Source organism: Ammodytes marinus, assembly GCF_949987685.1.
Source record: "Ammodytes marinus genome assembly, chromosome: 19".
NCBI classification, from domain to species: Eukaryota; Metazoa; Chordata; class Actinopteri; order Uranoscopiformes; family Ammodytidae; genus Ammodytes; species Ammodytes marinus.
The window spans coordinates 18,132,919-18,193,866 of NC_137223.1; the positions used below are offsets into that span (position 1 = coordinate 18,132,919).

A 60,948-nucleotide genomic window follows, 5' to 3' on the forward strand; every position below is an offset into this window, starting at 1 on the left:
TTGTTTCAATCTTGTATCAAACTTTCTCTGTTTTTAAAGGATTAAAACGGAAACCTTGGAAATCCCGACAGGGCAATTTGTTGGATAGAATTTGGGAAAACACTGTGGTGAAATTCAATGTCTACTCATATTTCTTTATGAAGGATGTTGCAGTGTAGAAATGTTGACACAATCACCTCAAAAATGTCCTGAGTCAAAAGGGCAACTTGGACCGGTGGTTTCAACCAAATCATCAGGATTTGTTGTAAAAGTCATGAGTGGGCCAGTGGCCGTAGTGGCCCACAACCCACCGAGTGGGCTCACTCAAAAAATAGAATGGTACATTCCAAACCAATATAACAGCGACAGTGCGCCATCATAAGACCGCAGTAAATGGCAAAATTATTGTGCATACTTTCTGAGGGCACGCCTAAAAAACCCCGCTGTGTCCACATGCACTCCCGCTAACATCAGGTAGCACTTAAGTGTCCTTCGCCCTAATGTATGACTAAACATGCTGCGCCTTCACCAAGCTACCCTGATATGCAGAGAGGGACACATCCATGTGCCAGTGCCTCACCAGGCAATAAAGACACCCGGGCCTTAAATAACAGGATATGGTCTGCATTTCTCATTTTGAAAATGTGCACAAACAGCTCTTAAAAATAAAACTCAGCTTCTGTTTGATAAAAAAAGAATAGACAAAGAGTCACAGAGCAGTCGCCCATTTCCTGGGAAACTTTGCTGTTTCGCAGTAGAGTTTTCAAATGTGTTCTCTTCTGCAGGGTACTCTGTTGTAAAAATCAGGAATGTCCCCACTCTAATGAAGCGCCTCTCTGAAAAGACAGGGCTGGAGAAAATTTAATAAATGTTAATATGGCCATTAGGTTACCACCCAGCAGGAGAAATATGGCAAACCTCAGCCATTCATGCTGGACCGCTGTTAATCACTGTGTTACACTCCAAACTTTCATCTGCATAGTTTTGGCCAGGAGCTGGGGGGGGGGGGAGGCAAACCCAGAGCTAAACCAGAGATCTGTCTGCAGCGTAGTCTGTCTTCCAACCACGCACTGAAAGCTCCTGGTGAACACACAAACTCTGCTGTGAGGTATCCTTGAGCAAAATATCCATTTACTTCACAGTAACGCACAAAGGTGTGCCTCAGGCCGGGTTGAAATAGAAAAGCTGACACGCGCCGGCTCACTGGCTGCGTCAAATATCACTCCTGTTTCTAGTTCTCAGGGGTGAACGTACCAGTACTTGTTGGCCTTAGTGGAGACCATTGGACTAAAGGGAGTAGTGACTGGGACCAAAGTTGTCAAAACTTTTAATTAAGTCTTGATGTAAAACTTCACCTCATCCAAAAAAGAAATAATACAGAGTTTTACTTCTGTTGAGGTTTCATTTGTTGCAGAATTTATGGCCTAAACATTGACTTAAAATTGTTAATTTAACTAGCTGTGCTGGTTTGAAATAAACAGTAAGAGAAGCAATTAAATTCAGCATGTGGATGCAGTCACTGTACAGTACAGATGCAACCTTACACTCATTCACATTTTACAGATCGGAATCTGCCTGTAGCCTGTCGGAGTACTTGTATATATCCTGTGAATCATCTGTTGTATATCAAATAGATCCATAGTTTCATCGGACAATGGGAGTAGCATCAACATCAATGTGTTCCAGATCTGGCAACGTGATAGCCTGCCTTTCTTCTCCCCATAAACAGATCATCCATTCAAAGCCTCTACATTTTACTTAAGACCAGCCTAGGCTCAGTGTCCGCTGACTGGTTCCACGTGTGCGCAGGCAGCACTGAGGGGTGTGTGTGTGTGTGTGTGTGTGTGTGTGTGTGTGTGTGTGTGTGTGTGTGTGTGTGTGTGTGTGTGTGTGTGTGTGTGTGTGTGTGTGTGTGTGTGTGTGTGTGTGTGTGTGTGTGTGTGTGTGCTGGTTCCACTAAGGGGGTCATGAGTCACTGGAACTGGGACATGACTGATGCCCTCCCTAAGTCTTACTCTAATTACTGCTGAGGTGTCAGTGATTGCCCTGGTGACAATCCTGAGCTCGGCTGGTGTGCTGTTTCAGCCCCGCCACGATGACACTGTCACAAAACCCAAGTCCGTAAACTGTAATTGTGAATGTTCAAAAGTACTACATTAGTCAATCACTATGCACCTTGACGTTTAGATGTGCGTAGGTCGTGGCAGGCAGCGACCTTGTCAACTGCTGTAGTAATTGCTGCTGAGTAATGTTCTTGCTTTGGCTCGGATACGGAAAAAAAAAACTCACCAATAAATCTGGAGGCCATTTTAGGACGTCACCCAACAGGCTAGTTCGCATGGGGGGGGGGGGGGGGACTCGACTATTATAAGCCAAAGAAATGGCAAAGTTGAAACCATATAACCTTAACAACATCAAATTAAAGCTCTCATCAAACGTTGGTCGCCATGGAAAGAGGGCGAGAAGGCACAAAGTTGGCCAACAACGCAGCACATTTAGAGGAAATACCCACACCGCTGACTACACAGAAGCACAGCCTCTAGTCATTTCCAATGCTTGCAAAGACAATGGGGATACGCTAAGGCTTAAGTAATAAGCCCAAAATGACTTCCAGAGCAGTGGGGCCTCCTCATTTCAGCGAAGCAGCGATGCGGGGAAATCAGAGCCACGCGAGTTGAGGGTTTTCGTGGAGGATCAAAGATCGTGATTAGCCTACACTGTCCGTCCACCATTACGGGGAGATCTGCCGCCGATGGCAACCATATGCCGGCCGGATTAACCTCTCCATCACAATCACTATCCGAGGGAAGAGGAGACGAAGAGAAGAGAAGAGAAGAGAAGAGAAGAGAAGAGAAGAGAAGAGAAGAGAAGAGAAGAGAAGAGAAGAGAAGAGAAGAGAAGAGAAGAGAAGAGAGGAGTGCAAGCACAAAGCAGGAGAGCAGAGCAGAACAGAGAGGTGAGAAGAGCCTAAACAGATGGAGGAGGGGGGATTAGAGGAGTGGAAGTGGAGAGGTAGAAAACATCAGATGTCAGTCAGTGATGTGTGGCATAACACATGTGCCCAATATGCAAGAGAGCCTATTGGCAGGTTTCACTGACCTATATAGTCCGGAAGTTGGAGAAACTGCAGGCTGCAACAAGCCTTTCAACTTTTAAATGAGCCACAGTAGATGCTCTGTGCTGCACATTTGGAATTTTAATAAAGCTGATAAGTGAGCGGGAAAGTGGTGAAACTGCGGTGCACTGTTAAAAGATGGGGGTCATCTAATTCAGTAAAAATAGTGATGTTGTTTAGAGCAAAACTAAATGTAACTTTTCCTCATTATCCTTATATATATTGATAGGATGATTAAGCTTTTTTCCAGCATTTTATATCTATTTTATAGTGACAGATGACAGGATTCAAATAGAGAGATAGCAAATAACATGCAGCTAAAGTCCTCAGCAGGACGCGTACCGCAGTAAACGGCCCGAGTTGGATTTGATCCCGGGTCCACTGCAACAAGGACTGAGCCTATATGGTATGCGTTCCATCCATCCACCACGACACTGGAGTGTCCTCCAACCTACTGCAGCTATTTTGAAATGTATTTGTCAAAGTTTTTTTTTTAAACGTCTTTTAGACTTTTTTGTAGGAAACAGAACGCCTCCTCCCGTAACAGCATACATCCTGCAGTTACATGGACATTTGAATTCTACTTGCATAGTGGATTAGCTACTTAGTCTATTTTGCTAAATTTAGCACTGACACACACTAGACCTACATTCATTTAATTATTATTTTTTGAGCACCTGCACAATGCTATATTCACTGCACACAGTGCTGTGCTCATGTCATACAACACCAAGAAGGGGTATTACCTAGCCATAGCTGTCTGTCATGGGTCCAGATGTGGTAATGGAATATGACAAGACTGTCAAAACCCAGAGTTAACAGTAGTCATGTTCTCTCAACACACTGTACATTGCCACAGCATTTTCATCACGACACGGAGCACTGTATGAGGCGTCATGAAGGCACCCAGTAGTCTTGTTATGAAATGCAGTGAGGTATCTGTTTATGTAGATGGAGATATAGCATGAACAAATGTCTCCACACAAACACGCATTGGATGCAAAAAAAAAATTATCTGAAAACGTACATGACGGACTAGTTTTTCAGGGGCAGTGTGTAAACGTGATTGACACAATATGAGTCCCTTTTTACATAATAACCTGCAACATTTTTGGACGAAAAATACGGACTCAGTGTGCAATCGCCTTAAGTGTTTGTCAGTTGTTTGTCTCTTTTATAATTTTACTGTCTACTTCACTGACTCTCCCAGCTCTGATCTTGTTCCAGATTACTCAAATGAGCCGATGAGTCGTAAGGTTTAATGGGCCTCTGCTCTCTTTCATCAGTAGAGAGCCCAGTCATCACTACTGAGTGGAAAGCCTATGTGGGCTTGGCTGCTCAGGGAATAGGAGTGGGATTAAGTGATATCATATTGTTTAGCAGGGGATCTCCCTCCCTTGGAAGCAGCCCTGTGTTTCAGTCATGCCTTCCATAGGTGGCTAAGCTTTGTGTCCTATGATTCGGCTCTGCAAAGCGGGGATATCTGCATCGGTTATATTAAATTTCACAGCTGTCATGACAGTAAAATTCAACTTAAAATGAAGGCATTTGTTAGAATCAGGATGAGTCACTTGTGTATCATAGAGGCACATTCATGCAGTTATATTACACACACCGAGCATCTGTCACAGTCTGTCTTTCTGTGCTCTCCAGCTGAGAAAATGAGTGGGTGGGACAATCCAGCTAATTCCCTTGGGGCCTGTTTTTGCATGGAGAGTGATGATTAAGTGTTTGAGAAGCACTAGTTATGGTTATACAGTTTTGTGTGTTACCATTTAGCCTTTGTTTGATGTAACTGCACCTATTGCAGAAGGACAGTATGTCTCTTTTAAGCATTTCTGCACTGAGATCATGTTGACTTGACACATTAGTGAAACTAATAAATTACTGTTGCACAAAGATGCTTTAGGGAAACCTGGCCCTGGTTATCAGAGGAGGTTAGAGCAGATAACTGCTGCTGCTAAAAGGCTTTGGAACAGTTCACACTGGGCCTCAGATGGCTCCCCTGTGGCTTCTTAGCGCTCGCAAGAAAAGTTAATGTCAACTTTTTGAGCCTTGATACCGTGAAGCTTGAACCTCCTGAACTCTTGCAGTATGGTGTGGAAATAAAGCGTCTGAGAGAGATTCATGTCTTGCTGAATTGGACTTCATGTTTGAATAATGGGATATGTATGTCTTCATTAATTTTGAGGTTTGGTGGAATTAATTAAACGAGGAGATACTGTACCTGAAACAACAAGAAAGCATTGCGGTTGCTTTTAGAGGATAGGATATTGTTGAAAGCGGAGGGGTGGTTTGTGCCTGTGAATAAGCAGACCCTTCCACCATTCCACTGTAATTAGGTGCAACAGATTCAATATAAACGTCACGGCCTTTCATATAATCCTGCCCATTAAAATAAGAACCACCATTAGGGAGCACTGATGTAATGACTGTTATGAAGGCTTGCAGTTCTAAATGTCAAATGTCATTTACCATGGCCACCCAAGTTTTCGGCAACCTTCACAGAGGATTATCAAGATGCAACGTACGTTATTTTTCTTGACCAAACAAGCCTACACGTGGTCAAAGTGGAAGTATTAAAGGGAATAAAATATAATTTCCTACATCAAGTAGGATTAGTGTCTCTTTTAAAGTAGACAGTCACTGGTCTTAGTTTCCTTTCAAGTGTTGCCCTTCCAAACCAAGCAATCCCAGAATCTCAGAAGGTATCCGCTGTCACTCCTGCAGGTAAATATAGGTTTATGGATTAAAAGTGGTAAGACAAATTCCACTTCCTAAGTACTTTGAATGCCAGTATGCTAAAATATGTGTCTTTGGATGAATGTTAAATTAAACATTACAAGGGCGGGGTTTTAGCTTAAAGCACTCCATTTGGACAATGACATTCAGAAAACACCAAATATCCTGTCACTTGAACCACCGTTTTCCAAATTGTCCCAAGCCCCAACCACAGCGAATTCTACCAGCATCCAATGCGGAACTGACAAAAAATTTAGTTCACCAAGTGGCCACTAAGAGGTGGTACCAAAACAGAGCAATTCCTCATTGACTCCCTTGTTAAATAGGCTGTTTTCACAGCATTATTAAACCTATGTATGGCCTGGTCCGAAAAACCATTCTAGCCTGTATGTTTAGGTCATATCTCCATGACACACTGAGGGGGGTGAATTTTTTTTAGATAACGCTAGTTTTTAAACTATTGGAGGCTAAAATGTACAAATAATTAGGGGTCTAACCGCCTCTCGAGTGACAGTTAGCCGCCCGCTGGCCCTCACTTTGCCTCGGAAGTATACATCAGCTAGATGGGCATATCTCCTTCCCCCCAACGTCACAACAATGCCCTATTTTGGTAAGAGGATGCTACATCATACATACAGTCCGGATGCTACATCCATTTTATATACTATCTGAATTGTCCCCATTAAGTCACGGTGTAGGACTGATGCCTCACAGATAAGATGTTATCAGATGTAGTCATTTGATGTTAATTTTGTTGGCTTTTGTAAGATATGCATCGCAAGCCAGTATCTCTATGCTTGGCGTGGGAAAAGACAGTTTGCAATGGATACAAATGTCACCTATATCATTTTGACACTTCAAACTATTCTGAGGAGTCCATTTAAAAATCAGCAACAAAGTATGTCTGCAGATGAATACTGTATTTGTTTTCTAACCCTGTACCTTGTAGCTAGATTGCAGCTGATTTCCAATTCATAGCTAATGCTATAGTGGATTAAAAAAAGGGTCAGAATCCCTCACTTACTTTTGAACTCCACACATACAGTCCACAACACTTTTTTTATCAACAGGATCAATTTAGATTATCCAATATTGTCAATTGTTAGTCAATACTAGTATTACCATTGGTGAAAAATGTAATAGCTAAATTTAATGCTGCTTTTGAAAGGTAGAAGTACTTCTAATTGTCCCGGTTATGTAGCTATTGTTAGTCAATTTTGCATACAAATATTTAAATAATTTGATTTTAAGTCCTAATTGTGTTGTGTAAATTCTGTCATTATTATGTAGGATTAATTGAACAGGGACAGTTCATATTAATTAAGCTTTATGTAAATAGACCAGATTTAGGCAAAAGGCTAGTTTTCATCTGTAGTTCTTGGCCAGATGTTAAAATAGGCTTACTAAATTTAAAATATACAAAACATGAAAAAACTGAAATTACTCAAATTTAAGGAGTACATGCATTTTTCTGGCAGTTAATGAATATCTTATTATTCATGAGGGACATTACAATCACTTTAAATGTTTTAAACCAGGAATTGTATAGTCATCAAGTACAACTACCTAAAGTGAATAAGCAGAGCTCTACTGTACTGATTCATTCCCCTCATGCTGTAACTTTAGTAGAACCTTCTGCAAGTATCTATTCCTGTGTCTGGTTTACAAAGGACAACACAAAAGAAACTTAAGAACATTTCATCAAATTTCATGACACGGAGAAAAATACAACCTGACAAATGTTATTTTTAGGTTTTTGACAGTTGACATTAACAGTGATATATGAAGTGCAACATGTAAGTTAGAAGCTTCTTCAGTTCTCAAATACAGCAAGAATTCTTCCAGAGGAAACCGCTTTAAGGATGAAATGTTCCCTCAATCTATTTTGAGTGAGGTTTGGTTCATTAAATATACTGGAAAATCTCATTTTATATGCTGGTCCGCAGCTTAAAAGTCAAAGGGAGAAAGATTTAGAATTCCAAATAAAGACGAGACGAATTTTGTCTTTAATGTCTCGTTTCTGTTATTCCAATGGGATCAAATGGTTTTACTGTACTCCCCACAGCACTCAGTAAACAGTACAGCAAATATGTAATTTGGAAAGGCTAGAATGCTTCCGCATTTCAAATGTAGGTTTTGATTAACTTCAATGAAATAAAAAATCTCTCTACAGTGAAGAAGAGCTTTTGGTTTATTGTCTGGTGATTATATCTGTGTAGACATAAAAACGTTGCTTTCCCACCACGACTCTTTAGGGAAAACAACAACGGGAAAAATTGTAAATCTATCATATGCAAGAGTCTTAACAGTTTAGTCACCCTTTGAGATTTGCCTTGATGATCTCTAATTGCTATCCAGAAACTTCCATCTTCTGCACACTTTCATGTTCCCTCAGTGGTTCTTGAATGATGGCATCTCCTGGTCTCCTAAACAACCCTTCAGGGGTCTGATCTCTTAGAGTAGACCACCAAAATTGAAAAACGTTGGCACCCAAGAGGGCCCTCTAGTGCGCCCATTAAATCATCTTGCCCTATTCCCATCTCAATATAGCCACGTCTTTCTGAACAAGATAAATATTTGTCTAATACATACTGTAGGTGCAGCACTGAGCTCAGGCCAAAAACACCACTATCAAAACACGAATGAAAGAGGCACATTCACCAAATGCAACGTTTGCACATCTCTGATAAGGCAGGATCTTGATTTGGTCACAGTGATTAAACTCAAAATACACATCCTAAATAAAACATCTAATATTGACATTAAGCCACAAAGTCGATCTTTGTATTTGGATTATTTATTGATACAAATGAGGTCCTTACCAATAACATGTCGACATCCAAAAAACTATGCCCAGTACATGCCCTTTAGGAAATCTGTTGGCCAAAGGACCATTTGATAGTGAAATAGAAAAATAATTGCAGGCAAAATGTCCTTGGTTTCAACAGAAACTTAGTCTACATTCAGAGCAGTTCCTTCAATTACAAACTGTTTCAAAAATATCAGATATAATGTGGAAAAAATAAACACTGATAATTTGTTGAGAGACAATTTTGAAATGTTTACGGTATCTCAGTTACATAATGCCTTTCGGGTTTTAGTCCAATTCGAGAGACACTGCTGGCTTTCATTAGCAGCAGGCATTTTTCTCCATCATATTGAGCGATGCAGCCAGAAGTCTGTGCTTCTGAAAACATTGCAGGGCCCTGCCAATAAGTCCCCCCACCTCTCTCTTCCGAGCGCAGCCAACGCGGGGCCAGCTTGCTGAAAGGCAGCACAGGCAGTGTGGCCCTCCTCCAAGCCTGGCCACTTTGAAAATCGCCACACGCAAGTGCTCGCCTCCCTGTCGGTGGCGTGATAGGGTCACCTCTGGGGCCTGGGGTGGGTAAACACACATGACCCAAGACAAACTTTCACAATTCCGCCAGGTGTGCAAACAGGAGGCCACAAAAATACCCGGAAAAGTCTGACCATGCAAAAACAATATATCTGCCTCTGATGAACTCCTTCCAATGCAGAAGTGGAGGCAGAAAGGCTGACCAACACGCGGTGGAACCGATGTCAGAGGAGAGGGCATGTTAGCATTGCACATTGAAAGTTGTCACGTCTTGTTACGAGAAGTATTGGATTGGTTTGATTGGACACTCACCTGTTCTGAGGGTGGATCTCATCCAGCCCACCCAATGAGCTGTGAAAACTCAAAAAATCATGGGGAAATAAAATGAGAAAGAGGAAAAGGAAACATATTTAACATTGAAGATTAAATCTGTGGCCTACTGTACATTTTACTTGAGCGTCTCAAATTCTAGCTCAATAAAGCTCCCTGCGTGGCCAACACTCTATTTAATTCCTTTTGTCTCTCTAGTGTTTGTTCCATAGCATGCACCAGCGATCCGATCCACCCCGTCCTGATCCATAGTCTCTTGGGCCGGTGAGTCCCAAGGCTGACCTCTGTGGGGAGTCTTCCAGGCACCACATGTTGTTTTTTTTGTCCATATGAACTCGACTTGCTTGAGCAGTTGGGCCTATGGCACCAAGTCTGAAGGACACAGCAAAACAAGGATTTAACTACAACCAGATGCAGAACTGTCCTCCTAGATCATCCATTATGCGCTGTGTTAGATCTTCCTCGGATAGTCGTGCTGCCAGTGGAGGGGGGTGCCTGTTAGTTTGTTTGCTTGAGAGGGACAATTATAGCTACGTTTTAATTAAGGCTGCCAGCTAATGCCACGGCACATACTGAACACCTGGCATTGCATTTCTGCAAAATGCTATTTACGTTTGTGATTTCAGCATTATTCATGAACGATAATTAATGGCTAATCCTACAACTGACAAAGTGTTACGGCAAACAGATAATTCATTTTGAACTGCAGTCGATCTTTGTCATAACAACATACAATTTAAGACAACCAATTTCTGCTTCATAATGATATCATTGTTTCAGCTTACCTCTGCTCACCCCTTCTGCTAGACATTGAGTAAGCACGTAGCAGCCTGCTGGTTATACTATTAGCAATACAGATGAGAGATGTCTGCATGTCTGTAAAGTCAACCTGTAATTATCATGGCTGTATATCCCCGGGCGAGAGACAAAGTCAGATTTATAGATTTATTCTGTCTTCAAATTAGCATCATGCCTCAGATTCCAGCATTTCATCTCGCAGTCTGCTGGAATGTTTTGACAGTAAAAAAAAATTGAGTCATTGTAATTTGCAAATACACATTAAAAACCGCCATCTGTAAAATAATGTTGGAGAGGCAGCAATATGTGAGTGTGCTTTTCAAAGTGCAGCCGTACTCCTTTCATTTTTGGACACAGTTCTGGATAAAAAGGCAACATTAATATCTAATTCTTTTCATTATTATAAGACCGTGCTCAGACTGTAGAGATGCTGCTGCTGGAAGTCACCAGATACTGCATCAGCTCTTTTTATTTAGGATTCATGAATACATTTTCCTGCTGCATTAAAATCTTTTGCTGCCACAAGGCACAGCTCAGTACACCCCACACAAACAATAAAGATGTTGACTAAATATAACACTGTGTGATACATTAGGGAATTCTTATCTTTAGTTACTGTAAAAAGTACAGTAACTAAACTCTAAGGATATACTGTAATATCTAAAATAAACATTGCATTGAATATAAGTACAGTGCAGTACAAACATATTCAACATTTCATTTAGTTAAAAAAATAATTTGTATACGAATTGTCACTGATGTTCTTTGTGATACTACATGTTCCATATACAGTATATTATATAGAAACTGTTAAAATATAAATACATAAAAATGTAAATGCTATACAAAGACAGGGCGAACAAAAAAGAAAATAAACCTAGAGGTGGAATGTGGTTTACACATACACTGCACTCAAAAGTTGTATACTGTTCAACTATATAGTAATATGTTATTACACTTTGCAAGTAAAGATTGTATTTTTGTTTACGCTACATTAAAAAAATATGATCAGCTTATAAAATAACCTCATTTGACCAACTCAAATGGTTAAATGCTACCTTTGATGCATGTCCAATCTTAAAATATAAAATACTGTACAACTCACACAGGCCATCTATCAACAAAGTGAATAGTTTTATTATCTACTTTCAGCACATTTTGCTGATAAAACTTCTGACTTCTGTCTACTCACATTTCAGCTCAGGACTTTAATTCTAATGGAATATCTTCACATAAGCGTTAGGCCTATACTATCTAAAATGGGGGGCTGAATATTTCCGAAAGCAATAAAGAAACCACTGATTTGAAAATAAATGCAAAGTTCATGAAATTTATTTCCGGTATTAATAAAGTAAACTCAGATTTCCTCCTGTGCCACTTTTTATAACAATACAGAACACCCAACTCCCTTTAACAGGGCTTTCTTAGTTTCTAGCTTTCACTTTTATACTATCCCAAGAAGCACACTCTTTTTTTTTTTTTTTTTTTTACAAGAATATGTATTCTCTGTGCTTGTTTTACTGGCACATATACTGGAATGCAGGTTATTTTCAAGAATGTGTTTACATGTGCTCCCTTACCCAGCAGTACTGTAACGTATGCATATATATGTGTCAATACGCTGTTGGATTAGTCATGTTCAAGCATACATTACAATGTGATTTGTGCTCTTTGTTTGAAGTTTGTTTTTATCCGGGAGGAGTAAATACATTCCTCGTCTAGCTTGTCCCGGATTGATCTCTGCTGACTCAGAAGAAAGAGTGCATACCTACCGAGCATCTAATAGACAATGCCCCCCGGGTTACTTCTGTACACGTAGAGTACGTGTGGAGGCGGCTTTGTGTGGAGAACAATTTTAACAGTTCAACCCTGTCCTTGGGGAAGCAACACAGACTCTCATTTACACTCTGTTTCTGCAGACTGTAGTATACGGCTGTCAGCAAAAAAACATAATAAAAGAGGTGATGTCCAGGTGATGAAAATCGGCTTGTAAATCCTTATACACAACAGCTTTATTGCACATTATTTAGTGTTTAAAATAATGGTTAAAATTAGATATAAATGTCAGATATAATGTAGTTGTACAGTGCTAAACATATCAGAGGTTTCTTTTTATTCTCTAAAAATCTGGTTTGAGTTGGAGTATTCCCATCTGATTTGAATTTGATATTCAGACAGCAACAAGATATAAAGGCATAAACTATGGGACAGTTGTGTGAGCACTGTTAAATGATTATCCTAAGACAATACAGCCAGTGAACTCTCGGAGTTGGCCTGCCTGTCTGTGTGCTTCAGGCTGTATTATGACTGGTTCAAGTCGGCCTCCTGCTCGTACATCTTTCTAAAATTATACACCACAATGAAGAAAAGCGGCCACTTCTGAAAACAATGTCAAAAATTCAGATTTAGATCCCCCCACCCCCCTTTATTTATCTTGTTATTGTGTTACATGAGGACTGAAAGACGAGTCACAGCATTATGAAATCATGTGAGGAGGGCAATTATCCATCACAAAAGCCCTACAGAAGAAAGAAAAAAATAATCCTCCGACTGGGAAGAGACAACAGAGCCTTTTGTTTGCTCCATTGTCAGTGACACAGTGCCGAACTCCTCCTCATAAACGGCTTGTTTCTCCAGCGAGCCGTCTGCCTTTATCAGGCCTACTTTGTTCTTGACAGCAAGTAAACCGAGTTCCTCAGACGCATAATGGGCTGCTCATGTATCGGCTCATTCAGGTCGCGATTGGCTGTCGTGACCCCCAGATCTGAGTCATGGCCAGCGCAGAGTTAACTTATTCCACCTCACACTCCGCTGCGTGCATAACACACAGTCATTTCTCTCATTGACATTTGTCTAACGGTGACGGCATCATGTGACTGGGGGCGTCATGTGACCTTGTAGTCGAGTTGTATCATCAGCGCGATGTAATTATAATGCTGACTTAGCAGTTCAACCGCCTGAACTCTGTTGACCTCGGCCTAGCAGCCATTGTAAAATCACTCGGCTGTTGACAACTGACCACACAATGACAGGGTTTCCAGCACCCGCAACTATCGTCCACCAACCTCACTGGACATGGGCTGTGCAGACAGTCCGAGTAGATTCAGAGCATCACAAAGTCATCAGTCATGGTCTGCTGTGTTTTTGGTATGAAAAAGCCGCTGTAAGTCTCAGTAAAGGCCGCAGCGGCCAGACCTGTCCTCACCTTTAACACAGCATGGCATATATAAACCAGACAGCAGGACTCGTGGAGGACCAGTATGCTTTTCATACGGAGAAGTGCCATAAAGTTTCACAGAGGTGGAGGAACAGCGGGAGAGCGGTGCACGCCAAGCAAGAAAAGATATATATAAGTCCACCTCCATCTACTTAGCACACAAATTAAACCAACTTGTCAGTGAACATTTAGAAATCATCGCTTGGGTCTCAGCGGGCCTTTGCTGTTTGAACTGCAGTGTAGGTAGGCACTGTTTATCCTGGACTGGGCCCTTGATTAAAATGAGGAATGGTGGGAGGAAAAAAATAAAAAGAAATGGCTCAGTCTTTCAGTGGTCAGCCACAGCCTTCATACTGCAGCCTCCACCGATGATCTGACTCTCCCCCTTTTTGCAAATTTATGTAATAACAACTCCAAGAGCTATTTTTAATGTGTGTTTTGGTTGTGCGCGCGCCATTCGATATTAAACATTTCCCCTTTATTACTTAAAGGCCGACTTTATTTTCCCTCAAAGCTGTGACTCCAAAAACAGCTGTACAGACACCACAAGAAAGGGCCTTAAGTCACTGGAAGATGTACATACCACCGCTGGACTCCCAAAGAAAAATATCTACTTTTCATTAAAATTATACCATACCGTACCTTACCAAACAATTCACACAGAACATCAACATCCTCTTGGCGACGCGGCATCGTAGATTAAGTTTCTGCACCGCCATGAGTTTTGGACCGCGTTGAAGTGAAGCACTCTGTGACTCTTGCTTCATCCTATGGCTGCAGGTCACCGTCCCGCTTCAGCAGCGCCGTAAGGGGATATTTACGTTCACACCAGCAGTGCAGCGGCCAACAGAAGCCGATTGCAAGTGGTGTTTGTTTCCAATGAAAGCACGTTAATTCGGGCACGGCCGCAGTGTAAACTACCTTGGCATTTTACAGATGTCGCCTGTTAAAGTGAATCACTGTACCTGCCTGTTTGCCCCGCCTGTCCGTTCTGATGGCTCGCCAGAGAGAGTACACAACACGAGCCAAAAGGGCTATTAATAAGCCCTTCCTTTTCTAATACTGTAATACCTCCACGTGTGTAATGTCTGCTCTGGGCTAATTATGTCACGTCATTTTTAGCTTTCGCAGAGACTAATACAGACAGCCTCTGTCTGAGTTAATTTTAACTCATCTTAGGTATCATTATCCTTCAATATTTTTCCAGCAAATACTCTGTTGCAAGAAATAATTTTCTATGAAAACAGTCCACTGCGAAGTTCATCTGCTGTGACAAAAGCGAGGAAACAGTCCTGCAGCACTGCATTACACACACAGACACACACTCACACACACAAAACAACTGTGTTAATAGCATGTGTAATTTTAAGCATGTTCCAACACATGATACCTCTATTATGTTTCTGTGAGAGCTTGAGATAACAAAAGTGAGTCCACTTGAAGGTGTGTGGTCCAGAGTGGTAGGATAGAGAGAAAGTGTCTGGCAGGGTGGGCCATCGACCACAGTCCTCAGGGCAGACCTTGGCCAGAGCTCAGAGTATGGCCGCGGCCCTTCAGCTCCGCGCACACACAAGTATAGCAAGTGTAGTATACGGCCACCTGTGGAGAACCAGCAATGAATGAAATATTATATTCCACATCAAATTCCAGCTTTTTAAATTTTTTGCTTCACATACATTTTTTTTTGGGCAGCAAGGATATACATATATTACAAAATTGTCTGTACAGCAAACTGAGGGGCCTTCCAGGCTAACAGCTCCTCCAGTACAATTGATATTTTTTTCTTTTTATGAGACGTTGTACAGAACTCCCGTCACTGCTTATGCACATACACTGTATGACTGAATATGTTAAATCCATTAAAACTCTGTTTCACATGAACTCCAGGTAATTGGCCCCTCTAACGATGTAATTGCCAAAATCCTTCCAATCAAGCTAGAATAAATTCATAAATACCCTTTCAAATGATCTGTTTATTTGCCAGATGTCTCAAACACATTATACTTCTGAAAACAAAATCAAGACCTTATATTTGCATGTTTTCTGGATTAGATCTGGGGTGAGTGGACTAAAGTCTTCCGACTTGCTTATAGACAAGAGCAGAGTTTGCGGTCAATGTTTCAATGATGGAAAAAAGGGGTTCTGTTGTGGTTTTCTTAAGGTGGGTGAACCGCTGACCTTACCGTAAGTAGTGGAAGTAAAACAATATTTGGCCAACTTTATCTAAGCTTTGCGACTGTATCTAGGGAAAACATCATCCATCGCTTGCATATTCTTAGAAAATTCATGCAAAGATATCCGAGACTACAACATCATCATGGCGCAGATTTGAAACCATAAAGGTTGTTTATCTCAATGCCATGCCACCCAAGAAGTTACCCGTCCTGCCACGGGTAACGTCTCAAGTCGGGTTGGACGTTGACGCTGTATTTTTTCATGTAGTATTTCAGATGCAATCAGGATGTGCAAATTATATTCCTGTCAAATTGTGTGTAATGTACTCAGTGCAACTCACAGCGGTGTAGCACTGTGTCCTAAAGTTGAATGTTTCTGACAGCAAGGCATCCACTCGCAATAACCTTAAAATGTTTATACTGACCCTTAAATATTATTCTTGAAAGATCAGTATCCAGTACCAAACAAAATCATTATGTGCTTGCAGCCTGGTGATCCAAAACATATAATCTAACAATTATTAAGGAAGACTATAGTTTGAGTGCATTTAGCTTCATGGGTGACATGATGAATTTACATCTGTGAATTGAAGTACAGGTACTGTAGTGCGTCCCTTCTGTGATGTTTAGTGTGCCTGCAGCATCTGAGTAGCCCCTTCCCTGAGGATTCTGTAACATGCGCTGCAACTCAAGAGGCATGTTCTTGTTTTAGACAGCAAATATTTACAAAGCGCCAAGCCAAGGAAAATGTTTCACTGCACAAAAATAAGGTAGTCGGCAAGGACTTGTGGAAATGCTCTTGTGCCGTGGAATTTGAGGGGGGGATTTTTCTATTTCATTTTATTCACTTTTTTTCTTCTAGCACTCTGTTAAGGTCATTAAGATTTGAAATAAATAACAGGGATTCGACTCTGATGCCAGATCATGACAACATGTTTAGTTTTAGCATTCAGACATCTGCCGTGGTAGGTTGTCTTGCTCTGTTATCACTTAATTACTCTGACAAATGTTTTTATTTTTCATATCTATAGCTCAAATTTTATGGATTTAGTGAAATAAAATGTCCAACATTGATTTAGATTTATTTTATTTGAATCAGAGCTGTGATGTACTACATAGCTGTAACAACAAAAAAGTCTGTGTATCTTTGTTAGAATTATTATTATTAGAAAATTAGAATTTGGATAGTTGAGAATCTATCAGTTTAAATTAATGAATAGATAAAAAAACATATCATATGATATCTCTTACCTCTTGTGGTATCGGGCCTTGGTTTTTGTTTTATTTGAACAGGTTTTGAGATATGTGCCCAACATTTCTGCTGCCACCTCAATGTAATAGAGCCGAGGGTTAGATTGTTTGTTTGGTTTGCTCCAGATTTAAGGAAAAAAATCTATGCGAAAAATTTGATAACAAAGTGTGAACTGTGTGGGTACAAATTTCAAAAAATAATATCTCAAAAAACCTGTGGTACATTAAACTAAAACTACCTGCATGGCTGCATACAACCAAGTTGTTAGTGAGTAAAATGTTTTGTTAATTTGGATGAACCACCCCTTTAAGTAACAGGCTGTAATGAAAAAGAAAAAGTGAAAGATACAGTATATGCAATTCACTCATTACAAGGGAGTTCCCAATGGCACTAAAAAACTCATTAGAAACAAGCCTGAGGTGCTATTGCTCTCTTTGCTGCTGCTTAGTCATCTTGCCCACAAGCAAAGTGACAAGTTGACTATGATACTCGAACCTGACTGAACTCCCAGCTTCATACCACACATTCCTCATCTGCTGTACTAACAGCCCGTCCGCGTGTTTGATCTGTTGAAACAAACACCTATGATCGCTGATCAAAGACGAGCCGTGACGCGTGGGGGTGTGTACTGCGTGTGTGGGAATCCTTGTGTGTGTGTGTGTGTGTGTGTGTGTGTGTGTGTGTGCGCGTGCGTGCGTGCGTGCGTGCATGTGTGTGTGGATTGTCATGAGCTGTCCGCGCAACTCCACATGATGTTGGCAGGCCATTCTTCTTCTCCTGTCCGTGTTTTTGTGTATGTGTGTGTGTACGTTTGTGCGTTTGCGTTTGTGTGTATTTCTCCCAAGTGTTAGCGAGACCATCAGAAGGCATCTCTTTCACACAGAGGACAGGTGGCCATGATTTACGGCCTCTTACAGGAATCGCCCACGTCTGTCGCTTCTATGAGATCAAATCAAAGCTCAGGACAGGCCTGCATGCGCACATGTGTATGCACACACACAACCACTCACACTATATATGGGAGTAATAACACAATAACATGACTACTGTCTCTGACACAGCACCATAAGGGGGGGGGGGGGGGGCGGAGAAGAAACAACTTGGAGAAAGAAGGCAAACCCAGGCTGCCAAGAAAGTGACTCTTCAGACACACTCCTCTGTGAATAAGTAGTTTCACACCACCTCCGCTTTCTGCTCACACACTCACTCTGACCCAGCCTTTCTGTCTCTCTACATTTTCCCCCGTTCTAACTGCTGTACATGTACACACACACACACTCACACACTCTCTCTCTCTCACACACACACACACACACACACACACTCAGCCACACATACACACCCAGTCTCACACCCAGAGTAAGCCAGCCAGCCAGCCAGCCAGCCAGCCTTTGGCTCTTCACTCACACCCTCAACTCCTACCAAGCTCAGCTCTCCCTGCTCAGAGGCAGACGGGAGTAACACAGCACAGTCAGCCGCCTGCTAAAGGAGTTGAGGGAAGGAGCAGCGGAGTCAAGAGTGTGTGAGAGAGGGAGAGGCATAGAAAGAGAGAGAGAGAGAGAGAAGGAGGGGGGATGAAAGAGTGAAGGGAGAGCAAAGCAAGTGAGAGCAGCGCTGTTTCCCATATGCTGAAGAGGCTGAGGGCTGGTTGAACAAGCTGGCCCCCCACTGAAGCCTCCTGACTCATGGGAGCATCAGAGCCCCATCCCCCAGAGTGACTGCAAACGCTGCCGTACCACGCGTAAAGAGAGAGAAAGGAGGGGAGCCGGAGAGGAGAGGAGGAAGAGAAAAAAGTTTCGGAGGAGAGGATAGGGACGAAAGCCACAAACGGTAGGCTGTCCTAGTCGACTGCTGTGCCGTGATGACGTCACAAGGCCATGTGACCCAGGCTCTCCAGTGACGGCACATGGAGGGCAGGAAAGAGACGAGTTTTAAAGCTGGTGCCTTTTGGGTTGTGTGAGGGCTCTGCATTGCCTTCCCAAACAACCACAGAACCACAGACGTGCGGCTCCGGAGGTTGGTGTTTTGAGGGCGACCTGGAGTGTAAATGGTTAATCGTCGCGGGCCAGCACCAGTCACAGGGACGGCGCTAAGCGAGTAAGTACGTTTCCAACCACACTCGCCAAGCAAGCAAGTCCGACACCATCTGATCTATCCGCAGAGGCGATATTTGCCTCTGCAATTTTTCTTTCTCTTTTTTTTTTTTTTCTTCTTCTCTCTTCATAAAACCAAACCTGGTCGTTACTTGTGGTCATCCGAATAGTTGATACGTTGAAAAAGCATGTCTTGTGTGGATGGCTTTTCCATTTTTTTCCCCTTCATGACATGCTGCGTGCTCTTGGTTTAGGACGTGTCAGGGGTCACGGAAACCGCAGAGGAACAAAAGTGGGGCTTGCTGTGACCAGAAGCAGCCATGGCATCTAACAGCCTTTTCAGCACAGTGACACCATGTCAACAAAACTTCTTCTGGGGTGAGTACTTGCTCTTTTGCTGCTTTGCTGTTGTGTGGAGATGAGATGGGTTAAGGGGGCTCGGGTCACGGGAAGGACTTGGGTTCAGGTGTTGAGGTTTTGGATTGGTGGTGGTGGGGGGGGGGGGCATCAAGGGGTTTTGGGTAAAGAGGGTAAGTTTTCTTGGATGTCATTTGAAGGATTTGGGTCCAGTTTGAGTGGATGGATGGGGGGGGGGGGGGATCAGCTGAGGTCATCGAGGACCCAGCTACCAAGGTCCAAGCAGTTTGTGGTGGAAGAGAGACCCTACAATCATCAAGGCTTTTTGTGGTGTGCAAATCCACAGACACACACAAAAAAAGAAAAAAACAAAACCTCTGCATTTAGAGATTCCAGTATTTACTCTACGCGATGTTTATAAATATTTCTGAAAGGGGCAGATGACATGTTTGTGCAACATAGCCTCAGATTTACAAAGCGATGCCATTGCGGAACCAAAAACAAAAGCACGGGTGATATTTTTGACAAACGTAAACAGAAGAGAGTTTACAGTCGAGCATTGGAACAAGATGTGGGGATTACTAGGGTTGTGTGTGTTGGGTGTCTCCGTTGCGCACACTGGGGGGAAAGTATTGATTAGTTTGCCAAGAAAAGGTTCTGTAATCGCTTCCTGAAATTGTTTCGGTCGTGCTGCTGTCGTTCCATTAATCAGCCGAGGTTTCTGCCGCATTTGAATCCACTTTGGACCAAAAGTTAATCCATGGAGTATCCATTGTATACATTTGGAATTTAAAGTTAAAATAATTCATTTCGAGCCTGATGTGATCAATTAACCAAGACTTATTTCATCTCCTCAAATAACTTAAAAGCTCATTTATGCTTTTGTGTCTTTAATAAAGTCCTGATTGGTTTAACAAATATTTATGATTTCAACTAAGTGCACAATTTGCCTTTTCAAATCAATTTATTCCGCACATTCATCCGTGTTTCATTTGTCCAATCGTATAGCCGCGGTGCCGCCAGAGTGGATCTATAAAAAAAATAAGACCACACAAACTCTAGACCCGGGAACAGTAGCAGCATCAACTTTATGATTTTCAATAACCTGTGAAGGCCAACTTTGGGCACTCCAGTCTGCACTGTGGCCTTTGTTTTGGCTTTGCTGTATCCTATTGTGACAGCTTCTTTACACAGTCTAATTTAATCAACAAAATAAATGATGTTTTAGGTTTACCAGATGAATTCTCAAATTTTAAACAAACAGATCCAATCCCCCCGTGCGACACTAGAAATAGACAGGCTCAGCTTAATATCACCCCCCCCCCTCAACCACCCTCTCTTTTTCTCTCTCTCTCTTTGCCTCTCTTTCTCTCTCTTTCTCTCTCTCTCTCTCTCCGTTTTGGTCCATAGCCTTCCGCTCCTATGTCCAAATCAAATGTTTAAAAGATGTTTTTTAAGAAGTTGCTCCGTGGTCAGACACAGCTGTTTCTTATGGGGCTCTCCACACAGAAGCACGGTGGCTCCTAATACACTCTGAAAGCCGGGGAGAGAGAGTGAGCGTCCTCCACCAATCACCACCACCTATTACCATGTTAACCCCTGACCCCTCGTGTGTCTCTGGGGTCGGCCCGCGAGAGAGAGGAGCAGCGCCGCAGGAAATTGAAAGCATGTTGCAGCAGAGGGCAGAGAGAGAGAGAGAGGAAGAGAGAGAGAGAGAGAGGGAGCAGATGTTCAGGTGGTAGGATGTCATAGGGGAAAGATGAGCACCGATCGATTTCCCCCGTAGAAAAGTGTTGTAGATATTGCGCCGCGGCTCATTGGTGTCGCCCCTGTTTATGAACATCTGGGCAGTAAATCTGTCAGTGCAACCACAAAAAGTCCCCTTGACAGTGCAGTGTGATTTTTGCAAGACCACCAGTGCTTTCTGTTGTATTTATATTTCACTAAAAAAAATGAATAAATGTAGTCTACTGTAGGGTTTTCAGAGCTGGCTACAATTAGGATCGGCGTCGTAAACATTTTTGTTTTTGGTCAGACGGGGGAAAAAAATCCTAAATCTAGTGAAATTGACTTTGATTTGGGGTATTAATCAGACTGAACTAGAGTGAAATTTTAGACATAATTTGTCACATTGATTTATATGTCATAATTATTTCGGTTAATCTTTGCTGTGACGTTTATGGATTAAATGGCCTTTTCCTCCCAACTTCAGTCAATTTGGTGGACAAAAACATGATATGACTGAGTTCAAGCCTTTTTGATTTTTTATATATTCTCTTCAAGTTCTCTTGCTGCCATGTCTCTTCTGGATCATTTTGTCCGGCGTCAGCCAGTTTGCTGGGAACACAAGTTACACAATATTGTTTTGTTAGTTAGAGAGCCTCATTACTCCATCCCGTCTGTCGACTTGTATTAAGGGACATTTTTAATTCACACTGAGCGTGCGTTCCCAGCGATAAATTGAGCCGACTTTAGGGAGTGGGCAAATACTCCAAATTGAGAAAAGGGGGCTCATTAAAATTTGTCTTGGCATTTACATCAAGCAATTTTAATTTAATTGCCTCAGATACATTTTTTATATATATAACTCCTCCGACAGGCACATCAGATGGGGAGGGCAGAGTAATCTTCAACATGTGTGGCACCCACTCAACCACCATGCCTCTCTTGGGAACGTTTTAGGGCCTATTTTCTCTATTACAAACTTAATTACATATAGACAATTAAGTCATGGGAGCAATTATCGTTCAGTAAAAATTCTGCAGTCGCAGTAGCGAGAGAGAGGGGAAAAAATGCTTACATAGACGGACCCAAATCAACACGATCAAAAGAGGAACGGGGCGATGTGGGTAAATATCTGAAGACTCCGGGCGGAAAACTTTCCCCAAAGAAAATCTCAGATAATTTGCAGGGAAACCGTATATGTATTTGAAAAAGGCAGCTTCTGTTGCATAAGTGTTGCCTTAGATCTAACCACAGGCCTGCTTCTTGGAGACATCTTAAAAGTGAACCAGACATCCTCCCTCTCCCCCTCACCCCACCCAGTCAGGCAGAGACGTGAAGCCCACTCATCAATAGGTAATTTGAAAGAGCCGGGGGGAAAAATCTGAGCGCTTCACTGGCTGCTACTGTGCAGGGGAAGACTCTTCCCTTAACTCCAGGCTCAAAGGAACTCTATTTAGCGATGCTTAATTGTACCTCCGAGGCAAACATGTTATTTAATCCCAGCAGGGTCATATTGACGGAGTAAAATGGTGCTGTGTGTGTGTATTTGCACGCTGCGCCAGCTATTAGGACGTATTAGTGTTGGAGGCTCACATTAGTCTACATAATTCCCGAGGGTAATCAGAGAGGTGCAGTGTTAATGTGATCTATGTTTAATCAAAGATAGATTAATTGGTTTGTATTTTCACTCATGTACTAACAGTGAATGGTGGGTTAATTATGGCCCAAAATAGGCTGCAGGCAGTTATTACGTCTAAATGAGAGCGTCATGGGAACACTGTAACCTGTGATTTGAATGACCTTAAACACGTCTTACTCACTGTTGATGTGAAAGTTGAGGAGAAAGTTGTTTTTCTTTGAATTTCTCAAAGTATTTCCATTCCATTGTTTTTTTTTAAGCCATGGATGTGTGTGTGATGGGGAGGGATTCAATCAATGAATCTTTGAGTGCCGCCTTTTATCACAAAACAGTAGAAAGCCTGACTGTGAGGCATTTTCTCTACTGAACCGTCACGCCTTGTAGTTCAGAGTCTGCCCGGACCAGACAACAGACATGTGCGATATCTACCTCTCCTCCATCCACATTAAGCTGCAAGGAGTTGTGAGAAACACGTGAGAAAAGGAGTTTTGCTGCAGAGTGAAGTTACATTCACTCCTGTAATAGGGAGACTGCAACAACAAACTGGAGTGTTCAGTGTAAATACTCCCAAGGCATTGTGTATTATCTCTTCTTTTATCCCCATATTCAGTAGCTGGGGGGGTAATTATACTGTTATGACAAGGCAACCTGCCAGTGGACTGTGCTTACTGCAGGTTTCTGCCTTTTCAAAGTGCTGATAATGGCCTCAAAAACAATCTTATCGCAAGGAGGGATAAAGCCGATTTGTTAAACGCCTTGAGTGCTAACATCTCTTGCTTTCTTTCCACATAAATCAACACAAATGTTTCTGCCGTGTTTATTCTATACGCTCGCCAAATTGGTTGTGTTTTTTTTTTTTGGAAAGCTCTGCAAACTTTCGCCCACAGCACGCATCGCTATCATTTTTGAATGTGCCATAATTACCAGGTAGCTTAATGCCATTGCGTTAGCCAGTGAAGCTTTTAATGCAGCGCTGTGCTATTTTCACACTTAACAGGATCCCGAAGCCCTTCATCCATTTCAATTCATGCTGGGTGAATTACCGTTATCCGATATAAGCCCTCAGAGAGGAAGTAACTACCTAACACTTTTAAAATTGGTCTATCTTGGAACCGGTTCACCCTAATGAAACAGAACACCAGTATTATAACTCAGATTCTTACAGTTTACCTTCTTTACTCTGCTCTCCGCGTGTCATGTCCTTTCTGTTCTCTCTTTTGGTTCGAGCATGCATGTTTTATTTGGGTTACTTAACCTCGGAAGATGGCTTGAAGTGGAGCTGATACAGCAAACCGCAGGAAACCTGAACGGTATTGTTTAGCGTTCCCCCTCACTTTCCTGAGAAAAAGGCCGAGGCGGCTTCGCTTCCCCGCTCCGTGTTTCTATAAGGGGGAAATATGGAGTGTCGAGCCTCCTGGATGTTTGGGTTCAGCCCCTAACGACGTGAGTGAAAGCGTGGCCACGGCACCTACACAAGGCCTTACCTGTTCTGCACCCACACCGAGTAAAGGGCAGGTTTTTCCCCTTGTTAGTTTAATCTTAGAGGAATGCGGTATCCCCTCTGACTCAGGCCAAACTCCCAAATATATAAACCTGCTTACCAACGGGTCATGAAAAGAGCAGCGCGGGGTGGACGTGTTAGCCATATATTTTTTTTAAGCAATTCTGATTATTTATGTGAGGTGACCATAGCCTGTGTATACTGTAAGAGGGGGTGACATACCGTGGACCGCCAGAGCAGTAGGGTAGTATTTTGCTTCATTTACAGGGAGAAGGTGAAACAAGATGAGCATATAGTAGTGGAGCCCTGACTATGATCAATGGCTTGGATGCAGGTCAGAGAAGCTTTTCACCTCGTTACATTGTGTCTTCAGACAGTATCCCTGATCTCTTTCTCACAAGTCAGAAGCATTTGTCACTCGCATGCATTTCGAAAACACTTGTGAAGAAATAGTTTTTAAAGGTTTGGTATTATGGACTGTAGCAAAGTCAAAAAGTGACGAAAGTGTCTGTACTGTAGTTACTACTGTACTTCAAATATGGTGCTGAAAAGAATGTATCGATAATGTACAGTATATTGTGTGTGTGTGTGTGTGTGTGTGTGTGTGTGTGTGTGTGTGTGTGTGTGTGTGTGTGTGTGTGTGTGTGTGTGTGAGTGTGTGAGTGTGTGTGAGTGTGTGTGTGTGTGTGTGTGTGTGTGAGTGTGTGTGCAAGTCTGTGCACACTTGGGCTAAAGGTGTATGTGACAGGAAGATCTGTCTGCTTGATTAATGCTCTCACTCAAACTGGCACCTGGAACCAATCCCCCCCTCCCCTCCCCTCCTGCCACCCCCATCCCATATGCACTGTGTGTGTGTGTGTGTGTGTGTGTGTGTGTGTGTGTGTGTGTGTGTGTGTGTGTGTGTGTGTGTGTGTGTGTGTGTGTGTGTGTGTGTGTGTGTGTGTTCATTCACTGTTGTCTTCAGAGGGGGGCAGAGCAGAGGGTGGGTGTTTGAGCAGGAGGCGCAGATGGGACCGGGGGGACTCGGGAGCGGAAGAAAAGAAAGGCGTGTGTGTGCAGCCAGGGGAACAATAGGTGGACGTGCAGTGGAAGGTATGGGGTGTCATTAATAACACACAGGCCCCATCTCCTAATTTGCTCAAATTACCTGCCCACACAGTGGGCCCCCTGCCAGTGCAGAGGTGTGAACAGAACAGATCAAATACACCTGAAATCAAAGTGCCCACCCACTCGGCAACGCCCACACAAGCCTTGTTTGGTGATCTGACAACCCGGAAGGACCCTGAGTGTGTACGTGTGTGTGTGTGTGTGTGTGTGTGTGTGTGTGTGTGTGTGTGTGTGTGTGTGTGTGTGTGTGTGTGTGTGTCTGTGTGTGTGCGATACGAAATAAATAGAATAAAATCTTTATTGTCCATCAAGGTGGAAATTTTGCCTTTGGCTCACCAACCGAAGCGGACACTAAACAATGCATTAAAACAAGATAAACAACATAAAATGTCAACTGACAGTTTGCTCCAGTTAGAGCAACACAGGGCCGGCTCGTTCAAACCACCTCCCATATGGCACCGCGGGGGTGGCCATTTACCATCATGTCCCCTACTTTTCTTCTTCCGTCTTGCCTTTCCTTCACCTTCCCTTTATGGCCTGCCCTCCCTCCATCCTCCCCCTCCCACGCACGCTTTCAGGAAAAAGGGGGATGACAAATGCAACGAGGCGTCAAGGCTTTGGTCACACCGCAATAATCAGAACAGAGTCACCAACAAAGCCACCTGTGGAACACATACACATACACATACACACACACACATACAAATACACACACACACACGCACACACACACACACACACACACACACACACACACACACACACACACACACACACACACACACACACACACACACACACACACACACACACACACACATACAGAGACATATTCAAGCGAGACCCGCTCAGACACTGAAATTTAATATGCCCAAGGGACACAAAAGGGGCCAGGACAGTGTGTGTAGGTGTGTGCAGTGGGATGCTAGTCTTTGAACTTTGAATAGTGTGTGTTGCTGATATTGACAAGTCTCCGGGGACAAGAGAGAGAGATAGAAAGAGAAAAGAAGGAAAAAAATATATTAAAAGGGGGGAAAACAGGCATGCAAAATTACTGGCATTAAGAATTTAAGAGGTCACATGTTAACATTTCTTTAGACCTACCAATTAAACATTTACAGGCTGCATATAAAAACGTAAAAGACAGAATAGCAGAGATAACACACTCTAGTGAAGTTTTAAGCAGATAAGGAGATTGAAGTCTTTATGAATGTGTTTGGGAACAATTATAATACTAATAAGAAGAAGAATCACAATTATTTCATGTAAAGATACATTTTGTTTATTTCAGTTGTGTCATAGTGTATTGTCAAACTGTAGGAGGAATTATAGTTGTTGACAAATGTCCTTGCATCTCTTTGAAACATAATGGTGCGTTGTACACGGGTTAGGTGTTAATACACTTATTATAATTTCAAGACGGGGGTTAAAATAATAGAGTTACCATTGAGTTTTTTTCTTTTTTGTGTGTCCTACAACTCTGCTGCATATTCTCAGAACTCTGCACAGCTCTCGCTTTGAAAAAAAAAAGAAAGAGAAAAGTTTTCGGACAATTTCTGCTTGTGAAGCAATGTTAGAAAAAACTGAAGAAAAAGAAAATCCCCCTACATTACATTTCAGGTTGTTTTCAAAGCTCTTTTTTCCTGCGACTGACGCTGGCACCTTTTTGAGAACTTGTAGCTGGTGTGTTTAATGTCGATTCCCTGAGCTGTTCCAGTTTACACGTATTCAGTCCAATCATACTGCTCCGACAAGCAGCTCTGTCTGATCAAAGCCTACGTACATACATACACATTGTCTGATCTTCACCGGAGCTAGGCTTTTTCAGTCTGGTGTTGAATCCTGTCACTCATCCAGACGGCTGCCCTCTTACTGTCGTCTGTAGTTCATTTTGTTGTCGCAGTTAAAAGTTTTCCGTCAACTGTTGCGCTGTTCATTCTATTTTCTGTCTTAGGAAATAGGTCTCTCTTTCTCTCTCTCTCTCTTTTCTCTCGCTTTCCTTTTTTGGACGGAGACCAATAACAGGCCTTTTCCACTTCAATTCGTCTGATGCTGAATGAGCAAAGGAGGATCCCAGAGGAGCAGGAATATTTTATTAGAGTGATATTTTGAACGTTCCTCTCCTCCCCTGTCTTTCCTCCTCTCTCGTGTTGAAATTTTAGGATGCTGAATAATTCTGTCTGTCTGTCAGTGTGTGTGTGTGTGTGTGTGTGTGTGTGTGTGTGTGTGTGTGTGTGTGTGTGTGTGTGTGTGTGTGTGTGTGTGTGTGTGTGTGTGTGTGTGTGTGTGTGTGTGTGTGTGTGTGTGTGTGTGTTTGTGTGAAAGAAAACAGCTCACACGGAGCAAAGACAATTCAAAGTTACAGCTAAATGACAGGCTGGGAGCTCCGGTCTTTTGAATTGCATTGTTTTCTCTTCATTCCTGCTTGGGAGGAAGATTGGGGTAAAGAAAAAAAAATTGAAAAAAAAGCCCAATCGGGACAAAAAGCGAGCAGTTAAGTCTCTGGAGAATTACTCCCGGTACAAACAAAAATATTTTTTGCTGACAAACCATTTTTAATGTGAGGGTGTTGCTCTGTGAAGTTGGGCTCTTATTGTTTTCTTATTCATGACAACGCTACCATTTCAGGCAAGAGAGGGTGGTGGGGTTTGTGTATTGTAGCCCTGATTTACTCTAGCTTAAAGGTGTATGAGGAAACAATACGAGAATGAGGGATGTCTGACTTTTTCAGCTTAATAAGAAGCACTGGTTCCCTTTCAAAAAAAGAAAAGCGGGCTATAACATATGTTCATTTCAGGAAATGTTATAGTTCAAATGGCCACAGACAATTCTGTCTTTGCCTATTGTACAAAATGTCACTTTCACATGCATTACACACATGATTGCACATACACTAACACAGACGTGCACACACAGCCAGACAGAGACACACGCCCTTTTCCTGCAGGACCCTGCAGATGCAGCAGAAACAGTAGAGTTGGTCTCTCTGGTAAACAAACAGTGAGATGCTGCTGGGAGTCTTCACTGGGCCTCCAAATTATAGTCCGGTTAACCAAAGTCTTAGAGCCAGCCCCTCTACTGCTACACACACACACACACACATACACATAAACATACACACGCACATACTGTGCGCACCCACCCACCCACCCACATCACATGCATATGTTCACATAAGCTTCAGAGGCACACTTTAAAAGCAGATATACCATCAGGTTCTAATGGGACCTTTTCTGCGCTGAGCAGCTGAGCCAAGGGTAAAAGATTTTATAGACATAAGAGAGACTGCGAGGGAAACAGGCCCTGAGGGCCCATCATAAATATTACCCGATCATCAGGCTCACAGTGTGAGGCAATTACTGATGAAAAAGAATCTCTTGAAATGTAAACATGGGTTTAATTTTTACAGCTTTTAACCCTGTGTACCTGTATTGCCATTTTGAGTTTTCTTTACTGGTAAAAGCTGCTCTGCTTACCCTGAGAGACGTTTTCAGAGAGCTATGTAATATAGCTTGTTAAGTGTTGAATATCTTTGCAGGAAAGTGGCGAAGGAGCACAAGTTTGGTTCAGGAAATATTTTCACCAATGGCTCAGTTTGAAGAAGCTGGATTGTCGGAGAGCTTCTTTAATTGTCTGTAAATGGGTTCCGCAACTACTGGGGACAGTTTCCACATTCTGCGGAGGATATGCAAACATATTAGAGTGATCTATGACACCATAAAATCCAGTTAAAACATTTAAGTTGATCAGTTCTCGCGAAATTATTCGCCATAAATCTCATGCTTCCAGAGTGACAGCATATTCCAAGCGGACAATTTAATTGTCAGCCGGAGACCACATCCCAACAGCCCTGTTGCCAGAGTGGGATTTTTTATGTGTGTGACGTTCAAATTCTCAGCTTCGCTATAATGCAACACCACAGAATAGATTGTGTTTAAAGGACAGCATTTCACAATGTAATTGATGTGCCCCTTGAGACCCAGCAGTCGATGAGCCTCAGGACTCCATTTAGGCGCAATAAAGCTGGCGTCTTTCGATTCTCGGCTAGGGGCAGAGCAGACAAGACATGAAAAGGCCCTGTCCTGGAATAACCGGGAAGTGTCTGCGAAGAGTTTCTGTGGAAAATACAGGGTCATGGGTCATAATCAGACAATAGTCATCTATCTACTGTGAAATCATGTTTTCCCCTGAACATTCATGATGTTTTCTTTCATAGAACCCATTTTTCCAAAGATGACTGGAATTGATTTTGTCTGAAGACATCTCAGGCTGGAGGCTATGAAAGTAAACTCCATCCCCCCCTACACCCCCACCTTGTTGTGAGTCATTTCTGACCAGTAGCCTAATAGGCTCAGTGTAATTACAGGCTAAGGTTTTTTCGGCAAAGGCTCATCACTGAGTGCGCTGCATCAGCGGTGACACTCAGCTTCATTGGTTAACTCATTCGGCACGCAAGAGCATTGGATGCTACATGTAAGTCCTCTCCCAACATTTCACAAGCAGGGGCTTGCTGGGGCCATTTTGACGTCTAAATGGTTTGGAATTCAATCTAGCATGTATGGCTCCGGGTTGCAGAGTTCAGGCTCAGTGTTTTTGGAGCGTCTCCGAGCTGGACTGAGATCAGCTAGAGATCAGCAAAATGAAAAAGGAGAGCCACATCCAAACTCTCGGAAGTTGAGTGCTGTTGCTTGTTGCACGCCCAGTGCTGCGGCTGCATGCGGTCCCTGCTCAGCGCTGTACTTTCATTTCCTGTTTATCTGATTGGCTGTTGTCTCAGTGCTGGACAAAACTGACTTACTTGCTGACAGTTTTGACTTTGATTACCCCCCAGAAATGTAGTAGCAAAGCAATGCCCATAAGGCTTTCGATACTGGCTAACTTGCTGTCAGTTAAATACATGATACCCCGTCTGTAAAGGTGGCCAAGCCAAACAAGTAATAGCCTATACTGTATGTTTTTTCTGTCTTTCTCGCCTTTTAAAGGTGAAGTCAGCGATTCTGGAAGCACTTGTTGTTGAAGTCACTTTTTGTCAGAATTAGTGAAAATCTCCTCACGATCCGCTGCCTGTCATGAAGCTACGGATCATAAGGAGATATTCACTGATTTTGACAACATGCATCCTCCAGAATAGCTATAGATAGACTGGAAACATGGGGAGAGAGGGGGAGGAATGACATGCAACAAAGGTTGCCCGGCTGGAATCGAACCAGCGACGTTGCGATTATACGGCATGCACAGTCACCATTCGGCTACCAGGGCGAAACAGATAGTATATTTAATACATTTAAACGCTCCATAACAAAAAATGTATATTGTACATTGCAAGGCAGGGGTTAGAGCGTCTATGTTTATGTCTGTGTGCAATTGAGCATCCATAACGGACCCTTTTCTCCCTCCATCTGGCCCTCCTCTGCAGCTCCTTACATTGACTTGGACCGAGTGCACCTGGACATTCCTCCACCCCCTGCTCCCAAGCATATACATGCATACATCCTTACCACCCGTCACCTTCCTTTCCCCTCCAGCGGCCGCTCGCCTTCCGCCGGTCCCGAAACGGGAGCAGTGGAAACGGGCGAGTGATAGCCGATAGGCCCCCTGCGAGTGCTAGTCTGGGCCGCCGCGTATAGTCACTCTATCTATTCCGCCTGTGCCTCCTTACCCTCACATAAATCATCCTCAATCCTACGACATGGACAAGGGGGGGAACCGAGGAGAAATCGCCCCCTATAAATCTGGTATTAGTTTTACCTCGCATAATGAACACAGGGGCTAAACGGTCCTGGATACATGAGAACAGCATGTCTTGCAGATGTACTATAAATATTTTGATACTAGCCGGCTAGTTTGCAGAGGGGAAGTAGACCAGTGAAATACACAGAGGAAGGGAAAAGTGTAAAGTGGAATGTTGGCCTAGCCCGAGTGTCTGTATTGTCTTTAGCACCTACAGAGGGTCCCAGTCCAAGAAAAACGCTCTTTACAGGGTTCCTGTTCCCAGCCGCAGTCCGGTACCACTCCTGGATACGCTGTGTTTCCTTCAAGCCAATCCTTCAAACCTGGTCTCCAAGGAGAGGGGCTCATTGTTTGATTAATGGCACGATCAGACCTGATTGAGTGATAGATGGTTTTGGAGGGGAAACCAGCACGCCTTGGGGACGCTCCGGGACGGAGTTTGGGGAAAGGCAGCTCGAGGGAGGGCGTGATTGGTGGAACGGCTGAGTTGAAGTGAAGGGCTAATAATAGCATGGCTAATGACACAAAGGCTGCATAGAGTGGGGAGGCCAACTGGGCCTGATGAATGTAAAGATATTTTGTTGCAGCTATGTAAAGACAAACTGTCACTGGGACTCGCATACAAAAGTGGAAAAACTGAACTCCCTCCTTTTTGGCATGTTTCTGGCCTGAGCCCCGGGCACTGTCACCCTACCCCATCAAAGAGACACACACACCCAAACACATACACACAGAGAAAGGCTACAAATGCGCTCCTACACATGGCCAGATCTAGCGGCCGTGACAGCAGGTGGTGTGTGACACGTCAACATCTGAAGGCTCCCTTGGCAAACAGAGAAAGAGTTCTCAGCTCTACGCACCGGTCGCTCTGATCTATCATTGGGACTCTTTTAATGGCAGCCTTCATCACATATTACGGCTTGATTTTCTCCCCTCCATCTTCCAGGCCACAGAAGTTCCTTTTTTGTTCCTATTTTTAAGTACAAGTGATCTCAATTAGGGACCTCCATGAAGGCGGTAGGCGGCAGACAGTCAAAGCAATAAGAGCAGAGAGGAAATTGTCTTTATACCCCTTCTCCCCTCCCTCCCCTTTCTCTCTCCCTCTCTCCCTCTTTCCTTCTCTACCCTCCTGCCACAAGCAGCTAGCGGCAGTAGCCCCTTCCATGTCTCCATCTCTTTCCATGCTGCTCTCTTTGCCATTTTCAAGAACAGAGCGAAATATCAGACCAGATCTTTTCTGCATTTCATTTTCTCTGCTCAGAAAATAAATACTTTCATTCTATAGGCACGGGCCCCTCCGGCCACCTCAAAGTCTAACACCAGACTTGGATTGCACTGTGTGAAAAACTGTTGCTCGGGGACATACACACACACACACACACACACACACACACCACAGAACGTGCCGTCCTCGTCCTATAACAGTTCAGGGTGATGTCACGGACTCGGTGACAAACAGTCATTGAGGGCTTTGCTGTGATCTGGGTTCAGTGGCGTGGATGTGAGTCTGTGAGGTTGCGTCGATGAGGTCACAAGGAGTAAAGTTTCTGCCCATCGTCATCCTCCTCCGCTGTCGGCCTGCTGGTTGACTAATCGACCGCCCCATTGGTTTGGCTAACAGTCCCAATTCTAACTCACCGACGGGCAGGCTACTGTAGTTGTGCGGCCGCATTACCGCTCTCCTGGTCGGTTCGGTTGATTGGCTAGCAGACTGGATCTTTGGCTGCCTTGCTTTGCCGAGCCTGGTGGGCTTTGCTGATTGGTTAGCTGGCAGACCCATTTGGCTGGTGACCTGCCAAACATGGAAACATCCCGTTAGAGCTGAAAGAGCCTGGGCCTCGTCACAGCCCGCCTCTAGAAAGCTATAATTAAGTGTCTTGAAAAATGCACCACTGTGAAATGTAGCCTTAATCCCGAGTCTTAAGTGGCTGTACTTTTCCTCCTGAAGGATGAGAGAATGTGCTTGTGAAAAAGGAGAGAGGAAGAGTGAATTGAAGTGCCATACAGCCGGGTGTGTCCTGGCGAAACTGTCACACCTGACTGCCGATGTGCTTTTGAGCTTCAACACCCAGCTTTGTTTGTCCGGTCATCTTCTGTAATGAGGTGTTCATAGTGAGGAGTATTTGAGAGTGTGTGTGTGTGTGTGTGTGTTTGTTGGGTCTTTGTGTGTGTTCAACAGCAAGAGATATGTCAAGAAGTCAACAGACTTACAGACGGGGGAAAAAAAGACAAGAGAAAAGACAGATTTGGACGGCGTGTGTGCGTGCATTTTAGCGGTTCACAGAGTCTTTGGGAATGAGAACAGAAAACTTTTTATTACACGCCTGATATCTCGACAGGAAAATTAGTCGGCCGAGTTTGATTTTTATTGAAAACAAATAATTGAAGCTGAGCGGCAGAAATACAATATTACCATAAATCACGGAACGCACATCCTGCTCAATGTGGTATACTGTGGTTCTTCACTGCTAGTGACTTCTCCTACTGTGCAATGACTCCAAGCCAGTGTAACACAGTAGATGAATAATACCAGAGCCGAGCGAGACGATCCAGCTGTGCACCAGGCGAGCAGCAGCAGCCACTCTGAACCAACAGCTTTTTATACTACTACATAATATTAAGTCTGTTAATACTAAGCGGGATATAGGACACATATCCAGAAAAGTCCAATGCTGCCTGATAGTTCCAGCATTCACATTTAATCAAAAGTGGATTTATTTCTAAGGGGCTGGGTTTAATCCAGGACACTGACGCGGTTGAAGTTTTTTTTTTTTTTTTTGATTGAAAAGCGTATTCTGGCACATTAACGCCTTCTCTGGTGTCTCCCTCACATCTCGGATCTTCAAACGGTGTTTTTTTTTTTTTTTTTAACCGAGAGGTCGCCCTACCTCTGACTGAAAGAAAGCCAGACAGCAGACCCTTTGCTGTATGAACGCGAGCCGTATCCTGTAGAGAGCTGGAAGACAGATGCTGGACGTACAGCGGAGAGGCAAAGCGGAGTCAGATGGGACAAACACTCTTTGATGAGCCCAGCTTGTCAAGGTTTAAGTCACGACTACACTGAGGGGAGTGGGAGTGGTGTGGGGGTGGGAGTGCGTTTGGGAGCCTTGGATAAGGCTGAGGAAATCAAGAGGCTCATCCTGTCGCTGCCTCCAATGGGACAATATCGTTGTGCAAAAAGTCAGAATTTAAGACTGATTAGACTGTACGAAAAACAAACAAAAAAAACAGCTCCAAATTTATATTCCAGTGCAGATTTGAGCCAGTATCGTAAAACACATGTGCATTAAAAATGATTAGACTGATTAAATTGATGGCATGAAATTGAGTCAGAGGTCGTTATTGTTTCATCCCTAACATTTCCTAAATCAAATTCCGCTACAACGTTAAGGATGTTTTCCACATTACCCCAAAATGTATTCAGCGGTGAAAAAGTGATATTATCGGAGCTGAAACTTAACCTTGTTGGAATAACTGGCTCCACGGTTCCTGCAAGGCCATGTTTATCACTATTACAGATTTAATTATGACTATTCACATTTATCCATCCGTGAATTGTTAGTTGATCTTTGAGAATGTTGGACAATGTGAACCATATTTCTGGTGTTTGGGGCACACAGAGGGGAAGTGTAACTCAATCACTCTTTTTTTTTCTCCTCCTACTCCCCGTCCACATGACGAGGTGCCAGATGCGTGTCAGTGCTTTCGGGCTTTATATATATATATTTATATATATCCCTCCCACATCCTCACACACACACACACACACACACACACACACACACACACACACACACATATGCCAACAGACATGTATGCATGTGCACACCCACGTACATACATACTTATGAAACTCAAGAAGTCAAGTTATTTCAACTGACTTTTTTAGGCTTTAGTGCTTCTTTTTTTCTCTCTCAACACAGAAACCTTATTGTAAAGTATATAAGACTATTTGCAACTTTACAGCATAAAAACAAGCTGCAAACGCCCGGACGGGACCCAAATAACATGACAGCTGTGTGCCTCCCAGTCGTCCCCTTTTTATTTTGAAAACAGGCCCAAAGTATCAAAGGCCTTTGTCTTAAAGGCTCTCTGTAATAAAAGCTTGTTTGGGAGCAATGGAAAAAGGAACACAGAGTGGCAATATACATGCTGCTGTGTGATGTGGCACTAAAAAAACAGGCTCATTGGGAGACTGATGGGTAATTAGGGGCAGAGGGAGGGGTGGGTGATGAGAGCAGGCTGAGATATGGAGTCTCACAAAGGGTGGATGATGCCCTCTACAGTAGACACAGGAGGGGCAGGCCAAGCATGCAGGCCATGCTCACTGACTTATACATCCAGAGGAGAATCAGCACTTCGGAGTAAACCATTTCAGCTCTAGAATAAAAAGCATCAAATTATTTTATTTTATTTTTATTTAAACAGATTTGTGTTGCTCGCTGTGGGAAGTTGTTAATATGTGGGAATATAACGATTCCATTTTAAAACAGGAATTGGTCAAAATATTAAATGTTTTGTCCATATGTTATGTGTTTCCGTCTTGCTTCTGATTGCTTATATTTGCAATTGAATTATTTTGGCATCATTTATTTTAGATTGGTTTCAGAAGTAAGTAAAAGTATTCATATTGTAGAAAAATATGTTTTGTTGTTGGAGTATAATTACTGGTCCACTGAAATGTGAGCAGCATGTTACTGTCAATGGAGAAAGACTTCATTCTATTATAGTGTTGTTTATTCTAATATATAGCAGTGCATCATATTTTCTAATCTCATCAAAGCTTTTTGTAAGTAAAATCTTTAAAGTTGTCAGATGAGATTGTATATGGCATAATAATATTTCCCTATGAAATGTTCTGTACAAGTATAAAGCAGCATGAAATGGAAATACTCTGGAAGTAAAAAATACATCATGTGTATTTGAGTGCTGTGTTTGAGTACATGTACTTAATTACATCCCTCCATTGCCATTTTGAGATATGCATACGGTTTGTCACTGGGTCCGTTGTGCGTAATTACGCATAATTGAAATCATTGAGAGGCTCGTGATGAAATTGCTGATTTATTGTAATTCTAAAATCTATATGTGGCACAACATATTGTGGAGTGTGCTTTTACACATTGGCTTTTTATAGTTTAAAAAAATGCCTTACAGGTAGATGAACATAACTTAATCCCGTGTGATGTAGTATGCCTGTACCTGTACACCTGCACAACAGCTCTCCCCTGCGACAGAGTGAAACTCTACTCCTGCGCGTCTATACCTGACTCACCGCTCTCCGGTGACTCACTCACTCCTACCGTAACTCTCTTCTCAGCTCCTCCGAGGCGCACATTGTCAGGACACACTGAGTGGTAACACAACACGGCCTGACGGGACTGGTGCGCGTAAGTGACTGGAAATGACCATCCACGGAGGAGTTGGGAGCGTGCGGATGGTCCAGGGGAGCGGTAACATGTCGGTATGTACAGCGGGGCTGAAACTTCTTAAATGAGAATAACGACCAAATAGGGAAAGGCGTCAAACTGTAGGCTATAGCCCGGTGTGTGTTCCATGAAGGTGTAGACATTACACGCAGACCTGTCCGCTCGTACACATAGGCGTGATAGATTATGGCAGAGGGATAGGATCTGACTCCAGACACCACGTGTTGGAGTCGCATCAGCGCAATAATTGCTGGGGCGCTTGAGCTATATAAACCACAAAAAGCCCTGCGCACGGGAAACCCCGGCCTCAAAACACTAACCACATTCACGGCTACAAAAACGGGATTCTACTTTGTCCGCCTCCTTCATCTCACCGGCGATGATTTTTTTTCCCTCCCCCGATTTCATCAACATTTTTAACCCCCTATACAAAACCTGCGGCACGGCCGAGAGACTGTACGAAAAATTACGTTCAATTTGCAGGCGTCGCGGGGTTTCAAATAGCTCTGTTATTGTCGAAGCGTATTCCTTTGACTTTGAAAACTTTTTTTGTGTGTGTACATAGCCTGCGGGCTTTCAGAGAGCCTTTCAGTTTGGCACAAAGACTTCAATGACGCACCTGGAGCAGCGCTTTGACATTTATCTAAAGGAAGACGGACAAAAAACTTTTTCGAACATCTGGGTCGACCGTTCCATTTTTTTTTGTAATTGTATAGCCTATTAGGCGCTCGGACATCTCCTCGATGTTATTTATATCCACACACCAACTACTACGCCTGCGTTATGGCGCATGGAAGCTTCCCCCGAAAAGTTTGAAAAAAGAGCTTGTCATTTAAAACATCATCAAGTTCTCAAGGGTTGTTTTCGTTTCTTGCCGGAGAAGTATATTTTATGTCGTTTGAAGGCGCCCACTAAAGTTTGTAGTGGAGAGGGTTTTTGAATCGTGGTGGGCGCTCACGAAGTCCCAGTTTCCATTGGCAGGCTCGCTGAGGTTCGTCGAGCTGCAGCGAGTATCTCCCTGAGTGAGAGGGAGAAAGACAGAGGAGCTGCGGAGCCTGTGGTGCCTTTTTTGATAATCCCCCGCTGTTGTGATGCGAATTCCCGTAGATCCCAGCGCCAGTCGGAGGTTCAGTCCGCCGTCCAATAGCCTCCAGCCGGTCCCAGGGAAGATGAACGATGTCGGCTCTCCAGCGGGGCAGCCGGACGCAGCGGCGGCAGTGCCAAGACTGCGGCCCCACGAGAACCGCAGCATGGCCGAGATCATCGCCGACCACCCGGCCGAGCTGGTCCGCACCGACAGCCCCAACTTTCTGTGCTCCGTCCTGCCCTCCCACTGGCGGTGCAACAAGACGCTGCCTGTCGCCTTCAAGGTGAGTCCCGTCTCTCTGTGATGTGCCGCCACACATTTAATAAAGGGAAAGAGACCACGATGGGATTCTGTGTTACAGTGAGAATAACTGCTAATTGATTAAGTTAAATTTTGATTTAAAAAAAAGAGTGAATGCTTGTTTTTTCTTTAAATATCGCTCCACAAGCGATTTATTTATTTATTTTGTATTTATCATTTCGCTCTCGTGGCCCTTTGACTTCTTTATCACAGTTTTTGACAAATATGCTGTTGTGCATTGTGTTTACAAATTACAAAAAAAAAATGTCTATTAACATCACTGTTAATAGTGAGTCTTGAATATCACTTTGCAGATATTTTTTTGAATAAAATTATTTTAAAATGAAAATAATTCAAGAAACAGAATGTATCAAAAGCCAGAAAAAAATGTTGAGGGTTTGATATAACACATATGGATTAAAGTAAATATCATAATGCTTTCTTTTCATATTGTGTAAAAAAACAAAAATATTGTAAGTGATCAGTCAGGGTAATAATTGTCATAATTATGCCTTATTAAAATTGCCCTCCCAGCATTGAATAATTCCACAATAAAAACATTGTTCCCATAATTACACTACATATATTATCCTGCATGTTTTGCGTTAGGCATTGTGTACTATAATAAACACTATTTTAATGATTATGCTTAATTAGTGTAATTAAGTTGTAATTAACTTTTAATATGCAGAAAAGCAAAGTAAGAAAAATATATATTTTAACATGCAGCAATGACTGATTATCCATAAATGTTGGGCTTTTTAGGAGTTTTAGGAGTTTTTGAAATGTTGACATATTATTATTATTTTTTTACTCCCATGATAATTCACAGGAAACACCCTATTAATTACTTGGCATATATGATTTAAAGCGCGGATCAAAGAGACACCAAAGTGGAAATTTGTAGCTGAAGCCTTGGCTCCAAATCAAATGTGACACATTTTCTAAATATATGTGTTATTTAAGCGTTCATATAACTACGACGGCTCTGTAATTACTGCCGCTCCTTAGGCCTGCTCATGCTCTTTCATCTGCATCCAGGAATCTAAATGATAACACGAGGCCTCGGCGGTTTGGTTTGAAACACTGCATTTGAGATGTGAAGTGAAATTAAATCCCTTTATCAACACCATTTGGAGGAGGAGGATGGTACGATGTAAAACAAGTCTGTCACATTAGCCGGGTGATGGACGGCTTTCTGGCTTTTAAACTGAGGGAACTTCTTCAATTTCTAGCTGTAATAATTTTTCGAATTTTCTTCACATATGAACACTGTACTATATGTTGTGCTTATTACCTTAACACTGTGTGGTTCCTAAATTTCTTGCCCCTTTTACCTTCTTCCCCCCTCAAAAGGTGGTGGCCCTGGGAGATATACCTGATGGGACCGTTGTCACAGTAATGGCGGGCAACGATGAGAACTACTCTGCCGAGCTGCGGAACGCCTCAGGTGTGATGAAGAACCAAGTGGCGCGTTTCAACGACCTCCGCTTCGTGGGCCGCAGTGGCAGAGGTGAGGCCTGACACAAACACACACACACTCTGCGCTCCACTTCAACTCAGCAGGAGCTATTAGGTTCAGTGGTGTGGATTAGTGGTCACATTCCCATCGTGGCAACCACATAATGATCTCTAACTCCTGGTTCAAATCCCCACCGCCCCCTCTCCTAAAGTCAGAGTGGTGAATCATATTGGGTTCCCTCTTCTCTTTGCTTTAAACTGAGGGTCCTTGATTGAACTTTTATCTCTGAATGCCAGGTGAGAGAAAAAAGCTTTTTTGTTAAATCCACTGTTTCCTACTACTTGGGATTTTGCCCTTTAAAGGTGGAGTCAGTGATTCAGGAGAATGCACTTTTTGTGAAAATCAGTGAATACGGTATCTCCTCACGAGAGATAACTGGATTTTTTTCAGTGCACATACAGTACAGACGGGTAACGGATCGTGAGGCGATATTCGCTGATTTTAATAAAAGGTGATTTTGACAACAAGCATTTTTCCGGAATCGCTGACGCCACCTTTAAGAAACAACTCTTTGGATCATTTGGAGCATCAGAAAATCAATTGGTGCATAAGAAAATGTTGTTGTCAAGGAACAAGTCTTAAAAAAAAACAAAAAAAACCTTAATGTTTACCTGACATAACCCCGCTCAACTCAGGCATATTGTTACGTTGGGTGGTGCGTCATCCCCGTGGCTGATGACTCTGCAAATATCCTGAGGCAGTCAGGCAAGGAGGCAGAGGCACACTTTTATTGGGTCAAATGGCATTCCCAGAATATTTGGCACTAAATCATCTTAATTACCATTTGAGATTTGGCACGGTCGATAAGCTTTCACCCTCCCATACCTGTTTGGTGAATATTTTCTCAGAGACTCTCCTTTTCTTCAAGTCGCATAGAAAGTGGTCGCCTACGTTAAGTCGATGGTGATAAGTGCTGTCAGCAGCTCCACCAGTGACTTTTCCTCTCAGTTCTCTTCACTATTTTAGCTGTCACAGAGAGAGAAAGGGGCAGACGGGGGGGATTAGGGGTGACAAAGTATAGAAAGCAGGCGAGGCGTGGTGGCTGGATTTGTTGCCACGGAGACCTTGCGTGCGCCCCCTTCCCTGTGACACAGAATCTAGTCACAGGAAGTGACATAGGAGCCAGGGGAGATCAGACTACAAGGTGTCTGAAATGAATACCCTGGCAATGACAGAGATAAGTACAAACGGGGCAAACTGATAGGATGTTAGATAGGTAGCAGTCATGCACAGAGCGGACAAAAGATATGGACAAGGATTGATAGTTGAAATGGTGCCGCGGTGTGATGACAAAAAGGATGGATGGGGCTGGTGATTCAGAGGATAATCAGATACTTTTGATAACAACATTAGGGTTAATAGTATAGTAGTAGTGATACAGGATTGGCTTGACAGTCGGCCAAAATTAGATTTCAGGTAAAGGATGACAGCAGCAATGATGGCAGGGAAGCAGAGAGGCGATGCACTATAGGTGTCCCACTTAGTCATACATTACTGGCTCTGGATCGCCAGCATGCACCTCGAGTCAGGTATGTGGAACACCTGTTGCGTCTGTGAACTGCTCTATCTCCCGGAATCATCTTATCACTTCCTCTAAAGGCATGTTTACAGTGGACTAGAGAAGTGGAGCGTAAGGGGAGGGGGGGGGGGGAGGTGGGACAGGACACACACGGGTAGTTGGCTGCCGCTGAATGGACAGCTGCTCCGATGAGTAGCTGCAGCAACCTGCCCCCCACTTCATGTTTCCCGTGCGTAGCCATGGTGACATGATGCGCCTGCATACTTCAGACGTTAGTGCTGCTGCTGACTTGGCTGCTGCGCTACTCTGATTCATGGCCTGCACATAGGAGCACACACACACACACACACACACACACACACACACACACACACACACACACACACACACACACTCAAACCCAAGGCAGCAACTGCAGGGGATTATCGCAAAAGGAAGTGACTATTAAAATGCCTCTCGCCCACTCACACTGCGTTAGACGGGGAGAAAGTCTGGATAACAAGACGCTGGCTCCTCCAGTCAGTCTTCCATTTAGGCTCTGCCAAGAAAAAAGAACCTAAATAGAAACTCTCAGACAGCCAATGTTGTCTGTTGTTAATCCCCTTAAAGTCGATTTTTCCCCAGTTTGTATTGGCTATTGTGTGATCAGAACCACACTTGTGACTTGGAGATGATCTAGAGATGAATGCAGGTCATTGTCTCCACGGATGCTATTTAATTTGATGTTGTTTGATCTCACCACAGGCAAGAGCTTCACGCTGACAATCACAGTATTCACCAACCCTCCACAAGTGGCCACTTACCACCGAGCCATAAAGGTCACCGTGGATGGACCGCGTGAGCCCAGGAGTGAGTACAAAGGCACGCACACGCAGCACAATATCATGCTTACACATCCAGAAAACAGCATACTGGTTCCAATAATTTTCCTTTGAAGTTGTACACCGATTAACTGTTGTACTTAAAAAAATATGGGGGACTTACAACAGACAGATTTGATGGGGGTAAAAAGTGTCAAAAATAAAGCAGCAGACGCAATAGTATCCAGACTTAGTCCCAAGCTCCCTGGAGATCAGAAAATATGAAATCCTACATTTCCCATAATGCAACGTTATAGCATCTTTAATTAGACGCTCTGTGTCTCTTATGCCCACTTTATTAAAACCTCACTCTTCCAGTTTATAGCAATGGCTCAAATTTGATTTTGCTCAATCTCAAGCTGAGATAACCCTGATGACGTCATCGGGTTACTTTTTACTTTTACTTTTTTTTCAAAAGTCCCCCCACAGCCACAGAATAATTTATACCGGGAAATGTTTACACAGGCTGAGTGGTAGCTGCTCCGTGTAACGTCCAAACTAAAATTGAAAATCGGTGGAGTACCCCTGTGGGTGTGGCCGACGGTGCTGTTAGTCAATAGAAGTGAACACCCAGCTATAATGGTGTTGGGCTAATAAAACAAGCCAACAAATAAAAAAGCTTAACTGGAAAAAGTTCTGAATGTGTTAAATAGCAATCAAAAGGCTTTTAATTAAGTTCACCCTTTTAAGAAAGAAGCTCAGTGTCCCATGTGACAGTTTGAGAGGAAGAAGAGAAATAGAAATCGAGGCAGAATATTCCTGAGAGGGTGCACACTGGGTAGCAGAATGCTAGCATCAGCTCATTTTAATGGCCCATATAAAAACAACTGAGGAGGGGAAAAAAAACTTTACTATAGCCCTCAGTGCCAACTGGTCTGGCACGCAGCTGTTTCCCCGAACCCTCCTCCCTATTCATAAAAAAATAACATATTCTCATCTCGTGGCGTTTCAAGCAACAATATCACATCACAAACAACCCACCAGTGTGCCTGCTCCGTCACATATGGCACCAGGGCAGACAGAGACACGGCGGAGCCGGCAGACAGTAGGATTAGCACCACCGTCAGTCTCCGTGTAAGAAAACCTGCCCGTGGTGCCAAAAAAATGCCTCAGAAAGTCGACATTCAGTGTTCAACAACACGCACCCTGAAACAAAGGCACATGCTTGTCTTCAAACGCACATGGACCTCGCAATCACGCCCACTTTCTTCCCCTCCGTGCCTTCCCCGCACACAAGCCTTGTTTGATCAAAAGCATTTCCTGTGCATCTGCTGTCCCCCGTCAGATGATGCTCAAACAAGTCCTGGGACTTGGTGGCCAGCAGATGGGAGTCGGAGAAGAAATTGTTTAGAAAATCCCCAGTTTGATCTCAACAAAGTCACAGTCTTAAATTTGTGTCCACTGACTATTTTTAGATTATTATTCTTTTCAGAAGAACTGGCCACATGTGAAGTAAGATTGAGTCTCTTAAACTAGATAAGTGCCAAGCACTACCTGATAACCTGGCGAGGGGATTCTGGCACAATGAAGAAACTTTACACTTGCCTTTGTCTCAGACCAATTTGTGGCTTTAAAGTGGAAGTGTGCACACGTTTCTAACTTGGGTCTCTGGACAATAATAAGCAATAAGGAGTATGTCATCATTCGTAACCCCTGAACTTCTTTACTTTGCTGTTAAGTGGCCAGAATTGCAGCGCCGGTGTAATTTACCCAGAAACTACAGCCAGAACACGTCTCCCTCTCAGGGGTCATTAAGCTGAGGTCGGAGGGTGGCAAAACACACATGTGCCCTCTCAACCGCGCCTCCCCTCCTCCAGGTTTTCAGCACGGAGAGACTCTGAGAGCACCGGCTGTCTCCAAAAACTGTGATTCTATCTGTGAACGCTTCATTGACACATGCAGGGGGGGGGGCTTTGTCGGCCATTACAGCTCTATTTTGTGTTAAACGAGTGGGTAATTAGGAGGCCTGTAGTACACCGGGCCCCTACAGAGAGGGGTCCACTCTGCACAGAGACACACGACAGAGAAAGAACAGTAGGCTGTCTTGAGCCTGACATACACTGGCAGTCTGTGGCCACTCTATATATAAAAACATAGTGTTGTTTCTGGAAAATAAGTTGACAATAACACTTGATTTAAACATGGCGGTGCTGCTTACTGGTCTAAAAAGCTATAAATTAGTAAGCATTCTCTATGCTTTTATCAAATTTAAAAAAAAACATTCCCTGATGTTATTGGCAGGTTTTGCTCCCTGTTAATGGCTTGCCTGGTTCAGGAAGGACATTTTGTGTCGGCGTGTTTGATGAGCCTTATGGTAGCCATATGAGTCTTCCTGAGGGATGTCATTTCCCCGGCAGTTCCTCTTCTAATATCAGTAGGGGGGATACAGTTGGACCACCCATGAATGAACGAGGCTCATATCTCTGAACTGTGGCGCTGAGCTTCAGCTAATTAATTGCGTGGTCAGAGTGATGAATATCTGCGAGGCCTAGTTTAAAGCTCTGCGGTGGGATTTTTTCTCAGAGGTTTACAGCGTGTGTGTGTGTGTGTGCGTGCGTGCGTGCGTGCGTGCGTGCGTGCGTGCGTGCGTGCGTGCGTGCGTGCGTGTGTGTGTGTGTGTGTGTGTGCGTGTGTGTGTGTGTGTGTGTTCGTGTGTGGGTGTTTGAGTGTACAGTATGTGTGGGTAAGGTAAGTGGTTAGTCAGGTCCCTCTGGCCACTGTGTTATTAGCGGGAGGCTAACTCGGTTTCTGTGGCTCGCATTGTGCTTAATCGCTTGACAGCTCCTGGTTACCCTGTGGTTTGCCACTGCAATGACAACTCAGCACATGTATGTGTCTCTGTGTGTTCACGCGTGTAGCCATGTGCGGCTCACTCGTTGAAGATATGATCGCAAATGCGTGTACGTGTGCCTGTCTCACTAGCGCCTCTGCGTCTGCATGTGTGCACCAATGCGACATTGTGTTGTAGAGAAAGTGTGTGTTATGGTGTCATTAGTCTAGTGTAGCCACAGTGCTGATTTGGAGCAGAGCTAATAGGCCTCATTAAATGTCATTTTGAGCTAATAGACAGGGAGTGGTTGTTTAAACCAATATGCTTTTATAGGTGGCTCTGTCTCCTTTCAGCTGCTCCTGTCGGTGGCTGTGGCCAGCCGAAACGAACTTCCTGAGCGATAATAGCCGAGGCGTAATAACACAATATACAAGGCTTTCTGCCCAAACCCACTGTTCTCATTATAGTTAATTGATGACAGAAAACACAGGAGGTGACAAACAGCATTGTGGCGTCACGCATACTGTGTCTTGCTGTGGCATATTGCTGGTGGGTATTATGCATATATTGTGAGTGCGCGTGGTGTGTGTTGTGCGTCAGTGGTGGAGGTTAGTGGTCAGCCCGTGTCTGCTTTCTGGGGTTTGAAGCTGCTGTAGGGGGGTGGGGGTGGGGGGCTCTGGGCTTGGGGACAGGGTCGTGTTTTGGTTCGATTTTGGTCAGGGTGTTAACAAGTCTGGTGGAGGGGCCCTGGTTACTTACAGGCCTGCAGACAATATTAGTGGTTCAGGAGACCTGTCTGCCAAGCCAAACTATTCCTGCGAAACACACACACACTCACACACCACATAATGTGCTATATAATTGCAGATATGCTTCTGTATACACTGGAATGGCTTTAGTAATAATACTAACATTATATATATTGCATTTCTGCAAACAAATATGTGCCTAAACTCATCAAACTAAATACACTCATTTACAGACAAAAAGGGAAGAATAAAGAAAGTAGAAGGAAGCTTAAACTGTGCCTTTGTTGCGCACCACGAAGGAGATAGGCAGTAGAGAATGATGCGTGGTCTATGTAACAAAAGCACCCACACACCTAAACAACTTTATAGAAGTGGTTGCTAGGCTACTCCCTATTAAAACTTTTTTAAAGATTGCCATCTTCAGTGCTGCCGAGCTGAAAACAGTATGATTAAGCATTCATGGACATCTCTGTCATGATGACACCAAAGGCCTCCAAACAGTGTCATCATCACAGACAAACACACACACATACACACATGCCATTAGACGTGCTTGAAGGGTGTTATTACCTGCTGTAAGGCCTGGGCTTTGTTTCCTGCAACAGTCATTTTATGCTCAGTGCTAAATGCTAAGATCCCCTAACAGATGCTAATTACATTGTACCACACTATTCAGATGATGTCAGCCAGCTTTCATTTCCTTGACTTATGCACAGAAGAATGAGGCCACCTTCACATTTCTGGATTATCACGCATTGTCAGTGACTGCATCAAACAACAAAAGCTAGCGAATTAAAGAGGATTTTAGAAGAAAATTCAGTTCTGGTTCACAGACAAATACACACCCACACCTATCTGCTGCCTTACTCCGAGCAGTTTTTAACAATGGGAGCCGGACAAATAAAACTCCCCCAAACATCAGGAGGAAAGGGAATGAAAAAAGGGAAGGAGGGAGAAAGGGAGGACCGGGGGAAGAGAGAAGAAAAAAAAAGGCTGCAGGCTTTTCCAGAGGCAGTCAGTCGGTTGAATGTCTTATGAAGTTCCTTGAAGAGGTGCCAAGGCCTTTACAACGCAAAACACAAAATCATTCAGCGGGAGGGGGAGACAGAGAGGAAGACGGCAGAATAACGAGGGAGAAAGGGAAGAAGAAGGTGAATTATTGGAAGAGATAAAGTTTAAGAGAAGACGGGCTGGAGCTCGTCGGCCCCTTTGCTTCTTCCAAAATAAAAAATCTTAGAGAGAGATGTTCTCCTCTGTTCTGAATCAAAACACTTTAATACGATTGGAGAGTTGCAGAGGGAGCTTGTCTGAAAAACCACACACAAGCCAACCTGCGTGTGTGCGTGTATGTGTGTGTGTGTGTGTATGTGTGTGTGTGTGCTTGCGTATTTGCTTGCTTGTGTGCTCTTTAAACTTTGTACAATAATATAATGCAAGTGTGTATATAATGTGTTTTTGTGTTCACATAAATGTTTCGTCTTTGAGAATAATTGTGTATGGCTGTGTGTATATGCGAGTGTGTGTGTGTGTGTGTGTGTGTGTGTGTGTGTGTGTGTGTGTGTGCCTTTCCCTTGCCTGGCTTGCTTCCTCCGGGCTGGAACGCATGGACCACACAGACGGCTGGCAGCGCTCCACGACAGCCTGGCTCCCCCTTTCGCTCCGTCTCCTTCTCTCCTTCGCTCACTGCCTCTTCTTCACACCCCTTTTTCTCTTTTTCACGTCTTCTTATTTTCTCTCCTTTTTATTTCCCCCATCTCTGTTTTTAGTATCTTCCCTCTTCTCTTTCCCTCCTCCCTCCCTCCATCCCTCCCTCCCTCCTTTCCCTCCCTTTTATACCAGACCCCCATGGTAGACGGGCGCCTGGCCCTCACCCACTCAGCGCTTTTTCCTCTCCAAGCCACGCTCTGCCAGCTTCAGATTGCCACCTGAAATAATTCATTGTTTCTGACCGCCCGCTCACAAAAACAACATGGCCACTGTGAGGGCTCCAAATATTTTTAAAAAAGGAAAAAAAGTGAATTATGGAACCCAGTGTATTCATTCACGGGCTTTACTGGCCGCTCCGGCGTGAGATGACTGACACAAACACAGACTGGCTGATTCAGCCCAGGCTCCATGAGCATGGGGGTTTTTCTGAATCAGCCCCAAAGATACATTCATCCAATCTCGCCCAGTGATCATAAACCAGACTGAAGGGCTTAGAGGGCATGACGTGACACCAAATTTATAAATTATCCCATTTATTCAGGACTTTCTGGCGTGCCACATTTTCCTCACGTGTTACTGAGTCAGGCTGCAGGCAGAAGAATTTCCTACTGATGTGTCTGTAGTGATAGCTGAAACCTCATGTGTTGGTGTGTGTGTGTGGGTGGTGGGGGGTTCTTTAAATGAATAAATGGACATTTTGGAAAAGAGTTCTTGCCAAGACATAGGAATTGATTCCACCCTCAGGTCTACAGTTAATATGAAGCCATAGCCAGGAGACGGTACGGAAATGGGGAAACAGCTAGCCTAGTTCTGCCCAAATGTAACAAAAGCCTACAACCAGCACCTCTAAAGCTCACTTAATCACATGTTACTATTCCTCTAAACCGCTTAGCCCTTGGTACTACGATTTTAAATGTGCATTGTCATGAAAAATCTTAGTATGAACCATTCCCTTGCTAGAAAAGCTTGGGTATTTTAGGACTATTTAAAGGCAGGACATACGAGAGAACAGTTAGCCATCTTCCAAAGATCTCTATAAGCTCAGGCCCTGATCCAATATAATGCTGCCATTAATTACGGTGGACTTATATTCTGTTTGCCTTCTTGCTCTTACTTACTGTTATCAGATCAGCAGGGGTGAGTTGAAGCCAGACTTATGTCTCTGGGACGGCTGAAATAATACTATTGTAGGATCAGTGTGCAACTGTGTGATTAGAGATACTATCTATAGAGGTGTTATCTAATCATTATTACTCTCTTGTAGTGTGTGTGTGTGTGTGTGTGTGTGTGTGTGTGTGTGTGTGTGTGTGTGTGTGTTTGAGCCTGTACTGTATGTGCATGTGCAAAGGTGCGCGCGATTCATGTTTGCAGATGTGCCTGATTGCATGTGCAGACGTGTGTTTGCATACGTCCAGTCTTGCATGTGTGCATTTGAGTGTGTGTATGATTGTGTGTGTGTGTGTGTGTGTGTGTGTGTGTGTGTGTGTGTGTGTGTGTGTGTGTGTGTGTGTGTGTGTGTGTGTGTGTGTGTGTGTGTGTGTGTGTGTGTGTGTGTGTGTGTGTGTGTGTGTGTGTGTTCCATGTGTGTCTGTGTGTGTGTGTGTGTGTGTGTGTTCCATGTGTGTGCACAAGTTGCTCACATCTGGTCTGAATCTGTCCATGTTTCCGGCCGCTAGCTGGGCAGGGAAGTGGCAGGCGCTATCGAAAATCTCCGCTGTTTTCACAGGGATGATGGGAATCTCAGGGACTTTCCCTACGGCAGTGAAATCATCCGCCTTTCCCGCTCCTTTAAATACCCCCGGCTCATTCCTCCGCCCTGCTAGGGTTCCGATAAAACAGCTGAGACGTCTTGTGTTTGGCAACAGTTGTCCCCTAAAAGGTGTAATTAACTCATGAGAAAACTGTATTTACTGTCAGGGCCCGCTAAACTAATGGACCTGAGGTCTGGCTGTTTGGAGTGTAAATTGGACCTTAATGTGATGGTTGACATGCTGCATTCCTATAGAAGAAAAAAAGAATTGTTGGTTTCCTTCAAAACTGAGTTGCATCCTTAGGTTTTCTTGGCAGGGTGGTAGTCTCGGAAACTGCTACACATTTAAGTGACCAGTAACAGAGAGCTGGCTTGTCATGCAAGTCGGTCTTTATCTCCTCAAGTAACATGTCAATAAGTATCTGTATTTTGGGATCTTCCTTAAACCTTCTCCAACTCTTTCAACGTTTTGCTGTAAACGTCCAAAATGTCTCTTTGTGGAGCCTGTGTCTCATGACTGTTTCAGAGCCATCCAGAGCTCTTAATTTACTGGTCATCAGGGTCTCTTCCTCTCCGCGTGCCTCCTCCCCCTCGAGGTCTGTCCCCCTCTGATTCCCCTCGTCTCCTTTGGTCTCCCATTGCTATTTATTCCCATCACTAGGAGACGGGCTGTGCACAAAGCCCGCACTGTGTCCCGAGGCTTTTTTAGAATAGAAATTCAGTCTGTTGAAAATGGAAACGCTATGATTGACTGGGCACAGCTTGCGCAGAGAGACGAGGAACGCCAACGAGAAGCACAAATTATCCACAGGAACGACGGAGAAATATTATTAATGAAATATGGCCATGAATTATGTTGTAAAGTAGAAAAACTTCAATAAGCAGGGTTTTTTTTACTTCAAGAAGCCGATTTTATTTGCCTTCCAAAGCGGCTATGTTGAGACGCCAATGATTAGATTGTCTATTTATTTATAAGCGTATGATGCCAGTCCGGTAACGTCATTGTAAGAAAAAAATGATAGCCTGTCTGACTTGTCACTGTCTGCACGTCTCATGCCATTCTCAAGTCATTGGAAAGTCCAACTGTTTATCCAGAATAGATTAATTTGTTGTTGAACATCAAATGGTTTACGAAAGCATTTCTGAGGCTTAAATCACTTTTCTTTTCTTCAAATTTGCAGTATTGGAAAATTGCTACAAAGCAGTTAAGATTTTGTTAACAATTTTCATTTGTTTGATGGTGAGAGTGTCATAGCGTATGCATAGGAAAATAAAGATGGGGAGTGACATTCAACAAAGGTCCTAAGCCAGGTCATTAGCACACATGTTAATAGTCATGGGGGGTAGTGGGGATATTTCCGTGGTCTTTGATCTTTGTATGTTGATTCAGTAACACAAATGATGATTTTTTTTTTCTTATACAACACTCACCCAGTGCCATAGGTGCAGTGCCAGGCCTTTGTTCCCAGCGCAGGCAGGTCGGGCAGGATTCTGAAGTAGCTCACTGTTTCTGTCTGAGCCAACTGGAGCTCTGCCAAGCACAGCAGGAGTTTCTACTCTCCTCTGTTTGATATTTACTTTACCGCCTTTACACGGGAACTAGTGCAAGACCAGACAGACACATTGACACAGACCCGTGTCGGCAGTATAAAAAAGGATTTGGTGTACGCAGGCCTCTCTCTCTCTCTCTCTCTCTCTCTCTCTCCACCCCACCTTTGATAAACTGTTGTCTACACCTGGGCCCCTGGGTAGGTTCTGCTGATAGGGCTTCTGGGAGAAAAAAAAAGTTGGGCTTGCTCAGACAGAGCGTGTGACACATTGTCTTGTGTTTGTGTGGGCGATCTATGTGTTTGCAATGCACATCTAATGTGTTTGTTTATTGGAGGGGTCTAGAGTTACCAGCCTTAAAAGAAAGGGATGAGAATAGAATCAGGGATAGAAAGGGTGTAAAATTATCAGGAGAGGAATGCAGGAAAAGAACGGGTATAAACTATTTGGCATAGGTTACGACTCCTGTGGGGATAATGGGGCAATGGCGTGAGAGCTTGTGTTTACCTGAGGAAGAAGCCTCAGGTTAAAAACCTTAAAAAATACGTGCAGCTTCTCACTCTCCGTATGGCCCTATCTAAACTCTCTCTCCTTTTTCTCTCTCTCTCTCTCATGCGAGGTGATACGAGGTAATTGCCTTTTGTTGATTAGCAGGATGTAGCATCCCATTCCTAAACGCCTCTGCAACTCCTCTTTGTCTAGGAGCGTAAACTATGTTTGCCGAGTAAGGCATGGCACACAGAAGAAGTGAGTCATTATAAATGATAACTGACAAAACGAAGAGAACAGCAAACAAGTGCAGATCATCAATCATACAGAGCTGAGCTTACATTGATTGAAATTTGGCTTTGCGTGTGACATCGCAGAAGCAATCAACCGTTTGATCAAAAGAAAGTTTCCATGTAGTCTGGAACCAATCAATGACGGGTGCATCACCTTACCAATAGAGCACTGTTTTTGTGTGTCCGCAGGGCATCGTCAGAAACTGGAGGACCCTCCTAAGACAGGTCTCTTCTCTGACCGCCTTAGCGAGCTGGAGAGGATGAGGGTGAGGGTGGGTGTGCCTTCTCAAGGCCCCCGGCCAGCTCTCAACACAGCGCCCAACTCTTTCAACCCGCAGGGACAGACACAGATAACAGGTGAGCTCCCGACTGTAAACTTTTAGCTTAGATTCCGAAAAGATTGAGTTGAAAAACTATCACAGGAAGCATTCAGTGTTGTAGAGTAGGATCCTGCTGTTCTGGTGCTCATCTTAACTTCTGACCCCCCGACCACCCCCTGTGGAAAGATTTTTTTTCTCTAAGATTACATGGAATCTCAACAAAACATCTCCTCCCAGGTTTGACAGTGTTTCAGATGTCTGGTGTAAATCATGGTTGCATGGCCCGGGTTCATGGATACAAGATATTTTATTAGGGCTGGGAAATCATTCAACGTTCTTGTGTATCCATTTTTCGTATTATCCTATCATACTGAGTTGTCATATTACAAAATTCAATCCGATTAAAAAAGTTAGCATAGTATGCATTTGCCACATTGTAATTTGTATATTAATTTCAGTACATACTTCTTGAGACTATTGCAACACGGATTTCAGACTGATTGTTCAACCATACATTTAATGTCTGCATTCAAGGGTTAGACTTTCTAAAGGGTAATTCAGCCCCAACTGCCAAGAAAATCCAAATATAGCATTGTCAATCAAATTCCTTTAAAAAGCAGAAACATTCACACTACTTTACGCACCACACATTTTTTTTTAAGATATTTTTTGGGCATTTTTATGCTTTATTGATGAGACAGAGGTGAAATGGGGCAGAGAGGGGAGTGACATGCAGAGAACGACCACGGGCGTGAATCGAACCCGGGTCTGCTGCTGGGCCCGGCCCGGGGGGGGGACGCCCTCCCAACTGAGCTAAGGGCGCCCCCGCACCACATATTTTTACATGATGAAAAGTGCCCCCAAAGGGTGTCACAAAAAAAAAGCAACATTCACTGTTTGTAAGGTGAAATGTTAAACCCCAACTGGAGCAACACGCACATTCATATGGGAGGGACCACACAGAGCACCCAGTGCAGTGTGTTACATTGCCTCAGAGATCGTCTATCTTTCTCTAACCGTCACTCTATCAATCTACAATCCTAGAAGGTAACACCATCTCTCATGGTTCGGGAACGGCTGCTACCTGATCGGCCACACTTTTGGAGGCTCGTCGCAGCTCTTAGTTACTCCACGGCGTGGCTTTGTAGCATTACTTAGTGGATCATTTGCGGGATGGTTAGACAGCCTGGCAGGAGTTGGAGAGTAGTATTCACTGGATTGGACATGAACTGAATGCAAGTAACTGCTTCTCAACTGTGCTTTATATCCAAGTGGAGCTTTTGAATAGAGTGGATGTTCCCAACCTTTTCAGTCAGACGTAACCACCACAGCCCTGTCAGACGAGTTTCATCGGCACCCACCCGTTGTGTTTCAAATGTGTTTCGAATATGTATTATTTTTTTTAAATCTGGATGTTATTTAACAATATGAATTATACTAACATGGGCATTGCAGTTGAACTTTCAATGAATAGGTTGGTTTGGTCCTGTGTATTTGAAGTGGCAGGAGCTGGACAGTCAACCATTATCCATTCCTGTTTTACCAGTGATCCATTATGTTTAGCTATTTCAACCAACCTATTTACTAACTATTCAAACTCTTTATTCATCGTTAGCCAATTCAACCATTTATCCATTACTTTTAGTTGAATACGTCTAATCATTTGTCTGATCTATTTCAACTGTACATCCATTCTTTTTTAGCTTACTGTTAAGATATCTCCCCTTGCTCACTAACTAGTTTCCAGGCACTCTCAATCAAAACAAGTTCAGAAATGACAGCGACATTAACTGCAACTGCTTGATCTGTGCTGCAGTGACTCCCATCAGAATAACCCTGATTGGGAATCACTGAGTTACCGATTGTAAATCACTACACAAAATGTCATCATTCTTAACATACAAAAATAGCACGCATGCAATTCAATCCGATCAACTTTCCTGCTCTACGCTTGCATTGTAGGCCAGACATGCCAGACAAGAACTTGTGTGCGACGGATCTTTTTCTTGCTTGTCCACTGGTGTGTTTACACCCTGGGAATGCGCCAGCGAGGCTCTCTGTGCCTCAGCTGCAAGCACAATGTTTTATAAGGCAAACAGGAAGATCGTCTCTTCCGAGGTAAACATTAGATGTGTCATTATGGAGGATGTTGCATAACGCGCCTCAACTGATACTTAACTCTAAACATAAGGGGACAGAGACAAATTATCCACAGTTGTTGGTCAATGTACTGTAATTGTCAATTTGCTAGTCATGTTATCGAAGGCATTAGAACATTGAACAATTGATCCGGCTGATGCGGGCTACCACTAATTATTCTTTCTTTTCCTGTCTGTTTCTTTTTCTCCTCCCTCCTATCCTTCCCTCGCTCCCTTTCTCCTCCCATCAGACCCTCGTCAGTCCCAGTCTTCTCCTCCCTGGTCGTATGAACAGACGTACCCGTCCTACCTGAGTCCCATGGCGTCCCCCTCGGTGCACTCCACCACCCCCCTCTCCTCCAGCCGAGGCACAGGCCTGCCTGCCATCAGCGACGTGCCTAGACGACTGCCAGGTAGAAACCCACTGTTGAGTAGCAGCACAGGCAGTCTCCTTGTCCGGTCCATCAGTGACGGCCCAAACTGCCACAATCCAGATTATTCACACGTTATTTTAATGCGATAGGAGGAGGAGGGATGGGGAGAGAGAAAGACAGACTTCCATACATACAAGAGCAGGCTCAAAAGCTGAACCAAGAAATATTTATATATACACACACACATTTGTTTTCCCGTTTGCCAGGGACTAATGCAGCACAGTAAACTGCTCTGAGGTCATTCTCAAATGAACGTGAGGAATGGGGCATGTAGTCCGACGTCCCTCAAGAGAGCGGTTTGGATGGCGAGGATGACAGTGGAGGGTGGGGGACGAGGGACGATTGTTTCCCTTTTTCCTCGCTCCAAGCCTTTGATCCCAGAGGAGTATGGGTAATAACAGGCCCGGGGATAATAACAGGCTCGTGACTGACAAATAAAGTGTCTTTATAGCGATACACCACTCTCACAAGGAATTCTGGGTAATTGCATTAGCCTTAGTCTGTTTGCCGTAACGGCAGCATCTGTGTTCCAATTTGTCTCCGTTTTTTCCACTGATGTGAAAGCTCCTTTAAACTCCCCTCATGCCGCCAGACAAGTTTCTCCCCCCGTACACCTGTTTGACTCTCTGCCATGAGTTTTTTTTTCTTTACCTTGTGTTTTTTTCCTTCTGTTTTCTTGTGCATAAACGTACTACACCCTCCTCTGTGTGTGTGTGTGTGTGTGTGTGTGTGTGTGTGTGTGTGTGTGTGTGTGTGTGTGTGTGTGTCTGTGTGTGTGTGTGTGTGTCTGTGTGTGTATGTGTGTGCCCCAAGCAGGGGGGGTGAGTGATTACGCGACGCGGCCGTGTGACTCTGCATTAGAAAGGGTTTAAAATCCAGCCAGCTGCCTTGTCAACTTTGATTAGTTTGGTCTTTCCCTGCAGCTTTCATCTCCCCGCGTCAGGCTTTGTTCTCCAAGTGACACACGTGCATGTGCGAGCCCGTTCACACGCATAAACAACACAGAACCCAAACCACGCCTCCACTGCCCCCCGGCCTTCACCCACTTGCACACCTCCAGCATTTGAATGCCTCCCTAAGTGATGTGACTAAGGCTCTCAGATCTTCCGCGATCACGTCGACACGTCGCCAGGCTCCACTGTAACAGTATCCAGCCACAGAACATACCGACAAGTACAAGCAGAAGCTGATATGGATGCTCCAGTGCAAACTCTGCACCATCCCGCTGTCGCATCCCCGCACACACACCTTTGCAAAATACAACGCATGTTACAGTTGCTAAAGAGCGCCTGCAAAAGTTCATCAGTCCAAGTGAAAAAAGACCTAAATTCGGAAGTGATGCTCTAGAGTAAGGAAAGTCCTTCCAAATGCTTAGACAATGTTCCACTCTGGTTTCATTTAAACCAATAAAGTTCGATCTGGCTCATCATCACAGGGCCCCTTTGAGCACTAAAATAGGTCCAAATGTTAAAAGCAGGAGTCAGGAGTTTATTGTACAGCGCCGGTCATGTCTGAGATCACACCGCCTCCTCTACAGCGGAGACAATCACCTCCTATTTCTATTAGAATCAAAAAGATCTTGTGGAAAGAGGAAGTTTAAAGGGCCTTAATTGGCAGCATATGGTATCTGACGCTAGCGACAAACCCGGCTTTGCAATTCCTCCCTGCACATAAACACTGCGCCCCCCCTTCCCCGCCACCCCCTGTCCTCGCACAGCAGACATGGTGACACGGAAGACGCCTGGTGATTTATGATAAGAGCGCCATGGCTGGACCAAACCACTGAGAGGAGACTGGAGGGAGGGAGGGAGGGAGCGCGAGAGGGGGAGGACCTCCTATTCTCCTTAAACTCTGCGCCCAGCGCGAAGCTCGCCGCAGCCAGTTAGTGGTTTTAGGGTATTTTTTAAGGGATGAAGCGAAGAGAGGAACGAAGGGTGAGATGGAGCAGCTCCTTCTCGGCTCGCCCTCTCGCTCGCTGGCTTGCGCGCGTGCACACGGGACACACACACACACACGTACACACACATACACACACACGCTGGAGCCGATGGGAGGCGAGGAGAGGAGCCACATCAGAGCTCAGCCCTGCCTCATTATGGATCTCATGGAAACTGTTTCTGCTCAAAGTGTTTCCACATGTGCAGCTCCTGATTCATCCCAACTGCTTTTTTTATGTGCATACAGTATTCACACACACACACACACACACACAGAGAGACCCCATCCCTACCGTCCTTCATCCACTCACACACACACACACACACACACACACACACACACACACACACACACACATACACACTGTTTGTACACACACACACACACACACACGTTTGCATGCATAAACCATAAACAGTCAAACAGATACACATGAGCATGTGCCAACACACACAGAAAAACATAAATATGCAGAGGCGTAAACATATTGCAGGATTGGATTTGCTGATGTGTGTTTGTGAACTTTATCAAAACTCTGAAGTGAAGTGAACAAAAACAGAGCTTGAAGTTGATGAATGTTAGAAAATATTTTTAGTTAGACCTCGTGCCATAACAGAGCCCACAACATCCACGAGTCAAAGTCATTTCCAGATAAGTTAATGAAAATAACGAGCTGAAATATATTTGAATACATAACTTTGCTACTGTTTAATTTCTCAAGGGATTTCAATCACTGTTCTGTTCAATTACTCTACAAGACAACATTCTAAATAGTTCGAGAGTCCAAAGCCCCATTTCACATAACTGAATACACTTAAACTTTTGCAGAAATAGGTGTAATTTTTTAAACCTGCGTGATCATATGTGCTGTGTTATGCTGATGTCAAAGGATCCTGTAAAAATTAATGGTGTATTTTTTTTTTTTTTTTCTTATGTGTCTTGTAGGTTCCTCTGACCTGAGCCCATTCCCCGGTCAGTTTGAGCGTCAGTTCCCAGGCCTCTCCTCCCTGACAGAGAGTCGTTTCTCCAGCCCGCGGATGCACTACCCGGCCACGTTCACTTACACCCCACCGGTCACCTCCGCCATGTCGTTGGGTAGCGCCCACTACCACACCTACCTTCCCCCTCCGTACCCGGGCTCCACCCAGAGCCAGAGCGGGCCCTTTCAGACCAGCAGCACGCCCTATCTGTACTACGGCGCCTCGTCCGGCTCCTACCAGTTCTCCATGGTGCCCGGCGGCGACCGCTCGCCCTCCCGGATGGTGCCGCCTTGCACTAGCGCCTCCACGGGCACCTCCCTAGTCAACCCCAACCTGCCCAGCCAGACGGAGGGAGGGGTGGAAGGAGACGGCAGCCACAGCAACTCCCCCACCGTCCTCAACTCCGGCGGCCGCATGGATGAAGCGGTCTGGAGGCCATATTGAAGAAAATAACCCGGGGGGGTTTGGAAGACAACTGATGTCATGGTTTGAAAGCACAACATTTTTTTTTCTTTTTTTTTTACGAAGAATTTTCTTTTTTGAGCTCTCATCAGCTATCTCAACCTTTTTCTTGGAAATTAAGGTTGAATAAAAAACTAAAACTTTTTTTTTGAAAGACCCTACTAGTACGGACTTGTCTTCCCCGGAATGTGTTTTGACCAATGCGCATTACAAAGGGAGCCATTCTCACAGCAATAATGAGAAAAACAATCTAACTTGGCCCAAGTGGATGAGACATTGTTCCAGTTTTATAGTAATCCACAAGCGAAGGGATGCTTCAACAATATTTGTAAAAGACTGCCTCTTTTGTATAGTGTTTGTATTTCAATAAGGCTTTTTGCAGAGCATGTTTTTGTACTATGACAATATCAAGATGCAAGTTAGGCACTGAGTAGCAAGTGATGAGAGTAACACATATGTTACCTTAAGTGGTATGGACAGTAAATTTGCTTTAAACCAATTAATTTAACTTGTATATTGTGGGTGAAACGTTGATGTAGATTGAGGCGTTTTTTTTCTTAGTTTTAACTTATAAAGCCATAAATTATGTATTTTATTTGAAACTTGAGTCAAAGAAGTGTAATCTGAATATTTTTGATGCATCTATATGACTAAGTTAAACGTTTTTTTCTTTTTCTTTTGCTAGGTAATTTAAGAGAGTGAGAGGTTTAATTGTTCTTTAGTACCCAAAGATTTAAATCGTTTCGAATATGAAATGTAATTTCCAAAGAGTATTGCGACATGTTTCTTATGGTGTAACTTTCAGTTTTAACTGCTCCACACGTTTAGCGCCCAACATCCTCACTAGGCGTTGACACACATTTGGCTTGGAATGAAACCTTTGGTATTTATTGAGTAATAACTCGTATTGTGCCTCTTGGCAACATACCATGAAAGAGAGCTTCAGTGGGGAAAATAATAATCCGTCGGGGGAAACTCTGCTTGATATCTTTAGGTTGCCTAGTCTGACACACACACACACACATATATATGTATTCTCTTGTCCAAATAAGATATGCTACATTTATATTCAAACTGACATGTAGCCCAAAGATGATTATAGCCATGCCACACCTAGTGGTGCTCTGAATGCACTCTAAAGTAGCAGGTCCAATTTTACAGTTCAGTCGTTTTATGGTACGTGAACTCCTCAGGACTGGAATAATACTTGGTTCATCTCAAAACAGATTTGGTTAAACTGCATCTTTTTTTCATTTTAATTTCAATTTTTTTCAAATCCAGTCCAACTGAATGATAGGTCAAGATTATAGGGTAAACAAGTCTATCATAGCTTTGATATCATGTGCAAAAGATAGCTTTGAAAAAGTGTGTCTTTGTGTGTGACACACACGGGTACTTTTTTTTTGTGTTTGTTTGTTTGTTTGGTTGGTTGGTTCTTAGCATTTTTCTTTTTCAGTCTCTAAGATTGAAAAGGAAATTTCACAGTTAAAGACAAAAGAGACTGTGACATTCCTTCAGACTTTTATTTATTTTCAATTTTTTGCTTTTGTCTACCAAATAGATTTGTGTCTTCCTCACTAACTTGTGTCACAATCTTAAATCATTCTGTGGGACAGGCATGAGTCAATGAGTCTGATATTTTACAATTTGAAAGGACTAAGTGAGATCTAAAAAAAAAAAAAAAGTGTTGGCGCTTAAGTGCAAAACCCAGGGTGATTGGGTGCAGCTGCTGGCAGCAAACTGGTAACCAAAAATATGGGAGACTTGTGTATGTTTGTTTCATAAAGCACTTATTTCTTGTTATATTTCTAGTAGCACTTGCGGCCGTTTGCCAGCAGGGCTCATGGTTTTGGTCCTCAGTGTAGATACAACGCCACTGGAGTCACATAGCACACACATACACATACACACACATCTGCTCACATTGAATGAATAACACTTGGCCAAACAAGCCATTTACATTGGAGTTGAATCTGATCTCACCAGGCAGTTGGTATTTGTTTGAGAGAAAGAAAAAAACAGTGTGATATTCAGTACATGTAGGTAATATAATAACCCCAATTTGAAAAAGCTGAGGAAAACATGGCCCTGTCCAAGGATCAGACTTCAAGCTTTTCATTGGAGGTTTGCACGCAGTGCCTCTCTTCCAGCCTCTGCAGAGGATGTTCTGAACTCAGTTAATGGAATTGAACATGTCACACTACATTTCCCCAAATGCTTCGGCCCAAACGAGAAGTCTTTATGCTGTTACAGTGTAACATAAGGAAAGCAAATAAAAACCTTTTAGATTTGGGTGATTTTATAGCTCTTTTTTTCCAATTGCGGATTTATTCAATGTCTCCTCAGTAACTATGCACATCTGTTGGAATTTATTTAATCTGATTCGCTCTTTCCAAACTTTGAACAGGAAATGGTCTTTTAAAAACTGTTTACACATCAATGCGGCACTGACATCCCATTTTGTCCTCATCTGCTTTTGTTTGTGCTGTGTGTGTTTCTGCCCCTTTTTTCATAAAACAAGAGGTTCATCGTTTTTCTTTGCTTTTGGTTAAATGTTGCGTACGAGCTGTCAACAGCAACCTTGTATTATTTAATGATCACCATGTATGATATCCAGGAACAGTACCTTACCCTGCTCTTATGTAAAGTTTACTTGTTATGTCTATTGTTATGCTTCTTCCCTCATGAACACTTGTCAGGAATTGGAATCTAATGGAGACTGTTAGATTTTGCTGGTACTTTTCATAACATAAAGATCCTCTTTACTTTTTTCTTTTTCTAAAGGGACAAACAGACCTGACAACAGTGAGTGAAATTGGCATTGTGATTGTACATTTTGTTTATTTTAAGAATAAAATAGGAATTTTGTAACTTAACTTCCCTCATACTCTCCTCTTTCCACAACTTTTCTTCAATTCAAAGGGTGTATACAGATCATCCACCACATTTATAGCGTTTAGAATTTCCTGACATTTAAAGTCCTACTTGAAGCCTACAGTGCACAAATGCTGAGTACAGACAAATGAACATATTTTTACGTAGCCTACATATTTTCAGATTTTATTAATTTTATTAAGTGAGAATGAGATGTGTGCTTTTAATAGTTTAAACCAGGTAATGAAACTCTTTTAGAGGGAATCTTAAGTTGGAAAGGTTCAAGTCTGTCTGTGTCTAGAACTCATCATTTTCTGGGTATTTGGATTAGTTTCCCCTGTGCCCTGAATTTCCATTTAAAACACAAAGGGCCACCTCTCTAATTCCACTCTAATATCCAAGAACAGTAAGCCGTGTCATCACTTCTTTAATCTTCTTCTGAAACGGTAAAGGAGCAGATCTCGGAGCGTGTTGCGCGTGGGAAGCACATTTAACAGTGTCATCTCTGGTCTGCCGCTCCGTCTGCACCAACATTGTCTTTGGACGGGGACTGAAGGCGGACTGGGGCCCCGGCACGCTCAGCCAGACTACTACTGCCACCGCCACTGCCATGGCTTCATTTCAAAGGTACACCGAGAAACCAGAGAGATGGAGACAGGAACAGAGACAGGGAGAACCAGGGA

The 60,948-nt window shown here is 43.5% G+C and overlaps 1 protein-coding gene across 2 annotated transcripts; it reads left to right on the top strand.

Annotated features, from left to right (window-relative positions):
• The first annotated feature begins 18,889 nt into the window (after positions 1-18,889).
• runx2b (RUNX family transcription factor 2b) lies at positions 18,890-60,253 on the top strand. 2 transcript variants are annotated; one of them, XM_080048164.1, is made up of 8 exons: positions 18,890-19,041; positions 19,292-19,415; positions 37,633-37,895; positions 39,269-39,425; positions 41,698-41,802; positions 51,309-51,476; positions 53,829-53,990; positions 56,895-60,253. In XM_080048164.1, the coding sequence occupies exons 2-8, from the start codon at positions 19,358-19,360 to the stop codon at positions 57,371-57,373; spliced, it is 1,392 nt and encodes a 463-aa protein (XP_079904290.1). In that variant the 5' UTR covers positions 18,890-19,041; positions 19,292-19,357; the 3' UTR covers positions 57,374-60,253. The 2 variants fall into 2 exon arrangements, with proteins under 2 accessions (XP_079904290.1, XP_079904291.1); XM_080048165.1 differs by lacking the exons at positions 18,890-19,041; positions 19,292-19,415 and adding an exon at positions 36,441-36,560.
• Positions 60,254-60,948: the final 695 nt, after the last annotated feature.

Excerpts from the sequence above, each read along its gene's own strand:
- runx2b (XM_080048164.1), top strand. The coding sequence starts at position 19,358 with ATGGCATCTAACAGCCTTTTCAGCACAGTGACACCATGTCAACAAAAC. Across the intron at positions 51,477-53,828 it reads GGGACAGACACAGATAACAG|ACCCTCGTCAGTCCCAGTCT; the intron begins GTGAGCTCCCGA and ends TCCTCCCATCAG. Across the intron at positions 53,991-56,894 it reads CGTGCCTAGACGACTGCCAG|GTTCCTCTGACCTGAGCCCA; the intron begins GTAGAAACCCAC and ends TGTGTCTTGTAG.